This window comes from Lissotriton helveticus, chromosome 2_1 (assembly GCF_964261635.1).
Source record: "Lissotriton helveticus chromosome 2_1, aLisHel1.1, whole genome shotgun sequence".
Classification (NCBI taxonomy): Eukaryota; Metazoa; Chordata; class Amphibia; order Caudata; family Salamandridae; genus Lissotriton; species Lissotriton helveticus.
This window is the reverse complement of record NC_136059.1, coordinates 149,539,565-149,611,653: the sequence shown is the minus strand read 5'-3', so window position 1 is coordinate 149,611,653 and position 72,089 is coordinate 149,539,565. Positions and strand designations below refer to the sequence as shown.

Below are 72,089 nucleotides of genomic sequence, written 5' to 3'. Positions count from 1 at the left end.
GACACCATCCGCACGATGAACTCCATCCACTCCGGATCTCCGACAGACCCCTGCCCTCACCACGTCTTCAACAAGGCCGACGCTGTCATCGCACCCCACCTGCGGGACATCATCAACACCTCCTTCGACATCGCCACCTTCCCGGAGAGCTGGAAGCACGCCGAACTCAGCGCTCTACTCAAGAAACCATCAGCAGACCCTACCGACCTCAAGAATTACCGCCCCATCTCGCTGCTCCCGTTTCCGGCCAAAGTCATCGAGAAGACCGTCAACAAGCAACTGGCCGCCTTCCTCGAGACGAACGGCTCCCTCGACCTCTCGCAGTCTGGCTTCCGGGCCAACCACAGCACCGAGACCGCCCTGATCGCAGCCACAGACGACATCCGAGCCCTGCTCGACAACGGAGAAACAGCGGCCCTCATCCTCCTGGACCTCTCCGCGGCCTTCGACACTGTCTGCCACCGCACCCTAGTACAGCGCCTCAGCAACGTCCGAATCCAGGAGAAGGCACTGGAGTGGATCACCTCCTTCCTCACCGGAAGGACACAGAGAGTCCGCCTCCCCCCGTTCAGATCGGAGGCCACCGAAGTCATCTGCGGCGTTCCTCAGGGCTCCTCGCTCAGCCCAACTCTCTTCAACGTCTACATGAGCCCCCTCGCAGCCATCGCACGCCAGCACAACCTGAACATCATCTCCTACGCCGACGACACCCAGCTGATCCTCTCCCTCACTAACGACCCCGCCACCGCCAGAGCCAACCTGCACGAAGGGATGACAGAAGTAGCCAAATGGATGTCGAACAGCCGCCTGAAACTGAACTCAGACAAGACGGAAGTCCTCATCCTGGGATCCTCACCCTCCGCCTGGGACGACTCCAGGTGGCCCCCCGCCCTGGGCAGCGCACCCAAACCAACTGACCACGCACGCAACCTGGGCTTCATCCTGGACTCCTCCCTCTCCATGACCAGACAAGTCAACGCCGTCTCCTCGTCGTGCTTCCACATCCTGCGAATGCTACGCAAGATCTTCCGATGGATCCCCACCGAGACCAGGAAGACGGTCACCCAGGCCCTCGTCACCAGCCGTCTAGACTACGGCAACTCCCTCTACGCCGGAATCACCGCCAAACTCCAGAAGAGACTCCAGCGGATCCAGAACACCTCAGCACGACTCATCCTGGACATCCCCCGCCGCAGCCACATCTCCGGACACCTGAGAGACCTACACTGGCTCCCGGTCAACAAGAGAATCACCTTCCGGCTCCTCACCCACGCACACAAAGCCTTACACAACCAAGGACCAGGATACCTCAACAGCCGCCTCAACTTCTACGCTCCCACGCGCCAGCTTCGATCGACCAGCCACGCCCTCGCCGCCGTCCCCCGCATCCGAAGAACCACCACAGGAGGAAGGTCCTTCTCCTACCTGGCCGCCAAGACTTGGAACTCCCTTCCGACCCACCTCCGCCTGACCCAGGACCACCTCGCCTTCAGGAAGCAGCTCAAGACCTGGCTATTCGAGCAGTAGCGGACCCCCCCACCCCCAGCGCCTTGAGACCCTCCGGGTGAGTAGTGCGCTATACAAATGCTCTGATTGATTGATTGATTGATTGATTGATTCCCCACCAACAATGCGGTGTATTTCACACCCTCCCCTGTCCTCTCTGGGTAACCTGTTCCCCATCTACACCTCCGTTTGTTGCTGTACACCCTCCCCAAACACACACAGCCCTTATGAGCATATGCATTTACTGACAGGTGCACCAGTGGCATAACAGATAGTCACGGGGCCCCCTTGCAGAACGCGGGAAGGGACCCCTGGGTCTCCCATATATCACAGACAATCCCTAGGTTTGGGATGGGATGGTGCCCCTCTGACTGACTGAAGGGGGGCGTTGAACAGATGGTGACCCCTGCGCCACAGGGGCCTAAGTTATGTCCCGAGGGGCTTTCTCACTGTGTCCACCATGTGTCACATAGAATTACTCCACATGCCTTCATGAGGACAATTTAATTATGTATCAGTTTCTTTACGTTTTCCTATGTAACTAACCACAGCGCCATATACCTTGTACGCAACTGTGATTTTTACCTAGATGCATTTTCTGCCAGCGGTCACACATGCCTGCGTAACATGCCACCGATTTCGTGAACGCAGGTTTTCACAAGCTTGCGACAGAGACAAACGACCCATCTTCGTGCAAAAGTCCATGTGTGCCAGTCTCTGTGTGCCAGTGTTGGCATGGACAGGTTCCCCCGGTCCCCAAGCATGAAGGGTCACCCTCTTCACTTTGAGATCAAAAGACATGTCACCACTACTGCACGTTACAGCACATTTTGTTCTTGTCATATTTGTTTTATCACCAAAGGTTTGCGGTCGCCTGGCGTGAGATTCTCACTTTGCTAACTTGTAGTGTCCACTCTTATGTGAAGTATGTACTGTATTTTATGAGGAATGGTTAAAAGGGCACACAAGGTGCATTTTATTTAGAAATCGGGAGGCAGATTTACAAGGCACTTGCGCCACGTTTATGCCACCGTTGCGCCACGCAACGGCAGCGTAAACGTGGTGCATCCCTGCGACCCATTTACAACGTGACGCATCTAGACAGATGCGTCACGTTGTAAAGCCCTGCGCCACATGTGGGCGTTCCGGCGCAGGGTGGGTGTTCCGGGGCAGGTGCGCCTCACAAAAGTGCCAGCGAGGAAATCCAAAAGATTTCACGCAGGCACTTGTGCGACGCTGCTACATCAATTCCTACACCTGCTTGAAGCAGGCGTAAGGACTGACGCAGCACGTTAAGTATAGGGCATTCCTGAGCATTGCTGGAGTCGCGTTGCGGCGATGCGACGCCCTTACGTCACGAGATGCGACACGCATCTGCCTACCCTTGCGCCACGGCGTGCCGCATTGTAAATGCGGCGCATCCGCCGTGATGCAAGGGTAGTTTTGCGTGACGTATTTGTTCTGGGGCATCCCTGCTGATTTGCAGAGATGCGCCAGAACTCATAAATATGCCCCAATGTTTTTTTAAATGACAATTTATTAGTGTATGGTAATGTTGTAAACTAGTATGCATGTTCTCCATTAATCGTTGTTGGAAATGGGGGTCTCTGGTTGGCGCAGTGCAGCACTGGCGACAAGCAGGGACCCTCTCTCCCAAGTCAGGGCCAAGGATTACCTTCAAGAACAACCCCTGCTTACCCTCTAGGTAGAGTGGCGCAAGCAGTCTAGGCTAATCTCTGGGGCACATATGGTTAAACATTTGCAGTATCACACCCTTCACCACCAACCCACCACACAATGACACCAAACTGTATTGTATTAAAAATATATTCTCTTTATATTTCTTAGCAGCAGGCTTGTAAATACAGTCTTTCAGGTTAATTGCAAAATGCCAGTTACTTGTAATGTGCCGCAGTTCTTATTCAGCTCTTAATAGTTCTGTACTTAAAAAAGGGGATTACAGGCTCTCCAACATACTTTTCAAGTTCTGCAGGCAAGATTCCTGATCAGCAAGGGTTGCCCCTGGCTATCCGTGTGCCTCTCTGCGCCCCTGGGATCCTCCGCGTAGGAAAATCGGGCCCGGCCTGCCCAATCTCACGCTTCTGGCGGGAGCGGCGGCCGGTGAGCCAGAGTCCGCCTCTCTGTGCGAGCAGCACGGCTGTGCGCGGCTGGCGGGGGAGAGAGCGGGGGCCCTGGGAGCGCTCAACACGCGGCTCCGAGGGCTGTGCGAGTCAGAGGGCGGTGCGAGCGAGGCAGGGCAGATGCTCGCACCGCGGGGCAGTTAACAGTACCTTTTCTTGCTGAAGCAGTCAGGGTGCAGATCGGCTCGGTGATCCGCGTCGCGGTGTCTTCCTCCCGGGGTTGGAGCGAGCGGCGGCTCGGCTCTGGCTCGGAGGTTGGCGTTGCGGCGCGGGCCGGGTCACGCTGTTAGAGCGCCTCGGGGTTTCCTCACAAAGGGGGGCACACGCGGTGGGCAGCGGTCCTCAGAACACGCCTTAGACAATCCAGGCGACGTTCTTGCACCACACGCCGCAGCAGTTTCTCGGACAGCGACAGGCTCGTTTCAGGGGCACAAGACACGAAGGGGTGCAAGCAGGCACCGGGCACGACCTTTCTTTACGTTGCGAGCTGCGGCTCGGGGCCAGTCACGGTGCTCGGATCAGCTGAGCTGGTCTTTGCGATGCTTCTGGGCCTGGCAGGCGGCAGTCACGTTGTTCAGAGGGATGGCAACACCCAGAACGTTGCTGAAGAGCGCGATGGTCACAGCGCGCTCCGCTTTTCCTGGAGAGGCGGGCAGAGGGAAAGCAGCGTCTCACAGCGGTTCCTCTGTCAGGGGGTAGCGCCCACTGTTCCTGGGGCGCTGGTCAGGGGGCAAGTTCCACAGCAAGCCCTTGGAGATCTTTAGCAGAGTTTGGCACAAAGTTCAATAAAAGCAAAAGTCTCTTGTAGTCTTTTCTCTCCTCTCCTTCTGCAGCAAGGCACCAGACACAGGCCAGAGACAGCACTCCTCCTTGTAGTCTTCTTCCAGGTCCTTCTCTTCAGGCAGAGTTTCTTCTGTAGCGCAAACAGGATCTAATTTACAAGGAGCAGGGCTCCTACTTTTATACCCAGTTTCTTTTGTTCTTACAGGCCAGGGGGGCCTTTGCATAACTGCTCTCAGCCTCTGAGCACTTGTGGTGGGTACTTCTGCATTCAGTGTGAGGGCAGGCACATCAGCCGCTCCCCAGGGGGGCGGAGCCAGCATTGTGTGGACAGGGGCAGCCAGGAGCACTTTGTTGACAAGCTTCGGTCCTTCCTGGGCCAGGTGCAGGCTGAGTCATCAGTCGCTCCCCAGGGGGGCGGAGCCAGCATTGTGGTGGCAGAGCACAGCCTGATGCATCATTCAGGGAAACTCCCACCTCCCACTAAGGTGTCATCCTGCCATTCACCACCTGTCACCTCCCAGCCCTGTCACTCACACAACTCAGACAGTCAGATACACACAAAAGCAGAGGCGGGCTGAAATGGTTAGGCAAGCAAATGCTAGCTTTCTAAAAGTAGCATTTGCAAACACAGGATATTAAAATAAACTTTACTAAAAGAAGTATTTTATTATTCTGAGTTCAGGCATACTAAACATTAATTTCTACCATGTTCCCTGAGCCTCCTGGGATTATAGAGTGTAATAATTCCAGCAGCCCATCTGGCCTAAAGGGAACTGGTAGCCTTACAATAGTGAAAAACGAATTTGGCAGTAATTCACTATTAGGACATGCCACACACACCAGAGCATGTCCTACCTTACACTTACAATGGACCCTGCCCTCAGGCCTACCATAGGGGTGACTAATATGAAGTTAAGGGAAGGTTTAGGGGCTGGCAAGTGTGTGCACTTGCCCAGCCAGCATGACAGTACCAGACTGCACGCAGGTTCGGCGATGGCAGACCCTAGACACATTTTAAGGCTGCTTCTGTGGGTGGCGCAACCAGCGCTGCAGGCCCACTAGCAGTATTGGCATTTACAAGCCCTGGCACTCCTGGTGCACTTTACTGGGGACTAACAGTCAATCAATCAATCATGGACATTTATATAGCGCACTACTTACCCGGAGGGTCTCAAGGCGCTTGGGGGGGGGGGGGGGTGCTGCTACTGCTCGAACAGCCAGGTCTTGAGCTTCTTCCTGAAGGAAAGGTGGTCTTGGGTCAGGCGCAGGTCGGTTGGGAGGGAGTTCCAGGTCTTGGCGGCCAGGTGGGAGAAGGACCTTCCTCCTGTTGTCGATCTTCGGATGCGGGGTACGGCGGCGAGGGCGTGACTGGTTGATCGGAGGTGCCGTTTGGGAGCGTAGAAGTTGATGCGGTTGTTGAGGTAGCTCGGGCCTTGGTCGTGTAGGGCTTTGTGTGCGTGGGTGAGGAGACGGAAGGTGATTCTCTTGTTGACGGGGAGCCAGTGCAGGTCTCTCAGATGTCCGGAGATGTGGCTGCGTCGGGGGATGTCGAGGATGAGTCTGGCTGAGGCGTTCTGGATCCGCTGGAGTCTCTTCTGGAGCTTGGCGGTGGTTCCGGCGTAGAGGGCGTTGCCGTAGTCCAGTCGGCTGGTGACGAGGGCCTGGGTGACCGTCTTCCTGGTCTCGGTGGGGATCCACCGGAAGATCTTTCGTAGCATGCGCAGGATGTTGAAGCATGACGAGGAGACGGCGTTGACTTGCCTGGTCATGGAGAGGGAGGAGTCCAGGATGAAGCCCAGGTTGCGTGCGTGGTCCGTCGGTGTGGGTGCGGAGCCCAGGGCGGGGGGCCACCAGGAGTCGTCCCAGGCGGAGGGCGAGGAGCCCAGGATGAGGACTTCCGTCTTGTCTGAGTTCAGTTTCAGGCGGCTGGTCGTCATCCATTCGGCTACAGCTTTCATCCCTTCGTGAACGTTGGCTCTGGAAGCGGCGGGGTCGTTGGTCAGTGAGAGGATCAGCTGGGTGTCGTCGGCATAGGAGATGATGTTCAGGTTGTGTTGGCGTGCGATGGGCGCGAGGGGGCTCATGTAGACGTTGAAGAGGGTGGGGCTCAGCGAGGATCCTTGAGGGACGCCGCAGATGACTTCGGTGGCCTCTGACTTGTACGGTGGTAGACAGACTCTCTGTGTTCTTCCGTCGAGGAAGGAGACGATCCATTCCAGTGCCTTCTCTTGAATTCCGACGTTGCTGAGGCGTTGCACTAGGGTGCGGTGGCAGACCGTGTCGAATGCGGCGGAGAGGTCTAGGAGGATGAGGGCCGCTGTTTCTCCGTTGTCCATCAGGGCTCGGATGTCATCGGTGGCAGCGATGAGGGCGGTCTCGGTGCTGTGGTTGGCTCGGAAGCCAGACTGTGAAGGGTCGAGGGATCCGTTCGTCTCGAGGAAGGCGGCCAGCTGTTTGTTGACGGTCTTCTCGATGACTTTGGCTGGAAACGGGAGGAGCGAGATGGGGCGGTAGTTCTTGAGTTCGGTGGGGTCCGCTGTTGGTTTCTTTAGTAGAGCGCTGAGTTCGGCGTGCTTCCAGCTCTCCGGGAAGGTGGCGGTGTCGAAGGAGGTGTTGATGATGTCCCGCAGGTGGGGTGCGATGACAGTGTCGGCCTTGTTGAAGACGTGGTGAGGGCAGGGGTCGGTCGGAGATCCGGAGTGGATGGAGTTCATCATGCGGACGATGTCATCGGTGCTGATCGGAGTCCAGGCGCGGAGGTTGGTGGTGGGTGGCGTTGCTGCGGTCGTTGTGTGCGATGGTTGACTGCTGAAGCTGTTGTGTATGTCCGCGATCTTGTTGTGGAAGTAGGAGGCGAGGGAGTTGCAGAGGTCTTGCGATGGGGTGATGTCGTTGTTTCCTGCGTTGGGGTTGGAGAGCTCTTTCACGATGTTGAAGAGTTCCTTGCAGTTGTGTGCGTTGTTGTCCAGTCGGTCCTTGAATGCAGTTTTCTTGGTGGCGCGGATCAGTTGGTGGTGCTTCCGGGTGGCCAGCTTGAGGGTGGTCATGTTGTCCGGTGTTGGTTCCCTTCTCCAGGCCTTTTCGAGGGCTCGGCAGTTCTTCTTGGAGCTCTTGAGTTCGTCGGTGAACCATGGGGCTCTCTTGCTGCCGGGTCTGCTGGGCGGGGTCCTCAGAGGGGCGAGCTCGTCCGCGCAGTTGCTGATCCACTTCGTGAGGTTGTCGGCGGCCTGGCTGGGGTTCGCTGAGCTGGCGGGAGGGTGCTGACTCAGGGAAGCGGCGAGCTGGTCGGCTGTGATCTTGTTCCAGCTTCTTCGGGCAACCTGTTGCTGGTGGTGGTGGGTCGTCGTTCTTCTGAAGGTGAAGTGGACGCAGCTGTGGTCCGTCCAGTGGAGTCCTGTGGCGTGGCTGAAGGCGATGTCTTTGCTTGATGAGAAGACGGCGTCGAGTGTGTGTCCGGCGAGGTGGGTGGGGGTGGTCACCAGTTGCTTGAGTCCCAGGTTTGCGAGGTTTTCCAGCACGGTGGTGGTGTTGCGGTCGTCGTTGTTCTCCAGGTGGAAGTTGAGGTCCCCGAGGAGGACGTAGTCGGCTGAGGGGAGGGCGAGCGGGCTGATGAAGTCGGCGATGTCCTCGCTGAATTGTGTGCGTGGTCCCGGGGGTCTGTAGATGAGGGTGCCTCTGAGGGTGGTCTTGGGGTTGACGTGGATCTGGAAGTGCAGGTGTTCGGCGGGTGCGATGGTGTCGTCGGTGTTGGTCGTGATGCGGATGGTGTTCCTGTGGATGATGGCGATGCCTCCTCCTGTGTTGTTGACGCGGTCTCTCCGGATGATCTTGTAGCCGTCCGGGATGGCGATGGCGATGTCGGGTGCTGAGGAGGCGTTCATCCCGGTTTCCGTGAGGAAGGCGACGTCTGGGTCTGTGGTGTCGAGCAGGTTCCAGAGCTCGACGGCGTGTCTGTGGACGGAGCGGGTGTTGAGCAGGATGCACTTCAGGTGGCTGCTGCTGGAGTTCGGCTTGGTGGGTGCTGGTGCAGTGCAGGTCCGGGTGCAGGAGAACTTGCAGGACTGGCAGATGAAGGGTCCGTGGGTGCGTCTCGGGGTGGCTCGGTAGCATCCAGGGGTTCGGCCGGCGTTGAGTGCGTTGAGGGTGGCGGCGTCGTATGTCCGTCGGGTCGTCTTCTGTCGGTGGGGGCCAGGGGTCCTGGCACTGGGCGCGGTCCAGGCGCGGACGGGCGCAGACGGGCTTACCTTTGGCGCACCTTCGGCGCTCAATCGGTGCTCCCGCTGCGCGCGTCCGCTGCACGGTCGCTCTGAGGGCGTCATAAGAGGGGAGCAGGGAGGGCGGGTCCGCCGGGAGGCGGGAAGGGGTTAACCAATCGTGTGGCGGGGGGGCGGGGGCCGCAGGCAGGAGGCGCGGGAACGGGTCCGGCAGAGCGGGCGGCCCAGCGGCGGCTGGGGCGCTGCTGGCGGCGTCGGCGAAGGCTCTCAGCAGGTAAGCAGGGCAGCAGTGGCAGGCGTAGAGGAGCAGGGGGGCGACCAGGCCAGAGGCGCAGTGGTCGCTCCCTAGAGGCAGGCGAGGTCCCCTTAAGAGGGGAGCAGGGAGGGCGGGTCCGCCGGGAGGCGGGAAGGGGTTAACCAATCGTGTGGCGGGGGGGCGGGGGCCGCAGGCAGGAGGCGCGGGAACGGGTCCGGCAGAGCGGGCGGCCCAGCGGCGGCTGGGGCGCTGCTGGCGGCGTCGGCGAAGGCTCTCGGCAGGTAAGCAGGGCAGCAGTGGCAGGCGTAGAGGAGCAGGGGGGCGACCAGGCCAGAGGCGCAGTGGTCGCTCCCTAGAGGCAGGCGAGGTCCCCTTAAGAGGGGAGCAGGGAGGGTGGTCCGCCGGGAGGCGGGAAGGGGTTAACCAATCGTGTGGCGGGGGGGGGGCGGGGGCCGCAGGCAGGAGGCGCGGGAACGGGTCCGGCAGAGCGGGCGGCCCAGCGGCGGCTGGGGCGCTGCTGGCGGCGTCGGCGAAGGCTCTCGGCAGGTAAGCAGGGCAGCAGTGGCAGGCGTAGAGGAGCAGGGGGGCGACCAGGCCAGAGGCGCAGTGGTCGCAGTAAATCCAATGAACCAATCATGGACATCAATCACATGTACACTTTACAGTAGGGAGCACTTGCACTGCAGCACGGGTTGGCCGTGGCGCAGTGCCCTGAGTAGCGGACACCAGCAAAAACATCTGAGGCACAACAGCAAAAAGTGGAAGGGAAACTCACGCCAAGGTGCCAGGTCTAACAATCGTGTTCTTTTGTACACTTAGTAAAGTGGAGCTCTCAGTGACTACAGCATCCTGGTGAAGGAGCTAATCCAGGTAATAGAAACCTACCGGATACAAGGTCTTTCTTGAATCTGATAACTTAAGGTACATTTTAAGAGGTTGTAACAAACAAATAGCATTTCTTCTAATGAACGGACATGTTCAAAGCAGATCTTCTTCAGGCACACCATAGAAAGCTCAGTCTCCCCCTCAGCTGGCTGGCTCTGTCACAGATCTTTCACGTCAGTGGTTGAGATGAAGAGGCCGCTTCCACCCAAGTCAAGAGCAGACACTTCCAGCTACGTGTTCACGCCCCGGGCGTCCTTTCTCTGCTCTGAGTGATGGAGTTCTGGCTGAAGGAAGCCCCCTCCTGCAGTCATGAATCAGGAAGTGTTCTCCAGAGGTCACATTCTCCCATGCCTCCTTACTGACAGGGTGCTAGGGCAGCCATCTTGGCCCTCTCCAGTGGGAGGGTGCATTCATATTCTTGTACAGGCCAATAGTTAGTTTACCCAAAGCAAGGATTGAAAACACTCTCCTTTACCCGAGGGTAGAATGGCCATGCCCCATCTCGAGAGGCTTGATTCAAGCCTTCCATGCCTATTCGAAGCCTACAAAAGGGTATGGCCGGCCAACACCTGTTTCACCCCTTATGCAGCCTAGCTTGCTGGCAACACGAGTCTCTGTTCTGTTTACTAACAAAGGCGAGAGCAGGGCAGCCAGCTGGATACAAGTGTCAGAGTTGTCCCACGTGGCCGGGTCCCTCGGACTCAGGTGCTTAGCTCCCATTGGTCCAGCAGGCACAGTGGCACCAGGACACAGAGAGCTGAAGGGCTCCTTGGATCCTGAAAATTGCAGTTTATTGCTAAGTCAGCAACTGCCAAAAGGGGGCATTTTTAGGTCTCGCTGAGCCAGCGCATGGGCTGCCCTGCGAGACATTTAGTGTGTAGCTCCAGAAAATGCCACCACACGCTTTTGCTTGTGGCGGCCTTGAGCTTGTGGTTACGTGCATGTGCGCGCACGCCTCACTCCGCCTCTCCAGTGCTCGCTATGCCTCTCCTTCTTCCTCTTTTCATAAGGCTGTAACACAATGAGGCTCGGGAATACTTCTGAGGGGGGCACGGGGCAACATGTGTGAGCGTGGTTGCTTTTGTGGACGATCGGGACTGCCAGAGAAGGAAAAGGACTCTGTCTCTACCTTACTGCCCAGAGAAGACATAGACAATGTCCTTTTCTTTTCTGTGCTGGCAGCTGCCCCCCCTTCCTATTCCCTTTCTTTCTGCCTTGCTCCTCACTTACTGAAAACCGTGACTTGAAGAAATGGTTCACAACCTCTCTTTCCTTCTTTCATTAGTTGCTTCCCTGTGAAATGGATCCAAAAAAGAAAACCACTCTTGCGGGAAATGCCCTTTTTCTGACATTTTTTTATGCCAAAGTGCAACCTCGGGATGGAGAGAAATAAAAGGTTTTAAATATGAAAAATGAATATATAACTAAAAAAAGCAAGACCGAGTGGTTGCAAAGTGGCCAGATTGGTTGTATTCACATCCAAACACATCAGCCTCACTTTACAGACTTTGCAGTGAAGCGCTACTTTTCTTTTCTCATCTTTCTTTGAACAGCATTGTTGTCCCGAGGTGGGGAAGTGCACCATTTCTGGATGTATTGCAATACCTGGTCGATGGGTGGATTGGAAAACAAAATGTGTACCTCTGTGTTTATGGATGTGGTCTTTTTGAACCATACTGTTTACGTTTATTAAGATATAAGCAATGGACATTGAAACAGTTCCCTTCAGGGCCCTGTAGTAATGTCCTTAACTTTTCAGGTAAACCACTCGCTGATTTCTGAATAGTGAGGGAGAGATCGTTAAGGTAACCTTGTTGTTTCTGCTTACATTTCACATACTTTACTTAATCTTGCACTCCCTATAAGTGTTTGCTTTACCTTTTTTTTTTTAGGCAGCATATTACTCTTATGAAATGCATAATTTGAATTAAGTCGCATCCTGATGTTTATAGCGGGGCACAATTGGGTTGTAGCTGAAGGCAGTGTGAGTTTTTCTCAGTGGGACAGTATGGTGTTCAGTGGGGGAGAGAATGTGGCACTATTGTCAGAGCTGTCGAATTTGGAACCGGGGAGCCGGGTTCAGCCTTCAAGACCAGTCCCCCAGACCACTCTCCTGAGGGAGCACATTCCAATGCGAGACCTTAGAAAGCCCCACTAGACCTTAGAAGCCCAGGTGTCTTAGCACCAGCAGGTGGACCTTTGCAGTGGCAAGTGTGGGTTAACCTTAAAGGCCTGTCCACCACAATCCATACTGAAGTTCACCTTCAACCTTCTGGGCAGGCCTACGAAGCAGCACACCCTAGAGCAATAGTGATCCAGTCACAGTGACTCTGTCTCTGAGGTCACATGAACCTTAAGCAGGTTAGGGCGGTGTAAACAGTGTGGCCACACTGGGTACGTATTTCAGGTTGGTGCGTAGTGTTTGCAAGTATATCATGGTTTTAAAACAAACTTGCTGCCTCCTTCCTGGCCTCCAGCAACTTTCAGAAACAATAAAAATGTCATGATAACTTTGGTGATTAATGTTCTTCCTAAAGAGAGATTGGAGTTCTGTCTAGTGGAAGGGTTGACTCCTGAAAAGGTGGCACAGAGGGTTAATGTGCCTGCTGCAAAGAACATGTACCATGCAGATCACAAAATGCACATAATGTTAACTAGGTTAGTAGGTTACTGCTTGTGCCAGAGAGATCCTTTTGTTACTTGCAGTTTATAAGTTAAAATCCTAACATTAGAACAGTGAGTTATTAAACTATACTGCCTACTAGTATGGTTGCCATGGGGCTTCTACACCTTGTAGTCCTTTGTCTTATGTAACATTTCCTATACAGTGATTTACACACGTATAAATGATTGTCTAAGTGTAGTGTCTGAGGCATAGGTGATCATTGGGGCACCAACAAACATTGTTGCACAGGGCGCCACAAGCACTAAAGCCAGCCCTGCCATCGAGGCCAGTCTGCCTCACCCATTGGTACCTCCATTGGCCATGTTTCAGCAGTAGTAGCTGCAACTCACCAAGGATCAGCAATGCAGGATTTGCACACACATCAAACTAAGTTTGCAAACTTCACACTCTCTGCTTCGTGCACAAGCACCGGCTCTTGAGCCACTGGAACTATGCATCAATGGGGGACAAAATGATGCCGCAGTGTTGACTAAATTATGCAACAAAAAAAAGGCTGCAGCGTAACGCAATATATTTTCTTATACTTCATTATTTAGGCATTTTTACACATGTTAAGTCTCTGCAAAAATCAGCCTCATTAGTATCAGTATAACATACAAATGCAGCAGTGAGAAAGGTGATCAGTCAACCTTTGCAAAGGGCCGTCCACTTGGCAGCAACTCAAGTCACGTTTATTAGTAACTTTTTATCCGTTTGAGCTACAAAAATGATTAGTTAAAACTGCAAGATTATGCAGTGGATGATGTATTATGTGACAAATATGGCAAAGCCATAATTATATTGAAAACATTTGCAAACTAGGATATTTTGCCATTCATGTTTGAACTGCTCTTGTTGGAAGAAGGGAGGAGAAGTGCTAATGAGAGAAACTGCATGGCTTGGAGACACATGGCTTGTGATTCCACTTTTAAGCGTATTTGGTCCATTGTATGATTGGAAATATATTCCACTTTGTGAATGTATTTAAATGCCAATAACTCCTATTAAACCTTGAATAATCAAGTGTATCCATTGGTTGAATTAAATAACACAATAAGCTGTAACTGGTCGGTGAAATGCCAAACAAATACAAACAATTGCGATGTTTGGCACATTCTGGCCACACCTCTGACTCCGCCCACTGATCCTTGGGTTATCCCCACCCTCAGAATCTCCGCCCACAGTTCCCCTACTTTCTTTCCCTCACTTTGATCACTGGGTACAATCATGGATTTGAAACAGTGCAGCAAAGAGATGTATATCTACTCTGTGTGGTGAGGAATTGTAAACTCCGGAAGTTTAATCTGCAAAATGTGATGCAGTGCGCACTACGAAATTCGTTTTGTTTATTAAATTGTTTACTTACCTTCAATTATTCATACTCCGGTTTTTAGCACCCCCACCCTGCCCTCCCCCGCCCCGCCTCTCCGCCCCACCGAAACTCCCTCCACGGGCCGTGGCTGTTCATCACCCTGGGATTACGCTCTCTTGCACGCATTCCGTCTCTCTCATTTTCATCTCTCTCTCTCTCTTCCCTTCCTTCACTGCCTCTCTCCCTCACTCTAGTCCTCTCCTCTTTCTCATGTTCTCATCCTTTCTTTATCTCTCACTTTCTCTCTCCATCTCTGTATCCTCTCCCCGTGTCTCTTTTTTGCTCTCTGTGGCATTGTCTGTCTCCATTTATCTGTTTCCTCCTCCCACCCGAACCTCTTGCCTTTTATTCCCTATCAAGTACTGTTTGAACGAAGCAAGAAAAATATGATATCTTTATTTAAGGTGTTAAGAGTATCGTTACATTTACATCCAGAAAGTCAGTTTAGTACTATTTTTTCCTTTAAGGGCAATAAAAAGTTTTATTTAAATCTATATCCCTAGAAAACATTATAATTTCTAATATTGAAAAGTCTTTTCTCCTAATGGAAATTAAATGTTAATGTTTCTGATCAAAGCATGTATTTTCAGCACGCGCTTTTTAATCGATGTGTGTAATTTTTAGCTCCATTTAGCTTCAGAGCCATACGGGTGCAATACACATTCCATATGTTTTTCTGATCCGTTTCTGGCAGCCTGCTGTAAATCGTGTAGACAACTTGTCCCCAAATGGAGCTAATCACCCGGGACACCGACCCTTATTCCTTACAAACTTGCCACAAACAGTCTCAAAGCTCTCCCTACAATGCCCCTTGACCGGTCTTGATGTTCTGCTCGCTCGGTAAAAAGACAACGATTCGAACAGCTAAACATGTCAAGGCTGACTCAGGAACTACGGGGCATGTGTTTGCCATGGACAACTGTCTGGCTTCTCAGGAGAGGAGCAGTAACTCATTTGCCTGGCCGGTTTTGCATGATTATCTTGTCTGATTGGCACTTCTTAGTGCTGCCTGTTGGGTACTGCTTTGAGACAATTTCTTAAGATTAGGTGTCTGGGGAAGAAGTATCCCCTGTGTCCGATAACTCTTTTTATGGTGTATAATCTAGATTCTGCGGATTCTTCACCCCTCCCCCTTCTCTCCTTTTGAGGTTGGGCCATTACAAGAAAGGTTCCATTGTAGGTTCGGGTTGATACCTACATCTGTCTAGTTTCCCCCTCGTTAGGCTTTGGTTGGCCGCCAGGAAAAACAAGCATTGGCATAGCCAATTGGTCTCGCCTTTCCGACCTTATAAATGTTTAGCCATGCAACAGTTGATGTTGATGCACCAAGGATATTGTGCTGCATAACTAAATCCTTATAAGGTGCCAAAAGCGAGACCTATTGGCTATGCCAATGCTTGTCTGCATTGCACTGAGTTTTGGGATTTCTTTAGGGAGCAGGGAGACCTTGTTCTACTGATAGTGTCAGATACCAAGGACAGTAAAACGGGACCCAGAGAGGGCTGCATGGTATACAGGGCAACGCAAGGCATTGTTATACCTCAAGGTGTCTCCCTGCACCACTGGATGGAAAGAAGAGCATCCCAGGGCCTGTCTGTCTCACTGCACACATTAACGCGCTGATTAAGAAGAATCTAAAGAATACTGAATAGGTTTTAGTAAGTAAAGTAAAGTGTGCTCTTCGGGTGAAGTCAAAGGGCACAAGAGCAAAAAGGGTGCAGCTGTTAAATAATATGGAGCTGTGATGTCCTTAACTGGAGTGATGTAGTAGGGGTGGGCTCTTAGAAGGAATTCAGAGAGCTCACAGGAGCCAGGATGGCAGGCGCAGCGTGAAGAAAACCTATTGTACACTTACTGAAATAATGTTGTATTCAGGAATGACTCATCCATCGAGGAACACTTGTGGGAGCTTCTCAGGGTGAAGCGCGCTGTATTCAAGCCATATACTAATGGGGGAGAGGGTACAATAAGTATTTTGATAGGTGGGGGAACTGTACTGCAGCAGCTAGCACTTACTTAAGGTATGCAACGAGCGTAAGTAATTAGCAGAAGGTCTGTTCGGAATCTGGCAAGCACTATCTAGAGGATCAGAACATACGGGTTGAAGGTGCCCTCGTGTGACACAGCGTGGATAATGCAGGACGTTGTTGGTAAAATTAGTGTAATTAGAGGTCTAAGGAAGGGCTGGAATTATGGAAGAGCGTGCAGTGGAGGCACTTACTTAATTGGAGCATGTGGGTATAGTTCCAGTGAATTCAGTGATTAGGATATAACAGCCGTAATGTCAACCAGGGTGCGAGTTGCCGTTAATAAGAACAGAAGCCCTCAGAGTTGGCGCCACCGGACATAGGTGAAATTAATAAGGGGTTAAAAAAAGGGGAGGGGGATTTGAAGTCACTTGCAAGCAAAGGTTCGTTGTGACACTTACTTCTATGAAGACCGCATCTATCGGTCCCAGAGTGAAAGGACGTGCAGTCGCTCCGTCAGGGAAATTGCTCGCACTGAGCCGGGATTAGGCGCGAGTTATAAAAATAAGAGTTTCACGAGAGGCAGCAGAGGCGCCTTTTTCCCTTGCGTTTCCCTTGCGGGAACGAGCAGGGGCACCATATGTTTGCAAGTTAATTACAAACATATGGTGTCTGAGCTCGCTTCTGCAAGAGAATCGCCAAACGTGCACGCATTGCCATTCAAGGCAATGCAACGGGTGCACGTTTTTGCCTGAAAAGCTTAAGCCATTACTAAAGGTCTTTTTCCTTTGTAGCGCACGCGCGCTGCATAGGCGGGATCTAAAAATAAGTAATGGAATGGAGTGCAGTGCTCAAAAAGAGAAAAACATGTAATAGGTTGTACCTAATAGGTTGTACTAAGGTGAAAACGCAGGTTAAAAACTACAACAGGGAGAGAGGTTAGTGTGGAAGGACATTGTTTTAAAATGTGTTCTAATACAGCGTGTGAAGGCTGAGGAAGAAAGGAAGAAGCAGCGTAAAAAATTATTAAAGAAATCAAATACAGCAGGAAAAACAGTCATAATTATAGTGACAAAGCGCAGGAGCCAAAGTCAACGGAGAACAGCAAGCGTGGACACAAATCATTTTAAAATATGGGAAGAAATTTTAGGGGTAAGAGAGAAAGGAACGGGCAGCACAAACAAAGAGTAAAGAAATCATAGAAAAAATATTTGCCAATTAATAGCGGGTTAAGGTGAGGAGTAATACAAAAGAGATGAAGAAAAGGAGTCTTAGGAAAACATAATAACCTGCGAAAGCTAAAAGTAGAGTAAAATCCCATAATGTAATTTAAAATGGAGTCAGTAGGTGGCAGTATGAATCCACATAAAAAATAGAAGGCTAACCTAATGCTTGATATACACTACACAGAAGTTCAAAGGTGTGTTATTAAAGGAATTTATTGGAAGCCAACATTTTGGTTATTATAAAGTGAGAAAAGTGCTGTAAAATGACAAGCAATGTGAATTGTTAAAATATAGTAATAACTTAGAGTGCACAGACTTGTTCATTCAAATATTTTTTGCAACCTAGGCGGCAACAAAGAAAAATATAGTTACAGCAGCGTGAAGTTACAGCAACTCAGAGCACAAGAATTTAGATAGGAGCAGAAACATAAAGCACATTTAGCATAGGGTTTTCAATTTAGGGAAGGGTAAGCACATGAGGAGAGAGATGGGAAACAAATGGACTCTCATGTCGTGCTTATACTAAAATAAATAAAAAAAGTTACCTGAATGCCAGCACAATCAGCAAGTAAACAAACAGATGGTATAGAGGCAATGTTCTTGGGGTGGGACAAACACTAGATTGACAAGCTGGGGTGTGAATAGGAAGTAGGCAAATGAGAGTGACAAGAAAGCCAACAAATAGTGCTCAATGGTTAGGCTCAGAGCCACTGCATGCTCTTGGTAAGCCACAATATGTCTCACAACAAACAGCACATTCACTGTCCAGTAGACTCGACCTGAAAAGGACAATATTGTTTCTACTTGTATTGATTGCATATGAATATTCCCTGATTATTCTCATTTAAATGCTTTGGAAAAAATCCATAAAGATATTTATCAATTCATGAAGTCTTACTGTAGGGATACTGCTGCATGTAATCATAAAATATTTCTGAATTGTTTTCAGTCTCCTGTGTCTGCACTTTATTCTTCCCCAGACCCTCAGCAACAAATTGTAGGTTAGTGAGGATGCACTATTGTGACAAGAGGTCTACGTAGTAATGCCATAGTCTGCCAATGGGTGAATGATGTCACTGCTACCAACCCAGCAGTGGTTGAAGTGCGTTAAAAACAAGCATGGGAAATGCAAGCAGTCTCGCATTTGTTTGAATTGGAGCTATTGCCATTGTAAATGGCAATGTATTTTTCCTATGTGTTATGGAGTGTATGTATATGGTGTGTAGTGGAACTATATGGGTTAGATTGGATGAGTTAGTTGTGTAATTTTGTGGTGTGGAATTGTGTAGAGTGGATTTGTGTAGTGGCATTATGTGGCTTGGTGTGCTGTGGAAATATATGGTTAGCAATTATGTGGCATTCAGTGTAGTGGCATTATGTGGAATGGGATTGTGTGTTGTGGAGTGGCAAGTAGTTCAGTTTAATTATGTGTTGTGCTGTTGAATTTTGCAGCACAATGTGGAATTGTGTGGTGTGGATTGGATGTATGTGGTGTGTTGTGTAATTGTGTTGCTTAGTTGTATTATGTGATTTGGTGTTAAATTATGTGGTGTGGACTGGAAATGTGTGGAGCTGAATTGTGTGGCATGGAACTGTGTATAGGTTTGCGTTTTTTGTTGTGACGGAAAATAACAAATAAGTAGGAGCTAAGCATCAGATCTGGATTTTTTTTAAAAAGGAGAGAGTTTGAGCTATTGGCACTGTAAATGGCTCTTACCTATGTGTTATGGATTGGAGTGGATGTATGTATGTGTACTAAATACATGGGTTGGATTTGACTTGCTAGTTGTGGTATTGTGTGGTGTGAAACTGTGTGGTGTGAATTTGTGTAATGGAATTAAGTGGTATGGTGTGCAGTTGTATTATGTGGATAGAAAGTATGTGTTTTTGAGTGTATTGGAATTATGTGGAGTGGGACTGTGTGTGATAGAGTGTAAGTATGTGGAATGGTATTTTGTGTTGTGGAGTGTTATGTAGTGGAGTTTAAAGAAGACATTTTGTACAATTAAATGACGATTAAAAAAAGAATTAACCAAAAATGTCTTCTAGTATTTTTGCCTTTGCAATGCTGGCAACCTCTTCCTGCCTGTTGTAATGCTTGTTTATTATAGCTTTTTTGTTATGAATGAAGGGACATAAACAATAGGAGGGTGGAGATTGAGAAATAGGTCCTGAATTACAACACGAGCAGCGGACGGGCACTAGAAGAGAATCAACAAATGAAAGATTTCGAGGTCACACTGAGGTGGTGCTAAGTGATGCTGAAGTTGGGCTGAGGTTGTGGTGTGCTGGTGCAGATGTGATGCTCAGGTGATGCTGAATGATACGCAGGTGATGCTGAGGTAGTGGTATGCTGGTGTGGAGGAGATACTGAGTGTTACTGAGGTGGTGCTGAGTAATGCTGAGGTGATGCAGAGTTATGCAGAGTTGGTGCTGAGTGACACTGCAGCGCTGAGTTATGCAGAGGTGGAGGTGGTGGTGCTGTGCTGGTGCTGAGTTGGTGCTGTGTTGAGGGGATGCTCTGCCAATATTGAGGTGGTGCTGGGTTGGTGGTGGTGCGCTGATGCGAAAATGGTGCTAATGTTTATGTTGTGTTGTGTTGGTGCTGAGGTGCTGAGTGATGCAGAGGTGCTGGTTCATTCTACGGTAGTGGTGCTGCACTGGTGCTCAGGTGGTTATGAGAGATGTTGAGTTGGTGCTCTGCTGAGGTGATGCTGCGCTGATGTTGATTTGGTACGGTATTGGTGGTGAGTTGCTGTGGCTGCTCAGGTGCTGAGGTGGTGCAGACTCATGCTGAGTTGGACCTGAGTCATGCTGTGGTGGTACTGATGCTCAGGTGGTGCTGCTCTGATGTTGAATTGGTGCTGCAATGGTGGTGGTACACTGATGAGGAGGTAGTGCTGATGCTGGGATGAGGCTGTGCTGATGCTGAGGTGGTGGTGTATAGGTGGTGCTGTGCTAATGCAGAGATGGTGATGCACTGGTGCTGAACTGATGCTGCACTGATGCTGAGGTGGTGCTGCACTGATGCTGAGTTGGTGCTGCACTGGTGGTGGCTCACTGATGAGGATGTGGTGCTGTGCTGAGTGATGCTGAGGTGGTGATGAGTGGCGATGAGTGATGCTGGGGTGGTGCTAAGGTGGTGCTGACTGATGTTGAGTTGGTGCTGTGCTGTGCTGAGGTGGTGGTGCACTGATACTGAAGTGGTGCTGCATTGGTGCTGATGCTGCTGAGGTGGGGCTGAGGTGGTGGTCGTGCACTGATGCTGAGATAGTGCTGTGCTGATGCTGAATTGGTGCTGCACTGGTGGTGCACTGATGAGGGGGTTGTACTGCACTGATGCTGAGGTGGTGCTGAGGTGATGTTGAGGTAAGGCTGAGTGTTGTGGTTTCCTTCATCACCACCACCACCATTTAACCGTGTCCCTTAAGGCTGCATAACTACTAATGTTCAGATGCCTTTAATTAGTTATAAAGTGCCACTCATACCAGTGCCGGGTGTCAAAGCACTTTGCATCACACACAAATTACATGGATGCAATAAATCATATGTTTATACATTAGCAAAAAGGAAATGTTATATAGGACAGAGGACTTCAGGGTGTAGGAGTCACAAGTCATACATATTGGTAGGCAGCATTGCTAAAGAGTGCTCGAGTCCCAGAAGCACAAACTCAGAATTGAAAACAGCACACCATAGTTGGGGGTTCCCTTAAATAAAAAAAATAAAAAACAGATGAACCCTTTTCGCAACATTAATATCTGCTCTAATCTACAATTTGCAGTGCATGCAGTTCTCTGATGACAGTTATACATTCACTGTTCTAGGTTAGGATTTTAACTTATAAGCTGCAAGAAACAGAAAAACAGTAAACAACTGACCTATTTACATTTTATGCATTTTGTGTTCTGCATGGTACACTTTCTTTGCAGCCTTAATATTAACCCTCTGCTACCTTGCAATGAGTCAAAAAGTCTTCTACTAGACAACTCCATCTCTCCAGTAAGAATGTTAATCACTGTAGTTTTCTTGACATTTTTATTGTCTTGAATTGCTTGAGACCTGGAATGTTTCAGCAGTGCTTTTAAAAGCAAAATAAACTCAGAAACACAGCCCCTCTGCTCTGAAGTCAGTATCCAGTGCAATCCCCTCTGCTCTGAAGTCAGTATCCAGTGCGATCACATCGCCCTTGTGCCGGCCCTGTGTTCTTGTTCTACATTTATTAAATGTACTACATTCAAATGCACATTTACAGGGAACTCTCTTTGAGAAAGAAACATTTTGGCCTCAGCGCTAAACCAAGAGCAGAGACTTCCAACCCCTCAGCCAGCAGCCAAGCACAGGTCCTGGAAGGTAGGAAAGAACACAAGCAGCATGCATATTAAAGTATCATTTGAAGCGGTGATTTAATGGAACTGAAACGATGGCTGTTTAAGTAGTGGTTTAACTTTTTTACATGATTTAGAGCTGCAGTAGCTAGATGGCATGCTGTTGCAGTGTTTTTGTGCCTGTTTCTAGAGGAAATTAAAGGAGGCAGACAGTTTTAAAAGCACAATGGTTAATGGCTTGCATTCCAAGCCAGCCTGGGAGCTGTCTTCAGGAAGAATACAAATGAATGCCAGCCACATGTAAGTTATTGACAGGGTTAATGCTGCAATAAAATGTAACCAGCTACAGGTATGAGCAGCCACAGTGTAACACAAGGTTGAAAACATAATAAAACAGCCCCCCACAAGCTGATCAACAGAACAAAGCGTAATGATATTGTACTCAGTCCCTGCTACTTGGAATAAAAATGAAGGACAAAGAGGCAGGACTGGCCACTAGTAAGCAATGATTTTTAAAGGACATTGAAAAAAACAAATGAGAAGCAAGGAATGGCATTTGGCCCGCAGAGATATATGTATACTAAAGTATACAAGAGGTTGTACGCTTAAGCGCGACCTAAACAAATTATGGGAACTGTGATGTTGTGTAAAAGGGGAGTGGCTAAGTGAGAGTGAGTGCGGGGTAGAAGGCGTGGCTACAAGAATATTCTGTAACTTTTTTGGGTCTTTCACTTTCAGGTAATTACATATAAAATAACGCACAGCTTAAATGAAAACTAAACACAAGTTATAATAAACAGTGGGAAATACACCATAATATATTATGAAACGTCTATTGGTAAATGCACTGCACCAGAGAGCCACAGAATTGAATCCTGGGTAGTGCAATAGAGAATCGTGTATTTTGTATTCTGTGACAGAAAGCAATGTGAACATGCCTTTTAGTCAGGATCAGGGGGATACACAACTGAAATAACCCCTGCTCACCCCCTTGGTAGGTTTAGAAATGCTGTGCGTCGACGACCTCTCATTGAGCTCTCAAGAGCCGGAGTCCGCAGGCGTCGGTTCTGGAACTCGGTGCTGGAGTGGTCAGGCCCTTGAAGTCACACATGTTGCAGATCGAACTCCTAGCGGTTGAAGTCTGGAGTGCAGGTGTCAGCAGGCATCAGGGCTGCTGTGCAGTGTTCGTGCCCTCAGGTCGCAATGTAGGCAGCAGTTCGGTGACGGTCATCCAGCGGCGTTGGTGAGACCAGGGCTGCAGTGCAAAGTGATGCAGTGCTAGTCGCGGTGCTGGCAGGACACGGTGCAAGCAGCATCGTGATCATTGCTAAAATGCTGTAGTCAGCTGACGAACTGGAGTCGATGGCGCCGGCAGGCCAAAGCTGTGGTAGGGGATGAGGACAGTACGTTGTGTGACTTACAAGCAGTGCCCTTGAACCACGGTGCAAGCAGTGGCGTCAATGTTGGCGTGGAATGTCATCGCCGGTGATACGAGGGCAGCGGCGTGAAGTGAGGTGGTATGGAGTGCGGTGCCCACAGGTCACGGTGCAAGCAGCGACTCAGTGGCAGCATCGGGTGGCGTCGTTGGTGGAACCAAGGTTGTGGTGCAAAGTGCGGCGGTGCCCTCTGCGGTGCCTTCAGGACACGGGATCAGCAGCAGAATTGTTGATGGCGTCGGGTTGATTTTTCTTCTCTTGCAGCACAAAACACACAGTTCCCAGTGCTGGTAGCAGTGAACTTGAAGTCTTTGCTTTTCCTGAGACGTCTTGAACAGAGAGCGATCTCTACCTCGAGCCCTTGGAGAAACTCACACAAAGAAGTTGCAGAAAGTTATGTCCAGTCCTTTCACTGACCAAGACAGAAGCATCCACTGTAGGCCAACACAGCAAAACACACAGCAAAGTGGTAGTTCCTCCTCACAGTTTCTTCAGCTCTTCTACTTGGCGGTCTTCTTGGTCCGAAAATAATTCTAAAATTCTGGGGTTTGGTCCCCAATATTTATACTCAGATTCTCTTTGGTCTTATAGGCAGAGAGTGTCTGCACCTAGTCCAAGCCAGTTTGGTTTTCTCTGGCCAAGCTTCACAGCAGGAGTTGGAGACAGCATTGTCTAAAGCAGACCAGGCCCACTGAAATGCAATAAAATCTCCAGCTACTCTAAATGCAGCCCAGGTCTATTCGGCAATGAAAGGCAGGATACACCTTGACCCCCCCAGTGGCTGTCTGAAGAGAATGCACATCCCCAGCCCCTGTCACTGCAAAGCCAGACGGTCAATCAAAAAACCCTGCAGAGGCACACAGGATGGCTAAGTAGGAAAATACCTACTTCATAAAAGTGGTATTTTCAAACACAGAACATAAAAATGATCTTTACTAAAAGATGCATTCTTACATTTTGAGTCCAGGCATACTAAACTCAATTTCCTAATCTTGTCCCCAGGGGAAGTTATGATTGATGTCATAAGTAAACTCCCATTCTATCCTATGGACAGACAGTTTTGTCATAGGGAATAACGAAATACACAGTAATTCACTACCAGGACATGTCACACACACCAGAACATGTCCTACCGTTAATATACACAGCACCCTTCCCACATCGGTACCTTGGGGCCTACCTTAAGGGTGACTTAGATGTAAGAAAAGGGAAGATTAGGGCCTGGCAAGAGGATGCAATTACCAGGTCGACATGGCAGTTACAAAACTGCGCATAGACACTGCAGATGCAGGTCTGAGAACCCTTTACAGTACTGATTGTGTGGGTGGCACAGCTAGTGCTGCAGGCCCACTAGCAGCATTTGATATACAGTCCCTGGCACCCTCAGTGCACTTTACTAGGGACCTACGAGTAAATCATATATGCCAATCATGGAAACACCAATCCATCACACAATTTACAATAGGAGCACTTGCACTTTAACACTGAACAGCAGGTAGAAAGTGCACAGAGACCCTAAACCAGCAAAAACAGGGTCAAAACTGAGAGGTCAGAAAGCAAAAATACAGGCGAAACATGCCAAAAGAAGCAAGATCTAACAAAGCCAATAACAGCTAACAAGTACACTTTACATTTGTAGATTGACCAGTTGTGTGCATTTACATTTCTTTCTGAGAAGCAGGCACCCTGGCAAGAAGGTGTGTTTAGGTGCCCGTGCCTCCCTATGTTTCACAGCACATGAGACTCCCTGCCTCACACTTCTGCTGAATCCTTTCCGCTCTCAAAATTAACCATCCCACGAGGGTTGTCTTTTCACAAAAAGAAGGGTAACTGTTTTTTTAAATTAAACAAATATGGGCATGTCGTGCCCCTCGGATCCCCCCACTTCAGCCACTGCACCGCCGGCATTTTTGTGACTGGATGTTCCTAAATCTTCCTTTCTTTCTCTGGTGAAGAGGCATCCAAGAGAGAGTATTATTTTAAATGTGATCCGACTAGTATTATGTACAATAGCATTTTATTTTGCATCCCTGGCACCATTTCTTTAATAGTAGCTGTAGTTGTATAGAAAAACCCTAACTGCCCTAGGTATGTTCTTCATTAGAGTACTCACAGAAACAAATACTCCTTCATACTGCCACCTGGCAGAAGATGAGCTATTGCCATCGATTAGCTACCATCTGCAATAAAAAACTCAGAACACTTACTCCTACAACTCCTGTTTCAGGCTCTGAATAAATGGGTTATAGGAAGAGAAGTCACTGTCCATGTGCTCTGATAAATGATCTTACCCACAGATTCCTCACCTTGTGAATACCCTCAGGCACCAGACTGGATCACAAGACTTTCTCAACGACTTTCTTGTATGTCAGTAGATGCATTGTGCGGCTCTGCCTCAGGTCCATCACACCTTAGAAGTGACGTTGGACCCCTAGGTAGCTGCCACCTCTGCTTGCTAATATCAGTTCCTATCTTTCAGTATATTCCCATGTGGATTTTCAGCTCTCTCATTCAAATTCTGTCATGCCTGACAGACTTTTTGTCTCAAAGATTTGTCAGTGTGCAAGGAACATATCCCCTCAAAAATTGACAGGCTTTAAACTATAAATATTTCCACTGTTAGAACTGGGGGTCCCTAGTTGGCAATGGTTTGCACCTTTGTCCAAATAGGGACCCTTGTTTCTAGTCAGGGTAAGGGGGCTTCACTCCTAAAATAACCCCAGCTCAACCCTGTGGTAGCTTGGCACGAGCAGGACTGCTTATCTCAAAAGCAGTGTGTGAAGCATTTGTGAACACATACAGTTGTACAGTGAGAACACTACAGATGGACACTACACAGGTTTTAAAAAAATAAGTATTTTTATACAGACTTAACACAAGACTGAAACAACAAAAATCCACATTACAGTATTAGGAAAATGACTTTTAAATGATAAAAATAGCTTAGTTCAAAGATGATGATAAATGCGACACGTTTCTCACAAAGTACCTTTTGATGCGTAACGCATGATGAACAAAGGTTCACTGGGAGAGCGATGCGTCAGTTCCTTGCTTTGGGGGTGGCAATGTGTCTGTTCCTCAGCGCTTGAGCAAAGTAAGCGATGCGTCTGTTCCTTACTGGAGAGGAGGTGATGCGTCGATCTGAAAGTGCGTTTCGGTTACGATGTGACAAGATTTCACCTTGATGCGATGCGACGATCTGCAGCGATGCGATAATATGGCGTCTTTGATGCGATGCAACGATGTGAAGGCGATGCGTGCACACCCGACGGCCGTGCTGCGACTCTGGAACTTCTGAGTCGCGACAGGCCCGGTGACACGCTTCTCTGGTGATGCGACCACAACCCTTGCGGTGACAACACGCTTCTCTGATGATGCAACGACAAACAGCTGCGATGGAGACACGCTTCTCCGGTGATGCGACTGCAAACTCTGCGGTGGTGACATGCTTCTCCAGTGATGCAACAGCGAACCCTGCGGCGGCGACACGCTTCTCCGGTGATGCGACGGCAACAGCTGCGGCAGTGACACGTTTCTTCTCGTTGGGTCACGCTTCCAGCTCCCAACAATACGCAGGCTTCTGCAGACAGAATTCCCAGCAAGGAAATTCAGGGGAGAGCTGGTGGTGAAGTCTTGTATCCCTGAGCTTCAGCAGGAGGCAAACACAATTCAAGCCCTTGGAGATTCTTCTTCAAAACGATGAAAGTTCAATAAAAGTTTCTACTCATTTCCTTGGCAAATAAGTAACCACTGCAGGCCAACCCCAGAAAACGGCACACTGGCACAGGGGCAGTCAACTCCTTCAGTTTCTTTTGGTTCCTCTCCTTGGCAAAGGTTTGTCTTGATTCCCAAAAGAGATCTAAAGTCTTAGGGTCTGGGCCCAAATATTTATACTACTAATTTGTTTGTTCTCTGAAGGCAGAGAGTGCCACGCCTAAACCAGTTCATTCCTCATTGGTGCAGCTTCCTGGCATGAGGTAGAGTCAGCATTGTTGAAAGCAGTCCTGGCCTAGGTAGCTGAAAGGAAATCTCCTCCCTCTACTCTCTATTCTATGAGGGCCCTGGGGAATGAAAGGAAATCCTCGCCCCCCACTCTCTATTCAGCCAAGGTCCTATTCAGCCCAGCCCTGACTCATCAGACTGCTGGATCCCAAGCCCTCCTGTCACTCACAAACCAGACATGCAATACACAACCTAGCAGAGGCAGGCTGGATGGTTAGGTAAGAAAACACCTATTTTCTAAAAGTGGTATTTTCAAACACAGAATGTAAAAATCACCTTCTTTAAAAGATGTATTTGAACACTCTGTGTTCAGGCATACTAAATTCGATTTTCAACCTTAGTCCCTGGGTCAGTTAGGATAATAGGATGATATAATTCAACTGCCCATTCTGGCCTATGGGGACAGGTAGCCGTGCAATAGTGAAAAACAAAATTGGCTGTAATCCACTATCAGGACATGCCACACATACCAGGGCTTACTCTACCTTTTACTTACAATACACACTGCCCTTGGGCTTAAATTAGGGGTGGCTAACATGTAGAAAAGGGAAGGTTTAGGGACTGGTAAGTGGGTGCCCTTACCAAGTCCACATGGCAGTACTAGACTGCACACAGGCTCTGTAATGGCAGGCCTGAGACACACTTTACATATAATAACAGAGTGTACAACGCGCAAAAATGTGCACTAGGCTCAACTGTATGATTTTCTAGTTAAAATAATGAGAATAATGTTAACTGGATGTTGTTTTGTTTTCATTACGGCAGAAAATAAACGGCAAAAAAAAAATTCTTCGTGAAAGTATAGTGTAGGCTTTAGAAATTATTCTCTGTTTTTGCTAAAATCATGTAGGCCTTAGAAATGTTAGAAGATGTGCTTTTCCGTGATACTGTCCTTCAAATGTTTCAAATGCTTCCTTAGAGTACAGGTATTTTGTTTATTTTTGAATAAATAATTAGAGTTCTTTCCTGTTTAGGCTAGAGATCAGGATGATGAATGTAACTGTTATAATATTTTGAATACATTTGTAGATAGGTTCTTTCCATTTCCTCACAAGGAAGTTATACAATATTTATACAAAGATTGTTTAGAAAACAGTAGTAAAGTCACTGTCAGTAGATTGTCACACCATCGTAATTAACCAATAGGGAGTCTTGAGGAGAAGAGAGAATTCAACATATTAACGGAAAAAAGGAAGTAGCGAACTATAAATATTCCTGTGGGAAAGTGTTCCTCGGCTCGTTCACAAGATTGGTGACCTGTCCGTGCGTTCGTGATATGCTGAATGCTGTGCAGATTCTTGATTCTCTGGCTGAAGTATCCTGCAAATCCTAAAGACTTTACTAGAGACTTTGCACATCATTGGCTGATGGTGCTGCTTTTGCTAATCCCTAACGGCTATGGGGTTAGCTTTTCAAACTAATTTCACGCTGTGCATTAGTATTTCTGTTACGTAAGTGAACTGTGTTTTGCTGATGTTTTCTCTCCTTCTCACTCCTCTATAGCTGAGGAATCTGATGTCTTCATAAATGTTCTGTTATGATTATTGTGAATCTGAGCTGTATTTTTGAGACCCTAAGTAATGACATTCTAATTTGTAACTGTGTTTGACCATTCATTATTATGTAATAACAAGGAAAACTAACAGAAAATAATTTTGTTTGACTTTTTTACTGAGTTTTGAAAGTTATTTGGACATGTTTATAATGACATATGTTTAGCGTATTTTTTCATTGAAGGTCTTTGTGGAGAAATAGCATTCCATCTTTCATTATTTTGTACCTTTACCAAAGATTCATCGGAGGACCTTTGGTATTGCTAACTGAGTGATAATGACTTATGGGCCCATCATTAGAGTTATGTTTCCGATTAGTATGTATGTGGTTGGTGTGAACAAGTGACATGACAAAAAAAAAACAACGCTTCCGCTGCATCAAAATCAAGGCTGACTTGCATATGGCTAGCTCATGCCTGTGTTGCATGGTGGGCAAAAGAAGTGATGGACTGGCATGCCGCTCTAAGTAATTATCAGTAGCTGACATTCATTTAAGCATAACACCCATCCGATTCTTGTATTGCTCCATGCGATGCCCTAGATGTGATGAGTATGCCCAGATGTGAGTCCTGCAGTCACAGTGTCACTGGACGCGAGCTGCATCTTACTGACAAGACCCAAATAGTCCGACACCGGTCTGAGGTTGCGGGTGTATTGCTGCAGGGGGGACCTGGCCAGGCAGCTAGGCCTGGACTGCAATTATTGCAGCAAAACCAAAGCTGGTTTTCACGTGCTGGTTCGTATCTGAGGTGGCATGGTGGGCAAGAAATGATGGACTGTGATGCACCTTAGTAACTACCTGAGAGTGATATTGGCTCAAACATTCCACCTGTCATTTCTTTGTGTTCATCTCCAGTCATCAGGCTGCAAGGTCTGCTATGTATATCTCCTCCCTTTGTACAGGGCGTTGGCATCACACGTCTTCTCATCTGTACTGGGCTTTGGCGTCATAGCTCATATCATCATCACGCCACTGACTAGCATATGATAAAGATCACATGGCAGCCACTGTGTCACTGTCCTACTCAGGTCAGTGGTTTCCTTTAGGGTGGTTTTGGTCATTGAGTGATTAGAACCTGCTTTGTTAGGATTAATGTGATCTATAAACAGGCATTCATTTATTGATCTGACAGATACATTATAGTTTGCAAAAGAGCAAAGGGTGCCAAGAATAGCAAGGAATGCAATGTCAACTCTGAAGTTACAAATCTACTAACTAGGGGGGCAGGACCATCAGCATCCCAGAGGCAGGAGTCAGAGTCTTAAATGTTTCTGGGGCAATCATCGTGGAAGAGACGGACACTTGATCCTGTTGAGCGGCTGATCTGTGTCTCAAGGTTTTCTATAGTGATGGGGTCTACTTTATTTAGACTACTGTTCTCAGCAATGACAGCCCAGGATTTCACCCTACCATCTGCCAAAGTGCAACAGGCAGCAGCCCAGATATAGCCAGGCACATTGACTCTATTGGCTATGACGTTGTTTCCAGGGATCGCCCCGACAATGGCGTATGTTCTGGTGCAGCCTGTAGATAGCTTTCTTATTTCATTCTCTTCATATTCTTTCCATGCCCCCTGGTTGAGTACTCTGTTCTGTGGCACAACATTGGTCAAGGTGAAGGTGGCCTTCGAGTCGAACGTGTTGTTATGGTGCAGGCTCGGGTTCAGGTGCCCTCGGTCATACGTGTTTGAGGCAGATTTGTAGTCCTCATCTACAGCCTGGCTTTCTAGAAGCAATGTTTTTGGAATTTTTGTAAATCGCTCCTGTCTCATTGTCTCAGTGTATGATTGGCCCACCAGCTGTAAAATAGAAAAGTTAGAAAAGATGTTAGGGAACCTCTGTATTCTATATTTAGCTTTCATCAGCTACCAATTTTTCTTCCTAAAGAGGAAACATTCTTTTGAAACGTTGAGTACTGGTCTAGACAGAGGCAGGATTGAGACTAACAATATGGTGGCAAAGGCGTCAATCAGGGATTTCGCTGGGCGCTGTCCTTGTTTCTTTTACTATAAGGTCTTTGCGTTCCCCAATTCTTCTAAGTTAGATGGGTAAGGATGGACAACCCCATGATTTCATCATGGAGGGGTCAAAAACTTATGATATCAGTATGTGATGAATTGACAAACAAGGAACTGCAGCTCAGTACAAAGAAGGAAGATCTGCCTGGGCTTCCACCCAGGCTGGATGAAGCTGGTCACAGCCAGATAGATTTGATGCACTGGGCATTTATAGACTACAAGGGACCTTCAAGCGCATGACTGTGCACAGGACTCTTAAAATGGGGCAGCTACAAGGGCACTAGGATGACCCTTCGTTTATTCAGGCCAAACCATGAAGATTCATCAGATGCCATAATGTGGCGGTAGAAAGGTCCTCACCTGGGGTTCTATCATCCATTTAGTTCTGACACTCTTTTTGGCTTCGTAGATATACGCAGAATATGTTGCAATGCGGTTGCTTTGGTCGTACACTGTGGCAAACCGATACTGATTTCCAAACCGTTGGCATATCCAGGCTCTATTGGTTGGTATAATGCCAGCTGGCTCTGTGTCTCTGTAGAAGAAACCAGAACAATATCTCTTTGTAAATACATTCCCGAGTAAAACTTTAGCATCCGCCAGAGCGTAGCAGCTCAGGGCTAGCGGAAGCAGTGCGATGTGGAACATGATGAAACCGGTGACAATCGTCTCCCTGAAAGAAAAAAGAACAAGTGTCAGCTCATCAGTTAAAAAATGTCAATATAATCTTGATTTATAGTTTTTCCCTAGTGGCTATACCCAGAGCTGCCATTAAGGCTAAGTGCTATTGTTGCGAACCCCAATAAAACAAGACACAAACATAGAGAAAGTATGAAGCCTTTATTTTTCACACTGACCCAGAAACCAAGAGCACCCTCCCAGTTTCACGTCAAGTGAACTGGAGCATCAGTCCTTACATGTGGATGCCCAGAGAGCATCATGGAATATCTTTCTAGAACATTCCTCTGCCTACTGCAAATTTAATGTGATAAGATCATGGCTTTATCGTGGTCTTTAAACATATAGGAGCAGATGTTCAAGAAACTGAGGCATCTTGATTGATGTGTCAGTTTCCCTGCGCCTCCATGTGAAACCCTTGTGCCACCACGGATGTGCCGTATTTACAATACGGTGCACCATGATGCAAGGATCGACAAATGCGTCAGAAATTCTGACGCATCTGTTGCCGCAAAAGTCATGCATTGCTGGAGATGTGTTGCAAGCACAACGCAACTCTAGCAATGCATGGGGAGGCCTATTCCCAATACGCTGTGTCACTCCTTACACCTGCTTCAAGCGTAGGGTTTTGACGCAGTGGCGTCCTAGAAGTGGCGCAGTGAAATCTTGTAGATTTCACGGGGTCACTTCTACGAGCCTTTTTTGCGTGGTAACGCCCACCCTGCATACATTATACCTGATGAAGGTATAATGTGATACAGGGCATTACAACGTAACACATCTCCCTAGATGCGTAACATTGTAAATGGGCCGCAACATGGCGGATTGTTTATGCCGCCACTGCGTCACAAAAAGTGACACAATGGGGAACGACGATGCAAAATTGTCGCAGGAGGCTTGCAAATCTGCCCCATAGTTTGGAAAGTATTGAGGGAATACAACACCCAAAGAAGGATATAAGGGAAGGATAGGTTCCGGAGAACAATATGGCATACTAAAAAGGTAAAAACAAGCAAATGTATTTGAATCTCTCTAATTTTGTTTGCTTTTATATAAACTATACTCTGATTGGACAAATCATTCATAGCAAGGACACTTTATGACAGTACAGGCACAGACTGAGGAATGGCATCAACCACCATTGCACAGTAAATTCTATTCATGTTCCACTATCTCTCTTTGACTTTGACCACATTTTAACTTACTTGTTTTACGACCGAGGCGCTTGGACCTAAGACATACCATTCAACACGTTTCATATACCGAACCTGCACTCTGCCACCAACTTTTAATTTCCAAACCATGACCCTGTTGCCATTGTCATGCCAATTATTTATTATCCATTTTTTAGCTAGTACATTTCAAGACGATGCCTTATACATTTGAGTCATATTCATTTTTCTGACAGGCCATATTTTTATCCCAATCGGTCAATAAGTTTAGATCAGAATTTGGAATGGGGAATCCAGGTTGCTTAGTGTAAATTGTTGTAGTAAGACCAAAGAAGAGATCATTCAAAGCAATAACAACCCGCCAAACACATTTTGTATATCACTCCATTAATCCACCCAACTAGACCACTGACCTCCGAGTGGTAAACTTAAATTCTCTTTCCTTTTTATGCACAATTCCCCAAAAAATTACAACATCTATGAGTAATGCTCTGCCTGTGCATTGTTATTTTCTAAGACATGCTTGTTTTTAAGACATTGTAGCTATCCTTAATTTTAAACTTTGCAAATTGTGACTTTCCGACCTTAAGAAAAGGAGCGACGTTGACATTCACCCAGGGTTGCACACTACATATTTCTCAATTAAAAATATTATTCAAAAGAGATGCCCAACGAGAATGAACATATATATGCAAGGGCTGTCATTTGTAGTACATTCACGACTTCCCCTGTAAAATAACATTGTACAAGGAGAGATACTGTGCTCTTTTGTCCTGCTTTCGATTATCATATGTTACCCTTCCTTCACCTCCTCCCAAAAAAACGAAGAAATACCAATTACAGAACCATTGGTATTCCCCATACCCCCTCTCGTTCCCAGCATGGCAAAGACATTTTGACATTGTCTCTGAGACCCTAGCTACTGACTAAATATTATACAAGTGAAAATATATTTTCTTAGGGCGAAAGGGAGAGACTCATAGTTCTAAACATGAAAGAGATATATGCATAGCTGCATTTTAAAGCCAACATACCTCTGGGCAGAATATCCACTACCTGTTGTGGGGTGTGTGGAAGGGTAGAGAAGGAGCAGGCCTAAATGAGCACTTCTCAGGTTCATCGGGCCTTACCTTGGACCTGGTGGGATCGCAGGGGGAGGCCAGTGGAGTGGTGGCATGTTTGGGCTAGGGCCCGGGGGCAACACAAACTGCTGTTTGTTGTGAGGGAGCCCACTGCCTTTTGGCCTGCTTGGCCCCATACTGCATCGGGCAGGCCGGGGCTGATCCATGGGTCCCTGCTGGGGCAGGTGTTCTGCCCTTGCTCGTATCCGCGTGTCCTGGGGAGTGACGGGCCCTGGACGTGCACCTTAACTTAGGAGTTTTAACTTGTTGGCACCAGAATTGTGGGCCCTACGTGTCTGCTGGAGCGGGGCCCTGTACTCTGCCATGCTGCTATCTCTGGATGGTCTCCCCTCTGCTGCCCCCTTGTGGCATATCACTGTCTCTGCTGCACGGTGGCGGGCCCAGCTATGGTTGTCATATCAATGGCTAACTAACCCTAAACTGAGCTGTGGCCTTAGCAGATCCAAAAATCAACGTGGCAGGATATCTTGTATTGTGGAGCTTGGGTCTCACTTAGCTGAACACTACATCATCTGTCCGGGCTGCTCCACTAAACAAAATGCCTTTCTTCTTCCTGAACTCTGGGTATAATGCCATACATTTCAGTAGTGTGTGTGTTTCCAACCCCCTTTACTGAAGTACCCTGCAAATGGTGTGGCTGGTGGAGACACATGCTGACTGGCCTGCCACCTTCTGCACCATGCCTGGATCCTGTAGCTGTGGTCTTTAGCATTGGCACGTATAATTGGCCCAGTAGTGATATACACCTATATATTACTGTGTAGCAGAAGACCAAGGGGAATACTGCTGAGAGCAGTCCGTGGCTTGCACCACTTATTGCCCCCTTGCCCTGTGGTGTGAACCTTTTTACTGCTCTCTCATGACTCCTGGTACATAACCAGTCAGGTACTGCCCTGCTCGAGTGGGGGGGTCTGCTGCAACAGACAAAGGGTTTGTAACTCCCACAGCTCCTCCAACTGTGGTAAAACTGATTCCAAGCAACCCAACTCGTGTTCGAATCCCGCAAAGATGTCGCATTTAAAACTGAAGAGACTGGCTGTGCATGTTGGAAATCTCTTCATTGACTTTAAAACTCATGGCTTACTGCTCTAGATGAGCGCTAGCCTCCAACACATACAGCCTGATTCATCATTCACCCGTTTTGCGAGCCCCTAATAGCGATTCATAGCGAATCGCTATTAAGGACTCGCAAAACGGTATTCATGTAGGAATTGCTAAATAAATAGCGATTCCTACACATTCCTTATTTGCGAGTAGCAAATTGCTAATCGCAAATAAGGAATAACTCCCCATTCATTCCTATGGGCCAAAAGGCCCATAGGAATGAATGGGGAGTATTCCTTATTTGCGATTAGCAATTTGCTACTCGCAAATAAGATAGCGATTTAAAGGGTGCCAGGGGTGTCCAAAGGACACCCTGTAGCACCCCTTAAATGCACATTTGAACAGGTTTTGCGCACACACATGTCCAGAGGACATGTGTGTGTGTAACATGCAAAAGAAAAAAATGCACTAAAGTGCTTTTTACACTATTTTCGCAATTTACCACCAAGTCAGACTTGGTGGTAAATTGCGACCAAATATTGCGATTTCACAATTTCTAATTGGTTGATGAATTGCATTTAAGGAATCTCTATTAGAGATTCCTTAAATCCAATTCCTCGCAAATATGCGATTTCGGTAATAGAGATTTTTGCATTTGGGATGATGAATCCCAAATGCAAAAATCGCACTCGCAAAGGGCCAGATTCTCAGAATCTGGCCCTTTGCGACCGCAAATCAGCTTGATGAATCAGGCTGTCAGATTCTAAAATTGATCATTTGACCGGCTATCTTGATAGGCTGGAGGCTCGCCTTACTGAGCAGGAGATACGAACAACTGATGCAGAGCAGCACCTTTCCTCACTGCAGGCGGATCAGGTGACCTAAAAATCTAATGATCAAAAACGTTGCGCTGAGTTACTAATTGTAGCTTCAAAGAAAGAGGATTTGAAGGCCTGCTCTAGACAGAATAACTTGCGCCTGGTGGGTATCCCTGAATTTACCAACACCGGGAAGATGGAATTGTTATGTGAACTGTTTGGTGCCGACTCCTTCTCCAAATGGTTGATTGTGGAGCAAGCACATCGCTCTCTGGGACAGCGTCCTATACCTGGTGCGCCTCCGAGCTGTTCTGTAGTTCCTATAAATCCATGTAGGATCCAGACTGATTCCAGACACCCCCACAGGATATGCTTGTCTATAGACCAGCTATCTCATTATGCAAATATGAGCCCCTTTTACCAAGGAGCGAATAGTTCCTGGCAACTATTGAACAAGACAAGGATCATGGAAACAGTACAGTACTTTTCTCTCAGTCACTAGTGCTCACTCTGTCTCAGAGAGATATACAGAATAAACGGTGGGGATGTTGTCAATAAGAATTTTTTGAACTAGCGTAATTCTAGTATAAAAGACGTATGCTGCAACAATCACTAGACAAACACATGTATATGGTATGAGCACCAACAGAGTAAAGAAAAGGTAGAATTCTACCATAGTGCTAAAGCAATGAATATATGCAGGCATATAGATACATAACAATGAAATATGTACTCCTATGATGCAAACCCTAACTAGATGTACCTAAGTGTGCCTAGCATGTATGTATGTGTATAGCCAAGAATCCCCTTAGGATAGAGCCAACCCGATTACTTGATGTGGGAGAGCGAATGACCCCGTCTTGGTCTCAAGATGGACACCCCTCATGGGATGTGGGACCACTGCATACTGGAGTGACTGCATGCATGGACCTCAGCGTCTCTTGTCAGCGTGTCAGCATAGAAGCGTTTTCTCCTCTGTTTGCCCAGTGCAGATGTGGTGCTTATGTACTCAAAAGGTACCCTCAGGCTTTCTACCTAGAAGTGTGCTAGGGGCATGTCGGCCAATTATGACGATATTGGTGAACCTTATGCGTAGTTATTATGCAGAAGAGGGTAGTCCTGCTGTTATACTGAGAATCCTCATGCATAATAAATGAGGCTTGATTTTGGAGAAAATCACACAACATTTATTCAGCACCTAACGAGGTAAAAGGTCAGCGTCTGACCCATTATATAGAACAATGGTAGGACAAATGTAGGTAAAGGGTCTTGTAACTACCTAGGCCTATATTGAGGTATATTGGGGTTCATAACATCCACTCCTCATTCGACTGGACAACATAGTACTAAATGCTAAAATATGCCTGTGTAAAAGGATAAAAACATTTCGAAAATATAAGTTAAAAAACATCTAAAAACATAGTATGTGTTAAAAAATGATGTAGCTGTAAAAAAGCTCTATAAGTAAAAAAAATCAATATAGTGTTAAACCAACTGAGCAACCTGAAAGCCATAGTCCCAGTGATAGCAGAAGAGGAAAAATTAAAGAAAAAAGAATGTTTTCGAATTCCAGGTTTAGTTGTTTTTGAAAAAAAGGCTGTATTGTTACCAGCATACGGAGAGCCAAATGTTCATGTGTCATGTGTGGGAGATGCAACATTACTGTTGCTTGCCTGCGCAGACGACGGTCCCTGTAACACCTCTTGGATCAGGTCAATGGAGCAAAGGTGATCTTCTCCAGTTCCCACAGCTTTTGCTGAGGGATTATTTGATGCATGTAAGCCTGGCACAGAGCGGATATCCATACTAACAAGAGCTGAAGCATCCTGTGGAGGCTCTAAGAATGCCGACATAAGTATTGGAATACGCTGAGGACATTGTACAACTTGGGCCTTTTTTATCGGATCCAGAAGTACATCAATGTCCGGAAGCATAACCGATGGAAGTGTAAGATAGATGTCCAACATGCATTTGTATCAGCAGAATAAGCAGCGGAGTACAGGCAAGACGCAGTCGACAACAGAAACCAATGCTCGCTTAGCTCCCGAAGCCGAGGTGTGCCCAGATGGAGTGCCATGAGTTCAGGGCAACGTTGCTCCAAGAGCTCTTTTTCCATCTCCTTTGGATCAAGGATGTCCATTGTGTAGCAGGAAAATTAAAACAGTGATACCCACAACAAGTAGCAAGAACAGTGGAAACCCTCCAAAAGCGCTTCCCAATACGGAGTGTATCAAATATGGAATACCTCTGAAAATCGTCTGAAAGGTGCTTAACAGCCCAGAACCTATGTTCTTAAATAGGTATACTACCCCACTCGTATCAGACATGTTAAAGTACGATGTACCATTTCCCCGAAATGGAGCGGGAAGTTAGTTCCGACAAGGGCCTGTGCCTCAGCCGAAGACCTTGCAACCTAGAGATCAATAGTCTCTCGATCTGAGGTTAAGGCCACCTCCTTCTGTAAAAGTATGGCTTTCAGGCTGCATAGAGAATCAGACCACCTTCCTGTCTGTGTGGGTCAGTGGAAACAATACGTGCATACAACAAGTAACCCTGGAACTTACTGTGACCTGATATGTGATGCCTGGCAGCATCCAGCAATAACCTTGATCATTCAACATCAAATTTGAAGACCGGATGAATCACGGTAGCTTGCGACCCTTTCAAGTGGCTAGAAAGGTTTGCAACTGAAACATTGCAAGCTCCGTGAAGCATAATATCCTGAAAAATTAGAGACCCACTTAAATTCTCACAGTCTGAACCACTGAGAAAGACTTCAGTGTCCCCATTTCTGCATCTAAATCTGTAAGGTAACTCCCAAGATTCATGGATGTATTCCTCACCCAACGCTTCATATCTGCCTACCTGATGGTACGGTAGACAATATTGAAATTGGAATGTTGTCACTGGCAATGCTATATGGCCATGGATTAACCATTCTGTGGAAGGTGACTCAGCCACAGTGAAAGATAATTGGTCTGATTTTTCAATGTGCAATATGGCATACTTTGCATCTCTTTGTGCCATTGTAGTCTGCCTTTTCTTTAAATTATAAGCAGAAATCAGAGACATACTGTTAATATATCCCCACGGCACATGACCGGCGCGCAATGATTGTAGCGTCCATCTTAATAACAAGATGGATCGCAATTGAGATTGCCCATGTTGAAGAATGGACAGGTCCAGTTCTATTATATCTATTGCAGGAGAACTTACCGTCCCGCATATGTCCTTCCACAATTGCAGATGCGGCGCTGTATTGCGGTTTACTTCCTACAGCAGGTTGAGCAGAACCGTAAGCGTAAATGATGTATTCATCTAGAGGCATTATTTCATTTGGGAGAGAATATTCTTGTTCGTACTCCAGGAATGCTTGTGTTTTTAATGTAGAGTCAAACTTGTAGTCTACATCTTTTGCAGTGAGATAATTAGCCCAATGTATCCATCTTGAATGCAGTGCTTTTGCTTTTGGAACACTTGCTTTTGTAACAGCCTCTAAGGTTGTTACTGTAGTCCCGACAATTATTCGTTTCCCCTGAGCTAGTGCCCTTTCTCTCACTACTTTACAAAAAGAAAAACCCACACTTCACGGTATTTCAAGAAGTCTTATTCTAAATGAAATGATAAACAAAACCTAATATGTTTACCTCGGCTATTAATTGCGCCTTTTATTTATACTTTTTTTGGAAAGAAAAATACTATTTTTAGAAAGAGAAGACAATTGTTCTTCACATACATGGCCAAACAATCTTGTTGCCTTTGTTATACAAAAACATAAATCAAACATACACGAAAAGTGAAAACATAAAATAATTACAAGTCATTACATTCAAACAGAAAAAGGTGAAAAGATGTCAAATTATTTCAAATAACATCATCAAAATATTCAAGAATAAATACAATTCATTCCTAGATTCTAAAATGTCATCAATAAGTGTAAATACTTAATATGGGAATAAATGCCAAAAAGCGTTTTCAAAGAATAGGACTTAATCCCCTTTGCCGACGCATTTCGAGTGTGGGTTCCTTGCCCCCAAACTCTCATCAGGGCCAGATAAATCCTTTTCCCAACCTTTATCCTAATATTAAAAGACAAAACACATTGTACAAGCTCGTTAAAACCACTTCCCTCAGCCTACCCAGATTCTGTGTTTTGTACGTTCTTAGCAAAAAAGTGCCGTACCTCAAAGGTGTTGAGGTGAAGGTCACTCTCCCAACTTGTAAATAAAGCTGTGTGCACGCCTCTGGAACAAGAAGTGTTTTTTGTTTGTTAGCTAAGAGAATTCCACGTTTGTGTCTGTTTTAATATTGACAAATAACGGGACATTCATACCTATAGCTGAGTCTCACAAAAACCGGCTACGTGGGCTGTTCCTCGGGAGCACTCGTGTTTTCAAGTCTCCTTCTTTCTGCAAAAGAGTAACCAAGCCGCCCTATTATGGCTATTTTTACATGTTTACTGGTTAATGAACATTTGTTTCAAGAGTCCGCAGCCGCACTACTCACTGTGAACTTCTTCGCATTAGTCACGGTGTCTCGCACAGTCGGGGCTTCCGCTGCCCGATCACTATCGCTACGAATCTGCAATGTGAATTAAACCCATTAGGGCAACTCCGCCGATAGCAAGGAATCTGAGCGTTCGAATCCGTAACAAGGGATCGACGCTTACCTCTATCTTTTTCTGAAGCTCCTCTCAGCGCACTCCTTGATTTGGTTCACCAGTCTTGGTCAAACAGGCAGCCGCCTGCTAGTTATTTCAAACTTTCTTGACCAATCCAAATCAAGTCTTTTGATGAAACCCAGATAGTGCATTCTGGGGGTTGTAGTGAAACTAGGCAACTCGTAATGACGTAGCCTTAGAGTTTATTCAATTCACTCATAGAGTTGAGTCCTTTATTGATGCTGTTAAATCTCATTATTAGATACGCTTCCTTGCGCAGCAGAGCTTGTTCCACATTGGGTGATCTGTGTTTGGGATCTATACTCGCCAGCACAGTCCATGTAAACTCAGTTTCATTATGATTTAAAGCCACAAAATGGTCGACCATTGCTGCATTGGGTACTCTTTTCTTTAATCTCGACCGATGTTGTGAAATTCGAATGTTCACCTGCTGGCATGTTTTGCCAATGTATATTTTATTGCATGCACACAGCACTGCATAGATAACATTCTTACTTTTGCAATTAGTATGCATATCGTGCCTCCATTTAATGCCATTATGGCTGAATTAATTTCCCTCTACAGCACTGTTGCAGGCTACACACATACCACATTTGTGGTGTCCAGTGATGGGTTTAAGTTTCCACCTCGATATAAGATCACTCTTAGGATTTGGAACATGACTGTCTGCCCGGATGATTTGCTGACCAATGCTGGGATTTTTCTTCATAGCGAAAATTGGTCTTTGCAAAGGGTACTCAAGTCCCTCTAGCAAATGCCAATTTCACAAGATAATCTGCCTGAACTTGTTAGTGTGGACCCCATAGGTGGTCACACAGACCAGTTTGTTTAGCTCCCTTTTTGGTTTAATTTTTAACAGTTCCTCTCTAGGAGTGAATCTCGCTCTTTTCTTTGAGTGCTTCAAAAGCTCTTTGGGATATCCTCTCATGTCCATTTCTTCACAGAATGAATTTGCATGTGTGTCAAAGTCTTTTATTTCTGAACAGTTTCTTCTTATTCTCAGTAACTGCCCGTAAGGGAGATTTTGTTTCAGACACTGGGGGTGCGCACTTTTATAGTGTAATATAGTATTTTTGTCTGTATCCTTTTTGAATAGAGATGTTGTGAACCTCTCTCCTTCGATGCCAACTGCCACATCTAAGAAAGTCATTCTATTTTTGCTTGAATCAATTGAAAATTTAATGTCTGGATGTCTTGCGTTCAACCAGCCAAAAAAGTTAGTGAGTTCCACCTGGCTCCCCTGCCACAGGAGCCAGATGTCATCTATGTATCGTAGCCATTGTTTTATATTGTCACTGTATGGATTGTTTCTGTAAATGAATCTCTCCTCATACTGGGCCATGTACAATACCGCCATCTCCGGCGCATATGGACAGCCCATGGCCGTACCTTTGACTTGAATAAAAAACTCATTTTCGAATTTAAAATAATTGCACCTCAAAGAGATTTCGGCCAATGATATGATGAAAGCAGTGGGGACCCTATGAGGTCTCTCCCGTTGCTCCAGATATAGTTCCATAACTTGCAGGGCTTCATCCTGTGGGATCTGTGTATACAGCGAGTTGACATCCAGCGTGGCCATCAATTGAGTTTCCACGTCAAATGTCATCTCTTGCATCTTGTTGATGAAATCAATCGTATCACTCAAGTATGACTTTACTTGTGACAGAAAAGGTTTCAAAAAGAAATCTATATATTTGGAAACTGGTTCCAATGCTGAATCACATCCGGAGACGATCGGTCTTCCAGGTGGTGTTTGATCATTTTTGCGAATTTTTGGCAAAAAATATAGAACTGGCGTTCTTGGTAATTTTTTGTTTAAAAACTCAAACTCTTTGGGACCCAGAAATCCCTCTTCCAATCCTTCTTTAGTAATTTTAGCGATTTTATCTTGAATTTCATACACTGGGTCATCTTTGACTGGTCTATACCATTCCCTGTTGTCCACATGTGACCTACCTTCTGATAGGTACATGGGTCGTGGCCAGATTACCACTGCACCCCCCTTATCCGCCTGCTTAATTATAATTGAGGTGTCTGCCTTGAGATCCCGGATGGCCGTCATTTGGCCCTTACTGATGTTGTGGTGAATAAAGCTTTTACTTTTCTCTAATTTTGTCAGTGACGAGAGCACCGCCTGTTCAAAGGCATAAATCTGTTTTGGTATATTGGTTGTAGGCAAGAATTTAGATTTGACCCTCAGTCCAGTGGTTTCACTGCTTAGAGTAGGTTCGGCACCGGCGAAGAAGGTTTTCAATCTAATTTTGCGGCAAAAATCAATTGCTTCCAACTTAAGTTTGGTGAAGTCAGTTCTTCTATTAGGGACAAATTTTAATCCCAAACTTAAAATCGTTTTTTCATCTGTAGTTAGTGTTTTGTTCGAGAGATTTACAATTGTAGAAGTGTCTAATTTTTGTAGTATCTGTTTCTCGTGCGCATCTCCCATGGCTGTTTGAAACGGACCGTTTGCTGACCTCCCTTCCCTAAAAAAGGCTGGTTGGAACCCTTTTTATTCAGACCACCCTGTCTAGACTCAGGTGAAGACCCCGATGACGAGGTAGATGAAAAGGTAGTGAACCTTGTTCTTGATCTTCCCTGGTAAGAATTTAAGGCCCTTCTTGAATCGGCCGTTGTGTAGTAGTCCTCTTTTAAGAACGGATACACTTGGTCTAGTTTAAATGACTTCGAATCCCTCTCAAACTGGGAAGTTTTTGTATTGATGGTAATGTATTTAAAGGTTTGTATTTCTTTTTCAATTTTCTCTAGTAGAGTTTTGGCCCCTATTTCTGTCTTATTGTCAGCTATTGCCTTTTTAAATCTGCAATCTCTTGTTCTTCCTGACTACATAGGCGTTGGGCCGTCTCTATGGTGTGAACCATAAGGTCTCTACTACATTTTGTATTTATATAACTAAAGCCTTTTTTATATTCAGGGTCCTCGACAAAAATTACAGGGATATTTTTAACTTGTAGACCCCACGGTATGGTGCCTGCCTGGAGGTGCTGCAGAAGGAAATACCCATGTAATTCAGTTCTTATATGTTTCTTTTGGAGGCGAGTTAATTTATCTGCCTCATTTTGATGTTTCGCTGAGGTGCTAAGTGAAAGACCTGAGAAGGGATTGGAAGCACTTGGTCTAGTTTAAATGACTTCGAATCCTTCTCAAACTGGGAAGTTTTTGTATTGATGGTAATGTCTTTAAAGGTTTGTATTTCTTTTTCAATTTTCTCTAGTAGAGTTTTGGCCTCTATTTCTGTCTTATTGTCAGCTATTGCCTTTATTAAATCTGCAATCTCTTATTCTTCCTGACTACATAGGCGTTGAGCCGTCTCTATGGTGTGAACCATAAGGTCTCTACTACATTTTGTATTTATATAACTGAAGCCTTTTTTATATTCAGGGTCCTCGACAAAAATTACAGGGATATTTTTAACTTGTAGACCCCACGGTATGGTGCCTGCCTGGAGGTGCTGCAGAAGGAAATACCCATGTAATTCAGTTCTGACGGGCCTTCCCTCTTGGTGTTTCTCGGTGAACCCTGAAAGGACCGAGTGGAATGTGTATCATTATCCCGATACCTTTTAATTTTTTTTATGTTATCACTGTTTCTAAGATTATACCTCCTATCAGAGGGCTCCTGTTGAGGAGACTTACCCCTTGATTGTGATGCATTCTGCTTATTTTCTACTGTTTATTATTCCATTTCTTCTTAGAAGAATCAGTTGTTTGCTTAGCCTTATCCTTTTCAGGATTACCCATTACTTCTGGTTTCATAGGGCTTGCTCCCAAATTATCTCTAACTAATTCAGCGTATGTATCCTTGATATTTTTGGATAAATCCCACTCCTGTTATGCAGGCTTCCATGAAACGAAAGCTCTGCTCAGTGACTACAATGAACCTTATGCCATGTTATACCCAGCTCGTCTCCAAAGTAAACGGAATGCTAAAGTGACTGTATTCATGTAACCGAATGAGGCCCCTTCGAAGCATCAAGAGTGCCCTTGGGGTGCATACCCAACATCGTCGCAACACCCAGATCTCTATGCCCTGCAGTGGCACTGGACTCTCAGACACCACAGGTCCTGATATCTGATCTTCTGGGGTTCTCTCGTCTTTTTCTGCTCTTGGCTAAGCGAATGGCATCCAATGGGCTCCAACTCGCAATACTACATGTAACGTTGTTTGGCTTTGAAACATTTGTTGTTATAAAACTGTTTAAATATAGATACCTACCACCTCCACTTGTATGTCAGCGGGTGACATGCCTCGCCCCCTGGGTCCGCTGATACAAATATGTTCATTTATGGTGATCAGACCTCCCTGTTTGGTGCTTGAGAGGGGTGGTTGGCTACACTGATTTTACCCCAGTGCATTGTACATTCAATCTTTTAATATTATCAACCGGTTTCTGTGTATTGCTATCCCTTTACGAATGGCACCTGTTTCTATTCCTAGGGTTTTCACCAATAAGGGGGAGTGATTAGTGTGGGCGGGGGGAGGATAGAGAGGGTTGTGTTTAATGTTATGTCTCCTTTATTGTTCACTGAAATTGCGGCTGATCTCCTACTGCTGGTGGGATCTTTGGGTGCTTGCTTAGATGTGACTGGCCCTTTCTTTTCTCCTTGCTTCACACCTGTACATGTCACAGCATACCAGTATGACGACTAATATTAACTTCATATCTTGGAATATGCAAGGCCTGAGCAGCCCTTGGAAAAAGAGGAAGATACTAGCCTATTTCAATTGTCATAATAGCCGTATCTCATTTTTGCAAGAGACGCACCTCAAACCTCTTGCTGAGGTGCCTTTTACTAATAACTGGGTCTCCCATAGGACTTTTGCCAACTATTCCCCACGGCCCCTCGCGGCGGGATGCCTGACTTTCACCTTGTGGATACCCTGCTATCTCACAGGGGAATACCAGGAAGGGTTCCCTAAGCAAGCGCCGGGAAACCCACTGTGGGTAGCTGTGCGCTATATAAGCTCAACTACATTTACATTTACATTTACATTCCTCTTACACAAGGAGGGTGGCCCAGCTGGTTAAGAAAGGACTTCCTGTCCACCTGCTGGCAGAGATATTCGACTCTCAGGGCAGGTTTGCTCTACTGCAGCTATTCATGCATGGGAAACATTTCAACATCAATAACACCTATAGGCAAAATATTAGTGACCCAGAATTTGTCTGGGCCATCTGGACGCACTGTTTTACTCTTTTCTCCGCTAGTGTTCTCTGGGCGGTGATTTTAGTCTTGTACTGAATGGGGATGTGGATTGCTCTAATCCAGCTTCCGATCCCACCGTGCTGCGGGCACTTTATTGCGCGACCTTAAGAGTATTAATGATGATTTCCTTTATATCTGGTGAGTCCAACAGCCAGCGATTAGAGAGGACACATATATTTCAATGGTCTATGAGTCTTGGACTAGATTAGACTATTGGTTATGCACTCATGAGTTGGGATACGTGAATGTTGGACTTGGCCCTTCTGGCAGGTTCACCCCTAAACTTTTTGCTTTTAATGGTGACCTGGTGATGGTGATTTTTGGTTTCTGCGCAAATTCACTGTGTCCCAGTGGAAAGTGCGTGCGCACTCTGAGTGCATGTGGTGAAATAGGCCTGCCCTCCCATGGAAATGCATGGGGAATGTATGTGTCCCTGGTAGGTCCTGATGCGTGGGGTGTGCAGGCTCGGGTCTGGTATGTGCGGACTCGTGTGATTGAATGCTGCGCAATGATGTATGCGGCGTGTATGTGTCTAGTGTGGAAGTGCCACTTCTTGACATGGGTGTGCGTGTGCAGTGAATGTGCTGGCACGTGATTGGCTGGAGCTGGCTGGTGAGCCTGGCTCCAGGAGTCTGGGTGGGTCTGCCCGGTGGTGAGTGTTGAGATTAGCATGTGTGATGTGAGGGAGTGGTGCACCTGGGACCTGAATAGGGCTGGGCTTTCCCCACACAATGCTGGCTCTGCCCCCTGTGGTGCGACTGATGACCCTAGCCTGCCTGGTGAATAGAAAGGGTGGCTGTGGAAAACAAAGTACTCCAAAACCAGCTGTGACTGGTTTCTCTCCCACCCTGCACCCTGAGACAAAGGATTTTAATGTATAAAAAGGGGCTGTGTCCCCTTGCAATTTGTTCTCTTTTTGGATCCTATTGCTGAGGGGGGCCAGGAGGACCGCCACTGGGGATTGCCTCCCTGCCTAGGAGGACCCTGTGAGCTGGCCTTGCCCCCCCCTTCCTACAGGACTGTGCCTGGACTTTGGTGCACCCAGTGCTTGGGAGCGTTTTTCTTTTACTCTCCTTGTCCCTGTAGCGCTTGGGAGCGCTGCAATCCTCACCCTAGTGCCTGGAAGCACTTTATTTTGCCTAGCGCTCCTCATCTCCACAGCTGCCCAGCACTTAGTGGGCAGCTCCGTTTAGGCCGCTGACATTGGGACACAGGGCATCCTAGCCCCAGAGAGGCCAGTTGGCCTGGAGGACAAGTCACAGGTGGTGGCTTATGTGAATTCTGCGCTATTGTGTTTTTCATGCACCTCTGAATGTGTTCCTATGCATCATGTGTTACGCTTTCATGCCTATACCCCTAAATGTATGGTGATACTTAGGTGCTTGTTTTCCTCCTAGTACAGGTGTTGCTAGTGAGGTCCTGGTTCCCTGCGTAACATTTTCCTAAGGTGGTTAGGGTTGCGTAGGAGGTACTTACCGGTTACCAGTAGCTACTGGTTGTGTGCTTTGTATTCTATTTGTGCTACATTTTCTATTTGGTTCTACAAATGTTGTATGTGCTAATTACTATTCCTACAAGTGCTAATTCTGCCAAGTACTAAGTCTAAAAGTGCATATTCCTGACAGTGGTCCATGTGGCCCTGTCCTGTACATAATCCCGTGTAAATTCTGCCCATGCCTGTTGGCACATTGTAAAGTGTGTGTTTATATCTAATGTGTTTTGGTATAATACTAAGGCTATTTTTATACATAACCTTGTGTGGAGTTTCCTTTGTGGTGGGCCTTGGGTGTTGTTGCTGGGGGTGCGTGCGCAAACACTTAACTCACATTGCCTCCAAGTTTAGCCTTACTGCTCGTGTCACGTTACCAAGGGGGTGAGCAGGGGTTATCTTGGCGTGTAACCCCCTTGCCCTGACGTGGGAATGGTGGTCTCTGACTGACCTTGGCGCAAGCCCTGGCCAGCCAAGGATCCCATTTCTAACATTGGCTGGCAGCGGAAAGGATCCAGATTTGTGTTTGCGCTGTACCACAGTAGCAGCTCGCTGCACCACAAAACTCTGCAGTTTAGATCAATCACATTTTGGGGATTATTGTTTTTTTGAAGTTCCATATTTCTTCTCCTAAAGGTATCATTGTGTAATTGTGTCCAGTACATTTGTTCCCCCGCCCTGCCCCCAGAGTTGGTACCTGTGCCACATGTGGTCAGGTTGAGGAATCAGGGGTGGTAGAAACTGCCTTACAAGTCCGGGGGGGTTGTGTGTGGATGAATCGTGTTGCACTGGACAAGTGAGTGTGAGTTTTCTGGGATAGGGAACTTGCTGAATACCTTTGTGAATTGTGTACTCCTGTGTTAAGCTCAGACCCCTAGGTTCCCTGTGTAATCTTTTCTCAAGAACGTCCGCCAAAATGGAGCCTGCTTTTGATTTCAATGATCTAGGTACATACAGTCCATGGGAGCTGGTAAGGGTCCGTGAAGAGAGAGACCTAGGCAGGGGTGAGTCAAACGGTTACGTACTTAAGGACCTCTTGGTCCAATGGCAAAAGGATCAATGGGATCTTGAGCACAGTGAGGAAAGGGCCTTGGCCTCACACCATGAGGGTGGTGGGTCTGTGGGGAGCCCTGAAGATTCAGAAGAGGAGGAAGAAGATGACAGTACATGGGCGCCAGTAGAGAGCGAGGACCCCATAGATAGGGAGTCCCTTGCTGGGTCCTGTGTAGGGGGCAGCGCCCCATCCCTTTCCCGGTCCCTGTCCCCAGAGGAGTTGGAAGATAGGAGGGAAGAAAGGGAGCACCAGCTGGCTCTAGAAAAGCTCAGGTTAGAGCATGCCCAGGCTATGGCACAGCTGGGCGTTAGGAAGCAACAGCTAGAGACCGAGAAGGTCTTAGCGCAGGAGAGGATAGAGGAGGCAGAGAGGGCCTCCACCAGAGAGAAATTACCTATGGAGGATAGACTATCCCCTGCGCGCAGTTTTAATTTTCTGGACTCCCCATGGAGGGTTGAGTCCAGTGGTGGCAGCTATATAGAGCCCCATGCGAGAAGTCCCATTCCTAGTTCCCCGAGTATGGAACCTGTTTCCCAAGAGGAGGAGAACAGGTTGAAGTTCAGGAACCTTAGGAAACCACCTCACCAGGGGTGGGGGTATTTTGTGGATGACTGTTCTGATGCAATGGAGGAATGGCTGGCGGCTAACCCGGACGATGAGAGGGACGGAGTAGTGAATATGTTTCTCAAAGAGCAGTTGCTCAGTATTTGTTGTCCAGAGTTGCGCCAGCACCTGTCGAAGTTTGGATACTTTTTCCCTTGTAAGCTTGCTGAGGAAGCAGAGCGCTGGTGAAGTGCTAGAGGTTCTCTAGAGTCATTAGGGAGTGACTCCAAAAGTAGTGGTTCAGGTATCTTCCAGCCCAGCGTGGTGGAAGAGGCTCAGTGTAGCCCAGCTAGGTCCCAGGATAGCGAGGAGGGTGTAGGGGCTTACTGCCTGGCTCAGTGGAGCAGGAGTAAGTGGGTGACCAAGGGTCCCCAGACGCACGAAGCCCTGCCTCAGGACTTGGAAGGTTTCTGTAGGGAACACCAGGTTGGGGACCTAAGCTGTCCTGTTACTCCATTTGAGGAAGATCTCCTAGTGAGTAGAGGACCTGGAGCGTCTGTAAACAGAGCTCCTGTGGTTCTAGAGTCTGGCAGTACAGCTCCAGTAGGGAGGGTACAGAAGTCCAGCGTGAGGAGTGATTGGGGGATGAGTTCCCCAGTGGAAGAACCAGTGGGTCAGGGACTACCCAGTTGGGCGATGTTCCCATGTAGTGATCATGGTGACACCACTTCTGTTCTGGGGGATCTTCGCGCACTGTCAGGTGGACAGGGGACAGGAGATCTGCGCCAGACAGACAGTCCCACAACATATGTGTCATTTGTTAGCCTCAGGGGGATGGTGTGTAAATCCCCAGAAGTCCTGGAGTGCCAGGCAATTATTCCACCTAAGGTTCTAGACCCGAGGTTGGAAGGCCAGGTTCAGGATCCACCTGACCTGAAGGGTAGGACGTCTGTAAGCAGCGTCCTGACCTGTTCATCTTCCAGGGGAACCTCTCCAGTTGGGAGAGTGCAGAGGGTGGGAAAGCCCACCTCTGACCCCGGAGCAACCTGAGGGGTTAAACCCTGGGTTGGAATGGCGTTCTAGGTGTACCCCTCGCTGGAGGAGGAGGAGGAACCCTAGGAGAAGAGGTAGGGGAGGAGAGCCTCCCCTGAGACTTCTGGTCCACCCGAGGTTGTAGACCCTAGGCTGGAGAACCAGTGGCAGTCTAGTCCTGTCCTGCAGACAGGAAGAGTGGAAAATGGCTACTATGTGCCAGGGGTTTTTACCCCCCACTCTGCGAATAGGCAAGGACCGGTGGCACCTGGGTGGCCCAGGGCCTGGTCCTGGCCGCGGACAGCTTGGAAGTACCAGTGGGGTAGCCCAGGTGGTCAAGATAGTGGTTTTAGACGGAACCCGATGCGTTCACCGTGGCGTAGAACAGGAGGGTGTCCCTGCATTTGCGGGCCCGCGTCCGTGTTCTGTCGCCCCAAGCAGGGAAGTCCATCACGGTGGTGATTGGTCTACCCTGTGTTTTGGCTGGAAGGGGGTTGTGTTGGACTTGGCGCTTCTGGCAGGTTCACCCCTAAACTTTTTGCTTTTAATGGTCACCTGGTGATGGTGATTTTTGGTTCCTGCGCACTTTCACTGTGTCCCAGTGGAAAGTGCGTGCGCACTCTGAGTGCATGTGGTGAGATAGGCCTGCCCTCCCATAGGAATGCATGGGGAATGTATGTGTCCCTGGTAGTTCCTGATGCGTGGGGTGTGCAGGCTCAAGTCTGGTATGTTGTGCAGACTCGTGTGATTGAATGCTGCGCAATGATGTATGCGGCGTGTATGTGTCTAGTGTGGAAGTGCCACTTCTAGACATGGGTGTGCGTGTGCAGTGAGTGTGCTGGCACGTGATTGGCTGGAGCTGGCTGGTGAGCCTGGCTCCAGGAGTCTGGATGGGTCTGCCAGGTGGTGAGTGCTGAGATTAGCATGTGTGATGTGAGGGAGTGGTGCACCTGGGACCTGAATAGGGCTGAGCTTTCCCTACACAATGCTGGCTCCGCCCCCTGTGGTGCGACTGATAACCCTAGCCTGCCTGGTGAATGGAAAGGGTGGCTGGGGGAAACAAAGTACTCCAAAACCAGCTGCGACTGGTTTCTCCCCCACCCGGCACCCTGAGACAAAGGATTTCAATGTATAAAAAGGGGCTGTGTCCCCTTGCAATTTGTTCTCTTCTTGGATCCTATTGCTGAGGGGGGATGCTGCTGGGTGCCAGGAGGACCGCCACTGGGGATTGCCTCCCTGCCTAGGAGGACCCTGTGAGCTGCCTCTGGCCCAGCCTTGCCCCCACCTTCCCAGAACTCTGTGCCTGGACTTTGATGCACCCAGAGCTTGGGAGCGTTTTTAGGTCTCGCCTGTCAATGCGCATGCGCATTGAGCTTGCGAGACTATAGCGTCTTAAACAGACTTTACCTAACTGGGCGATTTGGTGCTGTGCCCGTGGCTTTTAGGTCAATGCGCAAGCGCATTGACCTAAAATGCGCGTGCACATCATCAAATCGCCGTCTGTTCCCTCAGCCGCACTCCTCCCACACCTTTGAAGTGAAGCTTAGCTTCACTTCAAAGGAATCCACTCCCCCCGCCCCCTGCTTCACACGTCTCACGGCCGCAAGGCCGTCTCGTATTTCTCCTCCCTCCCTCGCCTCCCAAGTGAATTCCATGCAACTGTGGGACACTCTGTTTTTGAGAATCCAGTGACTGCCTGAATTCACTGATTTGCCGATTGTCATGAAAAGTTCATTTTATAATTCAATAAAACATTACCTACAAAAAAGTGATGGCTGTCTGAACATAGAGCTCGGTATTTACTCACATCATCCAGTCATAATAGAGGAACAATTGATAACTTTAGAACAGCTAAAAAGACTTCCAGATCGGCCTTTACCTTCTGTAGGTTCTGTGGTGATGGAATGTATGACGTTACGCATACATTCACAACGCATACCATCACAATGTCTTTTAAAACCGACTGCCCCCTCCTCCTGCTTTCCTCTGTTTCTAAAACAAACCGCCTCCCCCCTCACCCCCCCAGCCGAATCCACTTTCCTGTTGAAGAAATGCCATAGCTGCTTGAAGCTTTTTCTATATCTGGTGCTCTCAGAGTGTACTTTACGTATTTATTTTTCTAGCCGAGAGAAGTACACCGAAGGGCACATGTACGTTTCACAGAATTCATAAGTGTATACTCCTGTCAAATGTCAATACTGTGGTCTTGCGTGCAGCTGCATTAAACCGATTTGCATATTCTGTGGCCAGCACGCCTGTGTTCATTCACCTTTGTTTTAGGATTCAAGTTATACTTTCTTATTTCGCTGTGATCTTGTGTTTTTTTGGTAACTAAATAATGGTATTAATTACTACCAAACGCTCTCATTTTAGCAAATACCTCGCACATATTCAAACGTAAATCTCGCCATTTGCATGGAAATGTTTGCTCCAAAGGCATAGCCCACTGCGTTATTTTGCAAGGACTGGAACTTGTTACCTTATTCACAACCTTCGGTATCAATCAGGCAAGTTAACTGTACGCTGTGTCTGAGGTCTGTGGCACAAAGGCCCCTGCTGCTTCACACTACGGCCCGTGTCTCTCCCCCATCGCCGCTCTCCCCGCTCCGCCCCCTGCTGCGGCCGTTTCGCATTTCTCCTCCCCCCTCCCCACAGCAATGCCCTCCGTCTTGTTCGTCTTACTGTTTTTGTTTTTTTGGTAACTAAATAATGGTATTAATTACTACCAAACGCTCTCATTTTAGAAAATACCTCGCACATATTCAAACGTAAATCTCGCCATTTGCATGGAGATGTTTGCTCCAAAGACATAGCCCACTGCGTTATTTTGCAAGGACTGGAACTTGTTACCTGCAATTACAACAAGAACTCCTGCTATAAACAAATTAACCCTCTGTGGTATCTTCTCTAAATTCAGTGATCGCTTCAGGTTATTCACAACCCTCGGTATCAATTGCCATTATAAATTACAATAACTTTTTATTTAAGTATTAATTATAAAAAAATAAAGGCCATTGTTATTTGTAATATGAATACATATAAGTCAAGTAAATAAAACATATTGCATTACAAATGCTATAGGTGTCACATTTGCAAAAGTTATAACTATTGGCATTGTACATGACAAAGCTATCAATTTAGCTATTTTAAAAACCAACACATAAATAAAATATGTGTCATTTACAAGACCAATAGCTCCAACTTTTCTAATGCGAGACCTATTGCATTTCCAATGCTTGTTCTTTTACTCTCCTGGTCCCTGTAGCGCTTGGGAGCGCTGCAATCCTCACCCTAGCGCCTGGAAGCGCTTTATTTTGCCTAGCGCTTGGGAGCGATTTTTGTTCTCAGCCGGTGCCCACCCGGCATTTGCCCCGCTTAATTGCCGATATTTTAAAGTCCCCTGGCAGGTGCCCACCCCGCCAGGGACCTTCCCGCTATTTCTATTTGGCCCCCAAGCGAGTGCCCACCTCGCTTTATATTTAAATTGAGGAGGGAGCCTAACCCTCGTGTTGCCCCGTGTTTCACCGCCGCTGGCCCGGAGATCGATAAGGAGGCGCTGTGCCCGCCTCCCTACCAGAGGCCGTGCTGCCATTGGCTGCCCTCAGCACAGGAAGTCAGGCAGGCCGGGGGCGGGACTGCGGGACAGCCGGAAGCATCCTGCCGCTCCTGCCCGGGGCTCCCGAGTGCAGGGGGAACCCCGGACTTCTGCCAGCAGCCAGTGAGGGAGAGCCCCGGAGTGTACCAGCCGAGGCGCAGCCGCCAGCGAGGCTCCCGCCGAAGGGAGAGCCCTGCTGCCCAGGAGAGGCGCCGCCCCGGGAAGCAGCATCGGAGGAGGAGCAGCCCCCCGTCCCAGGAGCCGGTGAGTGGGGCCCGGTGCTGTATAGACAAGAGGGGGGCGTCGGGGCACATTGTCGGTGCCCGCCCCCCTCCAGTGGTGCATAGTCTTTGTGGGGGCGCTGAGGGGCCCTTGCGAGGCCCCAGGGCTTCTCAAGCCCAGAAAGGCTCGACCCACCTACTTGATTTACGAGCCTGCGAGGCTCGTGGGGGAATATTTGTGACGAGCCCTGAGAGCCTCCTCAGTGCCCCAGTTGTCCTCGAGTGCCCCGAGAGGGACTCCAACGTAGAAGGGGGGCATTGTTCTTCATGTGAGAGCGGCCCAAGAAGGCAGCGGGCCGCTCCCACTTGCCCACCCCAGTTGTTTTCGAGCCCTGAGAGGCTCCTGAGTGCATCATTGTTTGCGCCCGAGAGGCTCCACCAGATTTGGGGCATTTCAGGTAGTAGAGCGACCCCGGCAGACAGCGGGCCGCTCTCCCCACACTGGGCACAATTCTTGAAGAGCCCCAGAGAGGCTCAAGGGGGCATATTTGTTTTATGAGCCCTGAGAGGCTCTGGAGTGCCATTCTGTTTGTTTAGGGCCACGAGGCTCTTGGGGGACACGAGTGCTTTGGCCACAGCCTGCGAGGCTCCAGCGTTGGCCACATCATCTCCACAGCTGCCCAGCACTTAGTGGGCAGCTGCTCCGTTTAGGCCTCTGACATTGGGACACAGGGCGTCCTAGCCCCAGAGAGGCCAGTTGGCCTGGGGGACAAGTCACAGGTGGTGGCTTATGTGAATTCTGCGCTATTGTGTTTTTCCTACATCTCTGAATGTGTTCCTATGCATCATGTGTTACGCTTTCATGCCTATACCCCTAAATGTATGGTGATACTTAGGTGGTTGTTTTCCTCCTAGTACAGGTGTTGCTAGTGAGGTCCTGGTTCCCTGTGTAACATTTTCCTAAGGTGGTTAGGGTTGCGTAGGAGGTACTTACCGGTTACCAGTAGCTACTGGTTGTGTGCTTTGTGTTCTATTTGTGCTACATTTTCTATTTGGTTCTACAAGTGTTCTATGTGCTAATTACTATTCCTACAAGTGCTAATTCTACCATGTACTAAGTCTAAAAGTGCATATTCCTGACAGTGGTCCATGTGGCCCTGTCCTGTACATAATCCCCTGAAAATTCTGCCCGTGCCTGTTGGCACATTGTAAAGTGTGTGTTTATATCTAATGTGTTTTGGTATAATACAAAGGCTATTTTTATACATAACCTTGTGTGGAGTTTCCTTTGTGGTGGGCCTTGGGTGTTGTTGCTGGGGGTGCGTGCGCAAACACTTAACTCACATTGCCTCCGAGTTTAGCCTTACTGCTCGTGTCACGTTACCAACTGGGTGAGCAGGGGTTATCTTGGCGTGTAACTCCCTTGCCCTGACGTGGGAATGGTGGTCTCTAACTGACCTTGGTGCAAGCCCTGGCCAGCCAGGGATCCCATTTCTAACAGTGAATATAATATTTGTCTAGACCTCTCAGATCACTCTCCAGCGGTATTTACCCTTGCCCCCCTACCCCCGCCTGTAAACACATTTGCAAGGAAATCCTCTCCTTAGGCAAGGTTGGATCTAGCCTTACGCTCAGATGTTCAACATGAAATAACTGAGTTATTTATGACAAACGAGGGTTCGGTGGAGACGGTGGGTACATTAAAAAACAAATCAGTTCCCTGAGCAAAAATGAATAATCAGATTTCAAATCATGTGTCCATATACAACAATAATAATAAGTGTTCGTTCTTGGTCTTTATTTCAAGAAGACTTGTTTGCACTTGAAACACAATTCTGTTCTTTGATAACACAACCAACACATGTTTTGTCTATAGTATAATACCCAAAGACTTCCTCAGGGCCTGGACTGCTTTATTCAAATTGGAAATTCACGAACAGTCTTCCATTAAAAATTGTAGACACAGTATATCCAAAATCCAAATATTATAGTGAGTGATGACAACATAGCCGCAAATCGGTATTAAAGTTCATTTCAGGACCTTGCCTATGTTTTAGCTAAGCAGTGTAAAATAATCCATGGATTTTTTTTTAACTCTCCCCCCCCCCCACCCCTCATCCCCCCTTTTTATAAAAATTTCACTGAAGCAGTGTTTTGCAGAAAGGTAATATGCAAATGTGGGCAACTTTTTTCAGCATGCCTGGGCTGATTTGTTATCCCATTCCAACCCTGTTCCCAGCAGTACCTTCTGAATGTAATACATTTATGCTCCTCCTCACAGCGTTAACCTCGCGCACCTTCTTTCTTGCCTTGATGCTCTCACACGCTCTGCAGGGGCGTCACACAGGCCCCTGCAGCCCCCGCGGTGCGGGGGGGCCCTCACCCTCCAGGGGGCCCCGTCAGCACCGCACTTCTGCTGGGGAGCTCTAGATTGAGTCCGGAGGGGGCCCCTTCACGTACCCTGCAGGGGGGCCCCCTCAAGGTTCGTTACGCCACTGACGCTCTGATATGCCACTGGGTTCGCAGCATGCCAGGGCTCAATGGGATGTGGTATTGGGTGAACCTATCACTGATAGGGAGTGGGTTGGCACTTGTGGTGTGACACAATCCCTTACCCCTAACGGCAAGCTTCGCCTTATACATTTTCTGTATATTCATCATATCTTCCCTCCTTCCCGCCCTGGTCCGACGCGGTGGCTAGCACCATTGCACGGAGGGCGAGGAAGGTCGAGACTGCCACTTCCGGTGCGCGGGGAGGCCGGTTAGCGGTCTAGTGCTCCTGAGGCACTCACGCTGTGGGAAATAAAAGGCACCAAAGGAGCCCGTCGCGTGGTGGTGAGTAGGCAGTGGCAGTGTCTACAGCCACTGTGCTCGGCGCTGAGGCAGTTTTAAACTCGTTTTAATCCTGATACACCTATAATCTGGTTTTTATCTCGCTGCTGGAAATTGCTATTTGCACAGAGGCATTCACAGGGTAGAGACTAAGGCTTCCCGGGCGCGGGCCAGAGCCATGTCCCCTGCCCCCCTGAAAGGTCATATATGTTGGAGCAGAAACGACCTGCTGTCCCTCCGTAACTCGTGCACTGGCAGATCTTGTCTGCATAGTGTAAGAGTTGATGAGAATACGGGTTGCAGACACTGCCAGTTTTCTTTTGACCTGTTTAAACCGATTAAAAGAGAGCATGACAAGCTGATTTGTTGGTTGCTAAATGTCCGGTCGCTGCGTAGGCATAGACTGGATATCCATGATCTCCTTAGTGAAAAACAATGGGACCTAGTCTTCTTTACGGAGGCATGGCTGGACTGTGACTCTTCCCCAGAGGCCCTCAAAGCCATTCCGGAGGGCTATACCCTGATATGGCAAGATAGACCGAAGGGGAGAGGTGGAGGGATAGCCATTGCTGCCAGGCAGGGCTTACGCTGCCATTTTGAGTCGACGGCTATCACTGATAGTGAGGCGGGTGAGTTTTCCATTCAGGTCAATGGGGGGTACAATGTGAAGGGCCTCCTGATATACAGGCCACCTGGCCCAGCTGCTCGATTCGTCGATTGCCTGGTTGAAGGCATCACAGAGGTAGCCCTGCGCACGGATAAGTTCCTGGGGTTGGGTGATCTCAACCTACACCTGGATGACCCTGTGGATAAGATGGCCGGGGACCTCTGCAAAGCAATGAGTGCGCTTCAGCTTGAGCTGATAGGCAAACTTCCCACTCACTTGCGGGGCCACTTATTGAACCCCATCTTTGCCAACTGGGAACAGGTGGAGGCTGCAACCCCCGTACCCATTCCCTGGTCGGACCACTACCTGGTGCCCTTCGCAATCTACACCCCGGGAATTAGAGTACCGGAACAGGTAGTATTACATCATCCAAGACGGAGATGGGCTAACTTCTCCCAAGTCAGGTTTAATGAGGCACTGATGGCGGGGGGTGACCCGGGGGGTGAGGATGTGGAGAAAGCTAACAATAACTTGAACCAGCGCATTATGGATGCCCTAGACCAGGTTGCCCCGCTCGCCCTGATTAGAACGGAGGGACGTGCCCTGAAAACGGCATTGTGGTATACAGAAGAGGTGCGAATGGCCAAGAGCGCATGTAAACGCGCAGAAAGGCAGTGGAGATTAGACTATGCCGCTCAAACTAGGATGGACTATGTTGTAAGCAGGCGCAACTACCATAGACTAATTAGAAAGGCTAAAAAGGTGTATTTTGACACCAGGATCAAGGAAGCAGAAAATTCCTCGAAGGAATTGTTTTTAATTTACAAATCTCTCTCGGTCGGGAAGCCTGCAGCAGTCCCAGAAGAGTTTTGTACGGTGGATAGCTGTAACCGAGTAGCAGAGTTTTTTGCTAATAAAGTGGCAACGATTTACTCGGCCTTTCCAAGTCAAGCCACCATAGACTCCGAGACTGTAGTAGAATGTGGGGTAAGGGGAGGGCACCAGATGTTAACTACATTTGTCACCCCGCCTACTGAAAAACTCATTCAGATCTGTGGTGCGATAAGATCAGGCTCCCCAAGAGATCCCACTACTCCTAGGCGCCTGATGGGCAGTCTGCATATTTTGGAGCCATACATCCGCCATCTCCTGAACATCTCTTTTGGGACCCATACTGTCCCTTAGGCCTGGAAGCGGGCGGTAGTCCTTCCTCTGCAAAAGAAGCCCAATATCAGCTATGATAGGCTGGACAATCTTCGCCCTATTTCTCTTTTGCCATATATGGCAAAGGTTGCTGAAAAAATTGCTAACCTCCAGCTGATGGGCTTTGTAGAGGAAGCCTCCCTTCTCCATGACTCTCAGTTCGGCTTCCGCCCACGGCATTCGACGGAGTCTGCGCTGCTAATGGCAGTAGAGTCCTTACGGCAGGGAGTGGATGAAGGCCAAACTATGGCTCTGATCCTTTTGGACCTAAGCGCAGCATTCAACACTGTAGCCCATTCCACCCTGCTACAGTGTCTGAACGATGGAGGAGTCTCAGGGGCTGCGCTTGGTTAGATCCGGTCCTTCCTGACAGGCAGATGCTTTCAGGTCCGCCAGGGAGAGTGTTACTCTAGGGAGATTGGGTTGGGCCAGGGCGTGCCGCAGGGCTCGTCCCTGAGCCCGACTCTGTTTAATCTGTATGTCTCCCCGCTGGCGACCATAGTTGAAAGCTATGGACTTCGTCTGGTGTCCTACGCCGACGACACGCAGCTGGTCGTCTCCCTCTCACGCGCACCTGGTCTGATGGCGGACAATTTCAAAATGTGCATGCAAGAACTGGCAACCTGGATGTCCGCCAACTGCCTGAAACTTAATGGCAGCAAGACCGGGGTGCTCGTGGTGGGGGGATGCCCATCTGTATGGACGTCGGCTTGGTGGCCGCCCTGCCTAGGAGAGACACCTGTTCCCTGTCAGGAAGTAAGGAATCTTGGGGTGTGGTTGGACGTTGACCTGGCCTTTGGCCCCCAGATTGGCCGAGTGGTGGGGGCATGCTTCGGAGTCTTAAGAACTCTGAGAAAGGTCTTGGATTTCCTGCCAATTTCTGCTCGTCGGACGCTGGTGCATGCCTTAGTCACCTCACGCCTGGATTACGGCAATTTGCTGTATCTGGGGGCCACGGGAAAGGTTCTCAAGCACCTCCAGGTGCTGCAAAATGCCGCCACTCGCCTTATTCTGAGGCTTCCAAGAAGATCTGCCTCAAAGGCAGCGCTCCAGGCCTTGCACTGGCTTCCTGTTAGGAGCAGGGTGGAATTCAGGGCCCTTGTCACGTGTCACCGTATTCTGGGTGGCAAAGCCCCTGCCCCGCTACAGAGTCTGGTCACCAGGTATGAGCCCACAAGGACTCTGCGCTCCTCCTGCACAGGTCTCCTGAAAATCCCCAAAATCAAGAAAGCGCGTATGGGGGGAAGGTCGTTCAGGTACCTGGTAGCGAAGCAGTGGAATGACCTTTCGGCAGAGTTACGTTTGGAGTCCTCAGAACTTATGTTTAGAAAAAAACTTAAGACTCATTTATTCAGACGGTAGACGGTTGCGCTGGCTGCTTGGACTGCTTACCCCACTTTTCATAGCGCGGGGACACGCCTGTAGGCGTAAACCAGGCGCTTTACAAATCTCCCTAATAATAATATTAATAATATCACGCTCTATCCAAAGTGTGCAAATATGAGTTGCATGCTAATGATGAGTGCGATAGACGTCATGGAGGAAGGTCTGACCTCATGCACCTTGGTGGCAGCCTGCTACCAGAGCCAGGACAAAGCCAGAATGCAGATGATGAAATTCAAGAAGGAAAAAATCAGGAGGCAAAAATAATAATAATAAAAGCAACATAAAGGCTCAAACTGACCCCATCACCAAACAAAACCAAGACATCATAGTGCCAGCTCACTCTGCTCAAAAAATTGAAACCCTTCCTTGCATAAGAGGTTCTCAAAACAGTAATGCCAACCCTGTCCTTTTTCAAGCTAGACAGAGACAACACTTTAAAAGTATCAGTCAAAGCTGTGGCTCTTTGCTTGCAAGGGTTAAAGAAATGTGACCACCTCACCCCATCACTGTAGAAACCACACTGGCTCCCCTTCAACCCTGCATTATCTGCAACACAAGCTGCATCACCAACAAAGTCTTAAGACGCAACAACCTTGAACACTTTTCCAATAACCTATCTGCCTCAGGAGGCAGCCTAATACCAGAGCCAGGACACAGCCACAGTACATATGAGGAAATCCAAGAAGGAAAAACACAGGAGGCATGTCTTCTCCACCTCCTCACTAAAACTGGCCTTGCGGTAATTTAGAAATAAACAGAAGGTACATCTCAAGGAGCATTCGCCCCAACTCAAACAAGGTGGAACTTACTTGAGTTGAAAAGATGACTGTAGGTGGTCTCTGTCACGGTGCCTCTACTGGTTTCTGTGTGCAGGAAGATTTAAGTTGTTGGTGTCTGTGTGCATGTATGTGGATGGTTGTCGGAGATATTTAGGGTATTTAAATGCATTTGGCAAAAATGGTGGCATCGACCTTACCGAATGCATTTGTATTTTGCGAACCAAATTATGTACTAAATAGGTTGGTTCACAAAATACCAAATCGTTGTGGGCAGCAAATCATCCTAGGGCGCAAAGGGTGACCACGATGATTCACTGCCAACACGGATGGTAGCCTGCTGGGGTCAGCAGACCTCCATGTCTGTGATGTCCTTACAATAAAGCAATTCTTTTTTTTTTTTACGCGGCCAATTTCTCGGAAAGTCATGTAAACAAAAATGTAAATGTTACAAAAGTTTTTTAGGACTAGGCAGTGGTTCCATGCACTAGATGGAGCTCCTCAAAAATGTTTTTGTCACTATTCACAAATGGGAAGCGTCCCATGTGGAACCTTTCCTGTTTGTGAATGGGTTACCACCTCCTTTGATGTGTCATTAAAATTATAATGTTTTGAAACCAGAGTTCAGTTGCAAGCATTAATACATACAATAAGTGTTAGACCTGTCAGCCTAAGAAAAATCTTCCCCCAAACCATTTGCCTTCACTCCACCTGTTTTGCTGAATTTGTTTTTGCTGGCCTTAGCATCTGCACAATTTACCACTGCTACCCTGTGCTAAAGTATTGGGCTTGCGCTTTCAAACATGGTAAAATTGGTTTACTCCCAATTGGCACATTTAATTTACTTGTAAGTCCCTAGTAAAGTGTTTCTACAGGTCCCAAGGGCCTGTAAATTAAATGCTACTAGTGGGCGTGCAGCATTTATTTTGCCACCCACTTATGTAGCCATTTAAACATGTCTCAGGCCGGCCATTGCATCCTGTATGTGCAGTTGTTAACTGTCAATTCGACGTGGCAATATAAACCTTTTGCCAGATTTAAATCTTCCTTTTTAATACATGTTAGTCGCTCAACAGGGTAGGCCCTAAACAGAACATTGGGCAGTTTGCAATGTGTTAAAAAAGTTGGACATGTACTTATAAGTTTTACATATACTGGTAGTGAAAAACTCCTTCATTTGTTTGCCACTACTGTAAATCCTATCTCTCCCATAGGATAACATTGGGTTACCTTGTTACATTTAATAATTGATACATTTTGAATGGGATTAGGTAGGAGGGGCAGGTTAGGTTTTTAAAGTATTATAATCTAAAACTATCTTTAATGGTGAAGTCGGATTTTAAGTCACAATTATGAAAATGCCTCCTATAGAAAGTTTACATTTTATTATCCTAACCATTTGTTGCCTGCAGCCTGTTTCCTGGGTCACATGACTAGGTGTAGTTGTATATTCCTACCAGAGAGTATCATATAGGGGGACTAGGAGTTGGCAGGATGGGTCATCTCCAGCAGGATGGGGGGGGGGCGGGGGTGGAGCTGTCAACTACCACACTTGCACCTCAGAGGGGTGCACAAAGGATTTCACACTAGTCTATTGTGATCCCAGACAATCTTGGGCCAGGTCAGGGAAGAAGGGAATTCCAGACACATCTGTGGGGGAAAACCCTGGAAATGTCTTCTACTTTAAAAGCTGGCACCGGGTATATATATATATTCAACCCTCAGACCCAACTCTTCGAATCACTTCCAGAATCGAAGAGGACTGCTCTGCTGCCCTGCTGCTCTGCTGCAATAAGGACTGGTTTGATGCCCTGCTGGAAGAAGGATTGCTCTGCTGCTCTGCTGCCCGAGGAAGAAAGACTGGACTTGCACCTTTATCCCAGGACCACCCGAGTGACTCCAAGGGCTAGTTGGCTGGCCTCCTGTTCTGAGCTACACAATTGGCTCCCACACCCTTGCACACTGTACCTGGACTCTGCCTGCAGTGAGTCCTAGGGCAAAGTTGTGCCCCCACTCCTGGACCTTTGGAAGTGGGGATAAAGGTGCTGTGCCAGCCCAGCTGTGGCCCTCGATGAAGCCAACGCAGCGCGACACAACTCAATGCAAGAGCTCGCACCACAGCCCTTTTGGCATAGCCCTGACTAAAATCCATTTTGAGATTTACAAAGCCACGCAAATGCCAAATTGTGTAGGTCTTTTTGTGGTTTTGCAAAAAAAAAAAAAGTAACACAACACAGTGCATAGTGAAACCTTGCATTACCTTGCATAATTTAGGCATTCCATGGGTGGTGCATGGGTGTTTCTGTTTATCCACCCATGGGTTAGGATGCAAACACATATTTACAAAGATTAGTAAACTTGTTCCACCTAAACATATACCAGCAAAAACCTGTCGCCCTATACCTGAAAATGGTGATGTTTGGGTACGTACTTGTACCATACTACTCTTCTTGTACTATTTACGCCTGTGATCTCAAATGTGAATTTGTAAAGGTAGCAAGTGCAGTGAAGTTATTGCAAATGTTTTGGAACTGCCACAACGTAACAACGTTCTCAGTTTTCACCATAATCTTCCTAAAGTACGTGACACTGTCATGGACACCCGATTTTCCTGGCCAGAGCTCCATGGATCAAGGATTATTTCCAAGCTCACTAAAAACTAGTACTCAAAAATGGTAATGTAGACAACAACCAACAGATATCTTGTGTTAGGCCTCCACCCTCCCCTAACCAAGAAGAGCCCATGAAAATAACTTGGCCATCCAACTGTACACCTTAATTGCCAAAGAAGGTCCGATAACCAACTTTCAATCTGGATATAATGACAGAGTCAAATAGCACCCTTTAAAGTACTCAATGTAGAGCTTCTTAGCCCTAAAAAGGGCAATGCTTTTTCAATGATATTACTGGATCTGTTGCTGCATTTATAATCAATCATGTTAGGATACTCATGATCCTGGAACCCCACGTGGTCTTTTTGGCAAACATTTTGGGAAGTTGGTTCACATCATTTCTCCAAAACAGAAACCTAATCATAAAAATTAAATATCATACCTCAAGCACAGTCGGCAACTCCGTCACGATGTTTAATCTTTAAATGCAGTCATAGGGATCTGATTTTTGAAACTTCTGACATCACCATGCGTCAATGTTCAACACCCAACTGTACCTAAAAACCTCAACAACATACGAATCCTAAGAAACTGTCTTTACAAACTGCAGTTGTGGATGACGGACCACATGCGTCTCCTAAATCTAGAGAAAACCGCAATCCAGAAGGCAGTGGTGTTAATATGACGCACCACTTTCATCAGTAACCGCAATAAAAGAGATCTTCCATTCATCGGCCAGACTTATACACACTGCAAGCAAATAGGATCATATCACCCGATACTTTGCGACCTACAATTGCTCCCAATCTCAGCCAGAATTGAAATTGAGATATAATGTCTAGTTCACAAGGCCATTCATAACAATACCAATACCTATAGAGAATCCCTCCTGACTTTACAACACTAGGCGCAATGATAGGTAGTGCTCGCCACACCTAGACTCTACTCAACCTGCAATGGGAAAGGAAAGAATTTCTTTTTTAATATATATATAACCCACACAATCTCTATTGGTGTCATGCTTCATCACCAGGTTCACCCTGACTCCTAAAGATCAGGGTGAGTTCAACTGTGTTTCAGGGAGCTCTTAGGAGAAAAAGGAGAGTAGGGGATGTAAAATCCCTCATCCACTCCAAGGTATCCCTTTATTAGGGGAGAAGATGGGGAAAGTTAAAAATAAAATATGGAAGGGGACTGTAGGATTTGATGGTCCTATGACCCTTATCAACCAACATGTTTCAGCCCTACTCTGACAGACCCAAAAAGGTATTGGGCTTTCATCAGGGTCCCCAAGTGATGCAGATATTTGCGTGGTTAGAAACTCCTGCCTAGCATGCAATTGTAAACGCATGCACGGCAGGTAAATACTTGCTGCTCTCACGTTCAACTGCCTCACTTCAAACTCTCTTCCCTCTAACCTTTGAATAGTAAAATACACAGTTCAAGGCTGATCTTTTCAAACAATTCCTAAACTAGGGACGGTCTGAATGACTTAAACTCGATATCTGGATCTCCGCATTGTTTCACTGTTAAACACAACAGCACCTATTTATTCATCACTATATAAATAACATGGGCTCGATTCACAAAAGTAATCTGAGACCAAATCCTAACTTTACGACTTTCGGTATTCACAAAATGCATTGAGGAGAACTAAAGTTAGGAATCCTAACTTTAGTACTCCTAAATGCCCTTTGTGAATACCGAAAGTTGTAAAGTTAGGGTTGTGTCTCAGATTACTTTTGTAAATCGGGCCTTCTGTGTGTGTGTGTATGGACAAATCCTCAATCAGTCAATCAAGAGAAAAATTGCAAGTATTGGTTTGTGATTCAGAATTTCTGAATTCATTCTGAAAGTGTAACTTTATCCACCAATGGAGGCACCTACTGTAAGAAAATGTTTACTGAATAAGCCCTGCACTGATTGTTGCTACAGGTTGTTTAGAATTTCATAAATGCCCGCTGACGTCATGCCCCTATGGTTTGTTTCATCAAGTTCTTGGTTTTTCCATTGCTTTTCATTCTGGGAACTTTAGACCCACACTTATGATACGAAGGAGGCAGTATCTATCCCAGCGCCTAAGCATCACCCTCACTGACAGCCTTCAGGAAGAAACTCAAGACCCGGCTCTTTGCCTTAAACCCCAGCCTAGCGCCTGGATACTCTCAGGTGATAAACTGCGCTTTACAAGTACTGTTTGATTGATTGACTATTAGCAAGAATGCCCTGCCTCGATAAAGATGCCCATCCTCATGGGGTGAGTCTGCCCACCAGGCAGAAATGAGCAAAGATGCAAGTAAATGATGATGACAGCTGGATAGAAAGATCCAAATAGATAGTGACAGGGGTGCATGGAAACACAGGAACAGGATACACAAGGTGAGTCAGATCACCAGGATAATGGTGTCCTGAATACCTCATAACCACAGTGAGAGCTACACACACAATAAAATCCTGGGTAAAGGATAACAGATCACCAGCCCAGCAGCAGCCATTAGAACATGCTAAGAGCTCTCAGTAATGCAGTCAATACCATCCACACCACACACTGACTCACACAAGATCTCACTAACAGGTGTGTCCCACACAGCATGAGGTCTACCAAGACCCCAAGCAGACAGACATACCAACGCAATTAACACAGGTCAGGCAGGGAATCAAAGGATCCGCACACACACACACTGCAATCAGGGATACTTGTGCAGGGACAACCCCTTAAACACAGTACCCTCCGCTGCGTTTGCCTGGCAAGTCAAAATCCACCCCCTCCCCCAACGTCCCCCCCCACCCCCTTGCCTCAGAAGACAGCATTCGCTGCAGGATCACCATCTCTGTGTACAGAAAGCTGCACGCACACTGGGTATGTACTCTCAACTATTAAGGACCAATTCACTAAAGGACATATGCTTTTAAGAAGCGTGAAGCATCGTACAGTTCACCCAGCTAGTGCGGGCACTCATCTAATCACCTGCCAGCATCTTTCCTTTGCTCGTATTCCCTTCAGATCAAATCCTGTCACTCAGCAACATTGCCTCTTCTGAGGGCCCCTTTTCCGAACCAATATCCATAGTGTCTGTTAATCCATTATTCCACAATTGCATTAGTGGCGAAGAGTTGAAAGCATCATTTCGACATGGCGGCGCGCCATTAAGTCTTTGAGTTTTACCACACACGAGGGCTGTGATGGATTCCACCATCAAGCACTCGTGAAAGGTTGAGAGATATGGGTGCACTTTGGTGTTAACAACAACAACAATACCAACGCCGTTTATTCACCATAATATACCTGCACCACGTCTGTATGTGCCCCTGCATTATGACTGTACTATATCCGTATTATATCTGTAAAACTGTTAATAATAATAAAAACTTTTGAAATCAAAAAAGATTTTCGAATCAAAAATGCTCTTGCTAGTTTTATCAGTGAGTGAGTGAGTTAGAAAGTGAGTTTATGAGTGAGTGAGTGAGTGAGAAAGTGAGTGAGTGTGTGTTAAAAATAGATAGCACGCATCACTGGTCAAACATCACTAGGCACAAGTAATCTCGTTCTTGTAACACAGAGAGTGATACTCACCCAGACCTGGTGCAGCCTCCGAGTCCGACCTCTTCTGAAGGGCAGAAATTCACATACAACCTTTCTCATGGCACCGTCCGCGACACTTATACACCTCTAGTTCCTGTCGATTATGGCGTTTGATCAGTAACCCGGCCCTGCTTCTGTACAGGAAGGATGGGCATTAGAACACTTCTGTGACTGGAAGTGAAACAGAGAAGTTGTTGTTTTTTGTATTCCTGGCAAAAGTGCTTGAAAAGACACTCAACCCCATGTACACTCACCAAGTCCCAAACAAGATTTAAATCCGCGAATTGATATGAAGTAAGAATGATGAATGACATTTTCGTTTCAATATATAACTATACTGGCACGTGCTCGCAGTTTTTATGATTAAGTCTTTGCATGCCGAATACTGATGCACAGTGCACCACATACAAATCTTGTCAAAAGAAACCGAGAACTCGGGGAATGATCGGCCCCCAACAGGTCTCAAACCGTTATTGATGACAGAGAAGAACAACTTACGGCAACTTACCTTATGGGGTGACTGCAGAGCTGGGGACAGAGGGTTTCACTAAATATTGGCTAGTTTGTCCATACCTTTGTGGGAAGCACTGAGCTGGGTAAAGTGTGAGGTGTGAGGAGCAGAGCTGGGCCAATAGTGCCCCATCCAAAGTCCAAACATCAGCCATGACTCTTGCAGTTAAAAACTGCCGGAAGAGCACCCGCGTTAATATGTTGCATGGAATGCGATAACTGGCGACAAAGCTAAACCTGCCAATAGCAAGACCTAAATGTGATAAGCATGTCTGGGGCCCGGTTTACTTACATTTTACCATGGCACATCTGGGCTGCTCATACACGGTCCACAGGTCTGCTCTTTACTGGGTTGCTTTGTGCAGTGAGGTTGTGGGGATCAGGGACCCCCCCACCCATGTTACCCGACCTCAAAAGAATGAAGTAGTGTTCAGTAATTAGCATTTGTATAAGCCCCACATCCTCTCGCTCAGACCTGAAAAAACACTATGCCTGTGGTGAAGGGGTAAGGGGTGAGAAGAGGGGCTTCGGGGTGTATGTCCACATGGTTCTCACACTGCCTGCTGGATCCCACATTCTGTTATTCAAGGCCTAGAACACCTACTTGAACAAAGCTAACACCGAGAAAAGGTGGCCATGATGGAGAGGGGAAGAGGCGAACAGAAGGAGGAAGAGAAAAGGCAAAAGGCATTCAGTAAAGTGGCAGAGGAGCAAGACAAAGGCAGCAAGCCACCACAAACCGAGAGCAGGTAACAATCACAAAGAGGGGTAGTAGGACTCAGTGGAGGGCTCAGGTGCATCTCCAAATAGAAGGAGCAGCTATGGAGGCAATAAGAAACAGAATGTGCTGAGCTGGCATTCCCGTGCCACTGGCATGGACTGCTGTGAGGGCATGCAGATTGAGAAGTGTGGGGTTTTGAGCTATGAGCTGTGAGAGCTCGCTGCCTACCGGCGGAAGTGCTGCAATGGGTTGTTGTTTCATGCCTGCAACATCCTACGGTTAACCACACACTGGCGCACGTGGGCCTTTTCTTTATACCATTCCTTCCTCTTTGGCAGTGAAGGAATTTCTCCAGATGGTACCGGAATCACAGCTTTACCGTAGAACTCTGTGTATGCTGATCAGGGGCGCAACTAGGTCTTAATTTCGGGGGGGGGGGCTAACATGGCAAATGAAGGGGCGTGGCTAATGTTAATCAATGGGGTGGGGCTAAAATGGCAGATAATCAGGATTGATTAATGCTCAGGTCAAGCGGAGAAAACATGCAACCCTAAAATGACCCCCTCACACCCCAAAACCCATTACCACCCTGAACCCTGAAATCATCCCCCTAGAACCCCAAACTGCATACTCGCGCTGATCCCTAAAATTACACCCTTACCCCCCAAAACCCTTACCCACCCTGAACCCTAAAATTACCTCTGGCACCCCAAAACCCATACCCGCACTGATCCCTAAAATTACACCCTTGCCCCCTCAAATCCATTACCACCCTGAACCCCAAAATGACCCCCCTAGCACCCCACAACCCATACCCATCCTGAACCCTAAAATTACCCCCTGGCACCCCAAAACCCATTACCACTCTAAACCCTAAAATCAACCCCTGGAGCCCCAAAACTCATACCCGCGCTGATCCTTAAAATTACACCCTTGCCCCCCAAACCCATACCCACCCTGAACCTTAAAATTACCCCTGGCACCCCAAAACCCATACACATGCTGAACATTAAATTCTCCCCTGGCACCCCAAAACCCATACCCACCCTGAACCCTAAAATTGCCCCCTGACACCCGAAATTCCACACCCACCCTGAAACCTAAAATGTCCCCCCCTCACACCCCAAAACCCATTACCACCCTAAACCCTAAAATGACCCCCTGGCACCCCAAAACCCCTACCCACCCTGAACCCTAAAATTGCCCCCCTGACATCCAAAAACCCACACCCACCCTGAACCCTAAAATTCCCCCCTCACATGCTAAAACCCATACCCACCCTGAACCCTACAATTAACTCCATAGCACCCCAAAACCCTTAACCACCCTAAACCATAAAATTACCCCTGGCACACCAACACCCATACCCACGCTGAACCCTAAAATTACCCCCTGGCACTCCAAATCCCATGCCCACCCTGAACCCTAAAATTACCCCTGGTTCCCCAAAACCCATTTATTTATTTTTATTTATTTATTTTACAGATTTGTAGAGCGCATGGCTGCCCATAGGCGTCCCAGCGCTGACAGACAAAAACCTAGTGAGAGATGTTTTATGGGAACAGCCATGTTTTGAGTGCTCTACGGAATGCAAGAAGGTTAGATTGGGCTCTGAGGCTAGAGGGGAGCGAGTTCCAAAGTTTGGCAGCGTTGCCAAAGTTTGGCACCCTGAGGCGTAATATTACCCCTGGCACCCCAAAACCCACACCCACCCTGAACCCCTAAATTGCCCTCCTGGCCCCCAAAACCCATACCGATCCTGAACCCTAAAATTACCCCCTGGCACACCAAAACCCATTACTACCCTGAACCCTAAAATTACCCCTGGCACCCTAAAACCCATACCCACTCAGAACCCTAAAATTACCCCCAGGCACCCCAATCCGTAACCCACCCTGAACCCTAAAATTACTCCCTGGCACCCTAAAACCCACACCCACCCTGAACTCTAAAGTTACCCACTAGCACCCCAAAAATGAACTCTGCAACCTTACACTACATTTGCATATTCGGAGGGAACTCTCCTCTTTGACATTGGGCTGATCAGCAGCACTGTGTCCTGGCATCCAGCCCCTCCCGAAAATCTCACAGTGTGGACAGGTGCGGGCCAAATGTTTCCTGGTTTCTCCTTACAAGGGCCTCCTCTGCTTCTGCGTGTGTTTTAGCACCCTGGATGTGAATGCCCTACAAGTGCACAGACAGCAGTGGGAAAGGGATGTCCAGTGCAGGTGGAGCTTTTCCTTTGTAAATTAATTCCTGCTGGCGTCATAGCTCAGGGTGTGATGTCTGTGCACTTGTATGGAATACACATCCATACAAGTGCACAGACAGCAAACCCTGGGCTATGACACCAGCAGAAATTAATTTACAAAGGAAAAGCATCACCTGCACTGGCCGTCCCTTTCCCCCTGCTGTGTGCATCTTCCCACTCCCACCCCATGCTGAACACATCAAGTGATTAGGTGAAATCCCTGCCTTCAGGCAAGGATATCACCTCAGTGCCAGTAAAGGAAAACAAGAGGTGGGGGCTGGGGGTTCCCTGAAACTGCTAAGAGGCTGGCTGGCTCGGGCTGCTGGGCCTCTCAAAAAGCATCATAAAAATGACTTTCTCGGCTCCGATGCGCAGTTATTTCAGTGCGTGTCAAATTAGCCCGGGCTGAAGAAGACGAGGGGGGGGGGCTGAAGCCCGGTGAGCCCAATGGGTGTTGCGCGCCTGATGCTGATGGCACACAACTCAACCTCAAAATGTCATCAGTGGATGCCACGTCCTAAAACCAGCTTCAGGTGAATTCAAAACTGAAAGTTCAGCATCTTCATAAAACTTACATTAAACCCGAATAAGACACCATTTTATGCTAGTCTAGCATTAAAAGTGCAGCCCTTTATTTGCCATTCCCTGCAGCACTTCAAAGCTTACGGATCACTGACACAATATTGAAAAAAATGATTGTGATACAAAAATATTGTGTCAAAAATATAGATAACAAAAATATCATGTACCTATACCTATGTGCGTGTATGTTTGTATATATATATATATATTATATATATATATATATATATATATATATATTACCTACTGGCAGTCGCCAGTAGGTAGATATAGTCAGGACCTAGTTTCCATAGGAAATCCACAGCAATCTATTTGGAATAACTTTGGCGCCGGTCGACTAACACACACGAAATTCTCCAAGAAAATGGCCTGCTCAGCTCCTTCCCTGAAAGTTTGGAGGTGATTCGTCAAGTGGGGGCTGAGAAAAAAGAGAGGTCCCAAAATGTGTTTTCCCCATGCAGTTTTCCATAGGGACCTTTAAGTGAGGCTACAGCCCGAACTGCTGAACGGAATTACACCAAATTTGGCAAAAAGATATAGTTCGGTTAGCAGATTACGCTTTTTGTTAAATGGTGTAAATCCGTTCAGTAGTTCCTTAGAAAATCATAAGTAAAATCATAGATATATCTATAGACGAAGTACCGTACGCGTACCGTCCGAGGACAGTACGCGTACCATTATGAGCACAAGCTGCATGCTAATTGGCTGAAAACTGTCTGTTCACACTCCAAACCAGGAAGTGTTGGCAGCCATCTTGTGTCTCGGTAGAACCGAGGCACAAGAAAAGTGATAAACAAGTGCGCAAAAGATGCAAAGGGTGCACGGTGGAAAGACCTGACCTCCTAGGCCTGCTCAGGGGGTCAAGACAAAAAGGTGCTAAGCTGTTCCTCAGGAGGAGAAATGTATGAGTCAACCTAGTGTAGTGGTGCCCCTGGTCTCAGTGAGATCACAGTTGGGCATCCATTTTGTTGGATGTAATGCCCTCACACACCTTTGCAGGTGTCATGCTTCATCATCTGGGCTGCTCCTCGTTGGGTCAGTGCTGCAATACCCAACGGGCTCACCTCTAGGAGGGGCACTTTATCGGAGATCTTTTATCCAACAGCCGTTTTGTGAAGTGCGGGTGTGGGGCCAGGGTTGTGTAGACAAAAAAGTGGGTTTAAAATAAGATGTTGGTTTCCAGGCTGTTTATAGTAGTGACGTGATACATTTCTCCCGAACACGCTCAATTTGTGCAGCTAGCGCATTCAGTGATAAAAAGGTGGTTAAAAACATTAAGACAATATATCAACAGTGAGCAAGTCGTGTACAGCATGCCCCTGTGGATATAGAAGCAGAGCAAATGGTGGTCAAAGTACATATAGGACTCACCTAATATGTGAAGAACCCAGGCATCAACAGTACCCGGCGGTCTGCACAATGGTTTATAAGGCTTGCATGTAGTTATGGCTAGGTGTAGAGGGAGAGAATGCAGTGTAGACAAAAAAGTGGGTTTAAAATAAGGCTGAGAAACTTTTATTCTAGGGGTCTCCTGTCTAGGTTAAAAAGTATAATGACAAGCACTGGATGGAGTGTAATGTTCCTCTTTCAGTGCCGGTCAGTGTGTGTTTGTACTGGTCAGCATGTTTCTCGTATTTACGTTAATTTAACTTGCGATTCTTCAGGACCTTGAGTAATGATGTGTCTACACTAGAGGACCTAGTCAGTATCCAATAGGCTAGTCTTAATGTCACAAGAAGGAGGTACTTCTTGTGTCCATGAAACTGTGAAGCTCTGGATCTACCTGTATTGATGAGGAAAAAGGGCATAAAAATCAGATGTTGGTTTCCAGGCTGTTTATAGTAGTGGAGTGATACATTTCTCCCGAAAACACTAAATTTGTGCAGCTAGCGCATTCAGTGAAAAAAAGGTGGTTAAAAACATTGAGACAACATATCAACAGTGAGCAAGTCGTGTACAGCATGCCCCTGTGGATATAGA

General features: G+C 47.3%; 1 protein-coding gene across 1 annotated transcript; it reads right to left on the bottom strand.

Annotated features, from left to right (window-relative positions):
- Positions 1-25,619: 25,619 nt before the first annotated feature.
- Positions 25,620-66,211, bottom strand: LOC144817815 (endonuclease domain-containing 1 protein-like). The gene is made up of 3 exons (XM_078674646.1): positions 66,037-66,211; positions 30,713-31,025; positions 25,620-30,133 (listed from the first exon to the last, which is right to left on the bottom strand). The coding sequence occupies exons 2-3, from the start codon at positions 30,998-31,000 to the stop codon at positions 29,597-29,599; spliced, it is 825 nt and encodes a 274-aa protein (XP_078530772.1). The 5' UTR covers positions 31,001-31,025; positions 66,037-66,211; the 3' UTR covers positions 25,620-29,596.
- Positions 66,212-72,089: the final 5,878 nt, after the last annotated feature.

Excerpts from the sequence above, each read along its gene's own strand:
- LOC144817815 (XM_078674646.1), bottom strand. The coding sequence starts at position 31,000 with ATGTTCCACATCGCACTGCTTCCGCTAGCCCTGAGCTGCTACGCTCTG. Across the intron at positions 30,134-30,712 it reads AATGGATGATAGAACCCCAG|CTGGTGGGCCAATCATACAC; the intron begins GTGAGGACCTTT and ends TCTATTTTACAG.